Source organism: Peromyscus californicus, unplaced genomic scaffold (assembly GCF_007827085.1).
Source record: "Peromyscus californicus insignis strain IS unplaced genomic scaffold, ASM782708v3 Scaffold_1__1_contigs__length_55948999, whole genome shotgun sequence".
NCBI classification, from domain to species: Eukaryota; Metazoa; Chordata; class Mammalia; order Rodentia; family Cricetidae; genus Peromyscus; species Peromyscus californicus.
In genome coordinates, this window is record NW_026294492.1 from 47,475,047 (window position 1) to 47,535,994 (window position 60,948).

General features: G+C 46.6%; 2 protein-coding genes across 3 annotated transcripts in view; both read right to left on the bottom strand.

Annotated features, from left to right (window-relative positions):
- Positions 1 to 4,328, bottom strand: part of LOC128115719 (cytochrome P450 4F4) — a 13,912-nt gene extending 9,584 nt beyond the window's left edge. Inside the window, exons 1-5 of one of the 2 annotated variants that reach the window (XM_052746715.1) lie at positions 4,209 to 4,328; positions 3,809 to 4,007; positions 1,619 to 1,763; positions 249 to 302; positions 34 to 161 (exon numbers count right to left, since the gene is read on the bottom strand). In XM_052746715.1, the coding sequence (XP_052602675.1) occupies positions 34 to 161; positions 249 to 302; positions 1,619 to 1,763; positions 3,809 to 4,006 (525 nt within the window). In that variant the 5' untranslated portion in view covers position 4,007; positions 4,209 to 4,328. The remainder of the gene's footprint in view (positions 1 to 33; positions 162 to 248; positions 303 to 1,618; positions 1,764 to 3,808; positions 4,008 to 4,208) is intronic. The other variant, XM_052746716.1, reaches the window with a different exon arrangement.
- Positions 4,329 to 22,983: 18,655 nt separating this feature from the next.
- On the bottom strand, positions 22,984 to 45,284 carry LOC128115720 (cytochrome P450 4F4-like). The gene is made up of 14 exons (XM_052746717.1): positions 45,087 to 45,284; positions 41,353 to 41,497; positions 37,666 to 37,719; positions 37,448 to 37,575; positions 35,548 to 35,669; positions 34,084 to 34,354; positions 30,517 to 30,583; positions 30,204 to 30,333; positions 28,654 to 28,787; positions 28,501 to 28,565; positions 28,280 to 28,362; positions 27,705 to 27,909; positions 27,100 to 27,295; positions 22,984 to 24,294 (listed from the first exon to the last, which is right to left on the bottom strand). Exons 1-12 carry the CDS (start codon positions 45,282 to 45,284, stop codon positions 27,732 to 27,734), a joined length of 1,575 nt encoding a protein of 524 aa, XP_052602677.1. The 3' UTR covers positions 22,984 to 24,294; positions 27,100 to 27,295; positions 27,705 to 27,731.
- Between the last annotated feature and the right edge of the window lie 15,664 nt (positions 45,285 to 60,948).

The following is a 60,948-nucleotide window of genomic DNA, read 5'->3' on the forward strand; positions in this document are numbered from 1 at the left end:
TTTTTCCTGAGAAGCTGGGTTCCAGGGACTTACGTGCATGATGTTGGTGCTGTCATTGAAAATCTTCATATACGGCTTCAGAATGTTGAAATGAAAGGCGGGTGTCAGCATGCGACGGTGGCGGCTCCACTTGTCACCAGCACTCAGCAAGAGCCCGTCCCCTGGTAGAGTAACATGGCAGTAAGCAATGGTAGCATATCCCCCCACCCCTGAGGATATTCCTAGGCCCTTCATCTGTAGCTACTCACCCAGCCAGGGTTTCAGGAAAGTGTAGAAGATTACTTCCTTTAGGGCAACCGCAACTGATATGAACAAGGATGATCAGGAGCCATGGAGAGACTAGGAAATGAACTTGCAGAGTGTGGGGGCCTCAGCGAGGTGTGTGCAAGTCTGCCCCAAGCCCAGAATGACAGGGTTGGAGAAATGGACATAGGAAGCAGAGAGGAGATGGAGGAAGCAGGATACAAGATAAGACAGCATCAACTTAACTCATCATCCCTTCACTTGACTTCAACATAGTCTACCAAGTCTGCCCTTCAAGAGCAGCACAACATTCTACAGACCTAGCATAGCTGTCCACCCCAGCATGCTGTAACATCTCCTGACATAGTCGTGGACATATATGGGGTAATATGGGCTAACAAGGCTGAAATACACATGACATCCCCTAAATGAACCCATCTGCTGTGAAATGGATAGAGATGGTCTGATACATCTCAGTGTGCTCCATAGGCAGGTCCCAGTATGAAACACCCAACCAGCTTGTATTTTGAAAGATTTAGTCCTCAGATGCTGCCTCTATTTGGGGTGATTCTAGAAATCTTAGGAAGTGGACCTTAACTGGAGAAAGGTCATTGGAGTAATCCCTTTGAAATATATTGAATTGAGTTCCCTCCTCCCCTGTTTCCTCCCTCCTTCTCTCCATGGTTATGTGTCTATCTCTCTTTTATCATGATGGACTCTGACCCACAAATCAAAATCAATCTTTCCCTCATTTAAGTTGTGCTAAAAATAGCAACAAAAAGAGCTGCTCCATGAGGTGTAATCTGGAGATGGCCACATCAGTCAAGTTTCATACTGAAATACAGGTGAGGCAGAGGCAGGGGAATCACCAGAGCCCCATCTGCCTGCACTCTGGTCATATGCACCCGCTGGAGGCAGCATGGAGATCTTAGCAGTGGACAAACAGTCTAGTCCAATGTCCACCTGGATCGGAAAACAGGAGCCTCTTTGAGGTTTGGTGGAAGATGTAGATAACCACCTGCCAGGTCTCCACCCTCCGGTAGCATACCCCCCCAGTGGTGCACACCACACCATGGGTGTACAGGATTCCTTCCTCTTAGCTCTGAATGGAGATGAGAAGAAAGGGGTCCCACGTCCTCTAGGCTTTCCAAGTAAAAAATTACCAAGTCAGGTGGCCAGAGTGAGCCCTGAGAATTCTATCCAGCACTCTCTCATCCTCTGCGCTGAGCCTTGCCTGGGCTTCATCCTGACAACTTCAGTGGAAAGTAGGGAAAGCATGACAGGGCTACTTCAGGAATCACACAGAAGCATGAATGTGAAGACTAGAAGCCCCCCGTTTCCCTTAGCCACACCACTACCAGCTTCCCCCGAGTACCTGAGGCATTGAGGACAGATCGAATGATGTCAGGGTGACACAGAGTGATGATGGGGAAGATGGGACCCATCCATGTCCTGAAGCCCTGGGGGTAGGTGGCCACCAGCTTAGTCACCTCCTTCAGACCCTGCTCGGTGGGAGTGATCTATAAGCAAGACAGGAGCAGTCACTTCCTGGGATGATTTGTCAGGAGTCAAGTGCATTATGCTTATGAGATGCTCAGGCAGCTGATACAACATGACTTCTGGATATCTCTGTGATGGTGTTTCCAGAAGGCATTGGTGTGTGCATCAGTAGTCTTGGTCAGGATGACCCACCCTCCACAGGGTGGGTGGCACCATCCATCCGACTAAAGAACCATATAGAGCAATGGTTCCCAACCTTCCCAATGCTGTGATCCTTTCATACAGTCCTTCATGTTGTGGTGACCCCTAACCATAAAATTATCTTTGTTGCTACTTCATAACTGTAATTTTGCTAGTGTTGTGATTCGTAATGTACATATCTGATATGCAGGATATCTGATATGTGACTCCCCCAAGGGGATCTCAACCCCCAGGTTGAGAACTGCTGGTGTAGAACCATAGACGGAGGAAGGGAAAATTCACTCTCATTTCCAGACTGGTGCACCCTTCTTCTTTTGCCCACAGACATCACAGTACAGGTCCTTGACCTTTGGACTCTACCCCATCCCACAGGATGGCTCCTTCCTCAAGGATCCCCCATACACAGGATGCCAAGCCTTTGGTCTCTCAGATTGAATTAATTACAGCCTGGCTTCCCAGTCCCCCACTTTGCAGATGACATATTGTAGCGTGCTCAGAGTCCATAATTATATAAACCAGTGACAGTAACACAATGTACCCCCCTCTCTCTACCCTCACTCTGCTGTGGGATGGTCTGTATGTCAAATGTGTTACTGATTGGTCAATAAATAAATCACTGATTGGCCCGTGGCCAGGCAGGAAGTGTAGGCGGGACAAGGAGGAGAATAGAGCTGGGAAGTGGAAGGTTGAGTCAGAGAGACACTGCCAGCCGCCATGATGACAAGCCGCATGTGAAGATGACGGTAAGCCACGAGCCATGTGGCAAGGTATAGATTAATAGAAATGGATTAATTTAAGCTGTAAGAACAGTTTGCAAGAAGCCTGCCATGGCCATACAGTTTGAAACTAATATAAGTCTCTGTGTTTACTTGGTCGGGTCTGAGCGGTTGCGGGAATGGCGGGTAAGAGAGATTTGTCCTGACTGTGGGCCAGGCAGGAAAACTCAAGCTACATCACTCTCATGTGGAGATATATATATATATGTGCATATATATGTATATAGTGATATATGGCGTAATGATATATACATAATGTGTTGGATAGAGCTTGTATATCAATTATGTATATATTTATATATTCACATAAATATATTTGCATAACTGTATGAATAAAATCATGCTGCATAGTGATGTTCATATCACTGACACACTGCATATGTGTGTGACCCTGGTCCTATAAGATCATCATGGACCTGAAGAATTCCTATATGTAGTATTTTGGCATCATCCTGTGAGTGATGTCATTAACATGTATGTATGTATGTTGTGAGCTTTGCTATTTGCAAATGAAGCAACCAGGACCAAGTCACGAAAAAGAGAGTATAGGCTTGGTGAACGTCCAAGGGGTGGAGTCAAAGGACAGCTTGTGGGAGGGGGAGTGGACAGCTTTTATCTTGCTTGGGCAACAGGACTCACTGGTCCATCTGAGGGGAGAACTGCAAGCATAAAAAAAAATTGCTTCAGGAACAGGAGTCAGGAAGACAGTCCATAGTTCTCTTGCTCTGTGTGTGGTGGAAGAGGGATACCAAAGATCACCCTCAGCAAAACACAGAAACCCAGACATGGACTGACAGAAAAAATGGCACTGACCTTGGACAGGGCTTCTCAGGAGGCCCCAAGTCCACCCGCAGACAATGTGGGAACACCAGGGGTCCTCACTCTGTATGATCCACCCTGGAAGCCCCTCAGTGTCCACCAGTGTTTAAGAAAAACAGAGCAGAAATGGATCCAGAGCTAACGAAGGGTGGCAGACAGGAAGAGAAAAGCTAGAGGACACTGGAGGACTCGGGCCACTGTCCCCCTGAACCCCATTCCTGGTGCATTCACTCCTCAATAGGAGATCCACAATCTGCTGCCACACTCACCATGCCCAGGTGACCCAAGAACCAGTTCCGTTTGGGGGGCTGAGGGAAACCACAAAGATGTTGATATGTGCCATAGAAGGTATAGGTCTGAGTCAGGACACGGGCCAAGAGCCAGGAAGCTCCGACAAGCAGTACAAGCATCCACAGAGAGGATGCCTCCAGGCTCAATCCCAACCAGGACAGATCCAACTGTGGCATTCTGTGGGGCAGATGGACAGAGAGTGAGATTCAGAGACTGGGAAGAGGGATGGGGTCCTCGGGGATAGTAGACAGGGGTAGGGAGAGTGAAGGCTGTCGGCAGGAGGATTGGTCCACGGGGAGGAGAGGGGCAGTAAGAAGAAGAGGAGAGACAGGAGTCCCCAAATATCTGAATCAGAGTGAGGCTGCCAGGGGCTGTTACCTGGAAGCGAACAGGGTCACTGTGGCTTTTGGGCTTCCTAAGGAGTGCCTAGAGAGTTCAGAGCGCTCTCTAACCCGGTACAGGACCCGACAACTCTACCTCCCTTAGCCTGGCACCTCCTCTCAGGAACAGTGTGTTTCCCACAGTTCTCCCCCTCTAGAGCTGGCTCCTTTGTTCCAGGCTTCTGCCCTGGAGGAGGTGATGGGAGGCCAGGCTCAGCTGTGTCAGCCAATCCTCCACTGGCTCATCTGCCGCCTCCCCTCCTGGGCTGATGGCCAAGGGGAGGGGGGTTGGTCAGCAGGCTACAGAGTGGAGTTAATTCAGGGACAAACAGCATGGATGCCAGATCCTTAGGACTTGGCCCTTCTCACACGGTGGGGGGAGGGTGAGATTTGGGAGTGAGCAAGATTCTAAGGTGAGCAGAGGTAAGGCTGAGCCCCACATTTATAGCTGCCCCTACTCTTCCAAGAATAAGGTATATCTAGTAAAATCATTATCAGGAGTTCAGGTGCCAGGGGAACGGAGCCAGGCCAGGCCAGGCCCATCACAGACCGTCTCCTGAAGTCTTCTGCATGGGACTGCACTGACAGCTTGTACCATTCCTTTTTTAAACATGCATACATAATATTCTGTATTAATTTGTTGAGAATTTTATACATGCATAAAATGTATTTTGATCAGATTCACCTCTTCTCTGCCACTTAATTCCTTGCAGATCAGCTTCCTACCCCCTCACCCCCACCTCTTTTTTTTTTTTTTAAGTTGTTTCCTGATTCAAATAGATGCAAGGCCTACCAGGGGCAGAAGGCCTACCAGGGGCCAGATCCCCTAAAGAAAACTGACTCTCCCTCCCCGATCAGCTGCCAACAGCTCCTCAGTCAGGGCTTGGGGCTCCGTGATCCCTCCCCCAGTGCTGGAATGCTGACTGTCTTGATCTTGAGCAGGTCTTGGGCAGACAGCTACAGCTGCTGTGTATCCATGCATGCGGAAGTCCGGTCATATCCAGAAGGCACTGTTAGGTCCCATTCTCCCAGACTTCTGGCTCTTATGGTCATTTTGCCCAGCTTCCTCAAGGATCCTTGAATCTTGTGGGGCGTGGTTACGACACAGTTGTCCCATTTATTCTCACTTGACCAGCTGTGAGTCTCGACGTGAAGTGCTGTCCACGGCACAAAGAAACTTCTCTGGTAAGGTCCTTCATAGCACAAAACTAGGAGGCTCCAGGATTGCCTCTGCCTACCAACAACACAGTATGGCAAAATTCAAAATTCAAAATTCAAAATTCTGAGGCAGAGTCTGGATAGAGACGCGATTCTTTGGAGCAGGAGCAAAGAATGCAGCCCGGTGATTGATTCCCCAGGTCGGATTCCAGGAATCAGCAGCCCAGTTAGAAGAACAACACTTAGGTTGATCTGGATATGAGCTTGGGGGCAACGTGCAGGCAGGTGTCGGTGAAGCCGAGAGGAACCATGAACAGATGGATCCACGCAGAGGAGTACCAGGCATGGGTCAGAGGACAACCTTGGGTGTCAGTCCTCACCATCCACCTTTTTTGAGGGTCTCTTGTTGATTTTGCAGCTGTGTGCTCCAGGCTAAATGACTCACAAGCTCCCAGGGATTCTCCCATCTCCACCTCCCTTTCTACAAGAGTACTAACATTATAGATTTGTGCCATTGTGCCTGACCTTGTATGGGTTCTGGGCATTTGAACCCAGGTCCTTGTGTTTGCAAGCAAATGTAATACCCTCTAGGGTTGCAAGAACAGTTTTTTTGTTTGTTTGCTTTTGGCTTTTTTGCTTGTTTGTTTAGTTTTGTTGGTTCATTTGCTAATTAAAAGGCAGGGAAGAAGCATTACTGGAGATCTTAGAGAGTTCCTGAAGAGTCATCAAATGATAACAGAAAAATTGTATCCCCCGCCATGGGGTTTTCAGTCACAGTAAAAAAAAGTGTGGTTATTTGAGTGGGAAATGTCTCCCATAGCCTCAAGCATTTGAGTACTTTGTCCTTGATGGCACTGTTTGGGGAGGGTTAGGAGGTGTGGCCTTGCTGGAGGAAGTATATCACTGGGGATGGGCTTTGAGAATTTGAGGCCTCACCCTCCTTGCAGTTTACTTTCTCTGGTGCTTGTAGTTCAAGACGTGAGCTCTTGGTTTTCTACTCCAGCTGCCGTGTCCACCTGCCACCTCCATCTGCCACTATGGATTCTGTCCCTCTGGAACCATAACCCAAAATAAATTCTTTCTTTTATGAGTTAGTTGCCTTTATCACAGTAACCGAAAAGTGACTAATAAACAGGAACTCAAGGACAAATTACAGACTCAAGCAGAAGATTAAGGATAATTTGTTAGAGTCTCAAAGGAAATCTCCAGGGCCCACTAGCTGTCAGTCTCAAAGCTCTGTCGAGGAGGAGAATGGAAAAGCCAACCTGGCGTGAAAGTCAGCCACATGGAGGCAGGCAGTCACACGATGAAGAAGGAACTTGAGAAAAGGAGTAAAGAAGTCCAGAGCATTAGGGAGTTAAAGAGGCATAGTCGGGCTCTTATCAGTATCCAAACGAAAAAGTTACTGACTCAGAAAGGTGAACAGAGCCAATGAACCCGATGGAGGCTCCTGGGCATTGCACTAGCACCTGGGCATTCTGGGAAGGAAAAGTGCATTATCTTAAGATGGGCCCACTCTCCTGTGGGTGAGCCTCTAGCCACATTCCTGCCCTGCCCAACTGGATTAACCCTTAAAGGAAGAGACAAGGGCATGTCTCCACCTAGAAGTAGATTTCACTCACCCACTGAGCCATTCCTCAGCCCCGTTTCTTATATGAAGGGTAGATAGCACTTTAAACAACATTTACTATTCTGTACAACTATCATTTATATTTAAAAAGGAAACTGTTGCATGCCGTGCTTGACACACAATAGGACTCCATATATGTGACCTATGAGAGTCAGACGTCATTGTCTATGAGAACAGACCGCATGGCACCTGTCAGTACCAGCTGTGACTTAGGTCACTTCTCTATAACTCACTGTGCTGCAGTTTTTTCACATTCATCAGAGGAAATAGAGGGTTGGTGTGAATATTAAATACATAATATTGAGCAAAGAATTAAAGCAACACTCACCCCCAGTGTACAGGCACCACCAAGTCTGATTCGCCATCATTACTTTGTGATGGGATGAGGACATAGCTACCAGCTAGGATTCTGGATCCCTTTCGCATACCCATCAAGGAACTTGGTAGCTATAAACACCCATTGAGCGTCCTCTGACCTTAGCAGCCTTTTGAAAAAGCTGTGAACACCTGGCTTGGGATCAGGTGAACCTATAAAAAGCTGGCTTCTGCCACTCACCAGCTGTGTGACATTGAGCAAGTAAGCTGCCTTCTTAGAGTCTCACATTCCTAAGGGTATGATTACACGCTTCAGGAGCATGCCTGAGCCAGTTACCATGTCCTACTTCAGCATCCACATAGGCAGACCATTGTGAAAAAAAAGTGCAGTTCAAATCCTGGTTTTGGAGGGGACCCTTAGACAAGGCTTTAACTGCCAGCTGTTAAAAGATAATCCCTGGAAACCAGCGATGCCGTGGGGAAGTGGGATGGGAAGGGGAGGCAGGAGTTAAAGTTGTTGAAGTCTGCACAGTGCCCATCCAGGCTCAGATCTAGTGAGGGACTCTGGGAGACAGGCAGCATCAAGTACACATCTTAGTCATTCCTGGAGCTGGGATATTTACTGGCCCGTGGCCACCCTTCAGGACTGAAGCATAGCTCAGGTTGGCCCTGAGGGCTATGTTTGTCTGGAGTGTGCAGCCTGCACTGGAAAGGTCGGGTCTAGGAACAGGGCCAAGGGGCTGTGACAGAAATCCCAGAAACTACAACACACACACACACACACACACACACACACACACACACACACACATACACACTTAAAAACCAGCACAGTATGTAAACACACACACACACAAACAGGCACACATAAAAACGTCCTCCATACTTTACACGTTTGCCTCCACATGTACACACATAGCACACATTAAAAATACACTTGCACAAGCGCACACAGTCACACTCAGACTAACCACCAAACACACCCATGAAGTCTCTCACAGACAGATTGAACTGACCTAGGAGCCTGCTGTCCTCAGACTGGCCAGTAGGGGGAGCGTCCTCCATGCTCAGACTCACCCTCATTTCTCATCCCGATCCTAGGCAAAATTTCAAAGCTTGTTTGTTTGTTCCGAGCAGGAAATGAGACATTTAAGACCCCAAATATCAATATGGAATGAAGCACTTTGCAAAGAATAGATTCACTGGTGAGAAAGCAAAATTAAGGGAAGGGTTTCCTTTCCTTTTTTTTTTTTTTTTAAATTGGGGGATATTCTATCGTCCGAGGATGTGTAAACATCTACCCCCACCTTATAAAGAACCCAGAGCACAATTCCACCAAAGTTCACCCCCAGGAACCGGTGAGTTTATTGGGCTGCCCACAGAAGTGTGGGTGACTCCACAGCTGCTTCTCCATGTGATAGCTAATGCCATTTGTCATCTGGACTTGACATCTGGAATCAACTAAAATCCAAGCAGCTGGGCAGCCTGTGGGGGATTTTTCTTGACTGGATCATTTGAGGTCAGAACCCACCCTAAATCTGAACCACACCTTGTGGTGGCAGCCCACATAAAAGGACATGGAAGAAGGAAGTTTTTGCTTTTTGCCTGCTTACCCTCACTCTCACTGACATGTTCCTCTATCCTGCTGCTGAGGTACTTTTCTGCTGGTTTGAGAACCTTCTTCAGGAGTCCAGTGCAGAGACCAGAAGTTCCCTAGGAATCCTCCAGGACTCCAGCACCAGATTAGGACTGCTGAGCAACTACTGTAGACAGCCATGTTGGACTATCCAGATGACCTGTAAGCTACTCCAATAAATCCCCTTTTAAACATATGTATACAAATATATACTAATATATATATTTTCTATCAATTCTGTTCCTGTAGAGAATCCTGATGAGTACTCCGTAGCTGCACAGGTGAACTCCTTCAGTTAACCTCCCCGAGTCTGTATACTCCAGCACCTCCTCCAATTAGGGCAGAATAGCTTACAAATGCTAGGAGGAGTGGCTGGAGTCTCAGCGAGGGTCCAGTAACCCTCCCACCCCGCCATCCATCATAGGATGGAATGTCTACAGTCACAGCTCCATTGTGATGACCACTTGCTAGAAGGCACAGCGGATCTAATGACTGTAGGAGCTGTTTGCTCAGATGACCATGTCCTACAAGACTACTCGAAAGGGTATACTGACTCAAAGGGATTAGAAGCTGTTGGCTGTGAGGGCAGGTGGAAAAAAAAAAAACAGATTAAAAACACAATAGGCCTACTCAAGTAAGAGCTGAAGGACATGTTGCAAAGCTGATACAGGAGTTCCTCTGCAAAGGAGGAGGCAAGCTGCTGGCACATGGTGCTTCACACTGCTCCCAACAGTGTGGACCAAGTGCAGCCCCCACAAAAGTGCTCTGAGTGTTTCAGATCCAGAGATAAAAGGACCAGGCCAAAGAAACTTTAGGACACAGTGGACGAGGCCCACATGGTGAGTAGGCAAAAGTAGAGAAGATGCTGGAGAGAGTAGCAGAAGTGTGGGTTGGGAATCCAAAGTTGAGACCAACAGAGAAAATGATCGTCCCTCCTCCACTGTGTTGGTTTGAATGAGAACAGCTCCCATAGGCTCATGTGTTTAAATACTTGGTCTCCAATTGGTGGAACTGTTTGGGAAGGATTTGGAGGTGTGGCCTTGTTGGAATAGGTGTGTTGCTAGGGGAGAGCTTTGAGTTTCAAAAGTCCATACCATTCTCACTTAGCTCTCCCTCTATCTGCCTCCTCTTGCTTGTGGATCAGACATAAGCTCTCAGCTATTGCTCTGGTGCCATGAGTGCCTATTGCCATGTTCTCCCCCATGATGGTCATGGACTTAACCTTTGAAACTATAAACCCTAATAAACGCTTTCTTCTATAGGTTGTCTTGGTCATGGTGTCTGTTCACAACTGAAAAGTAACTAAGACAAAAGTTAGTGCCAGGAATGGTGTATTGCTATGACAGGCCTGGTTTTTGTGTTTTTTTGTTTGTTTGTTTGTTTGTTTTTGAGGAATATGAAATACTTTGTGACTTTGGAATAGAAAGGTGGTTGAATGCTTTAAGCAGGGCTTAATGGGTCATTCTAGCAGAAGCATGGAAGACGGTAGCCCTGAGAACAATGTGGACTATAAAGCCTGGCTTAAAGGGTTTAAGAGGGGAGCAATATTTTTTTTTTTTTGAGACAGGGTTTCTCTGTGTAGTTTTGCACCTTTCCTGGAACTCACTCTGTAGACCAGGCTGGCTTCAAACTCACAGAGATCCACCTGCCTCTGCCTCCCAAGTCCTGGGATTAAAGGCGTGCGCCACCACCGCCCGGCCTAAGACGGGAAGCAATATTAGCAACTGGCTTAGAGACCATTCTTATGAGACCTTGGCAAAGAATGTGGCTGCTTTTTGCCCTTGTCTAAGAATCTGCCTGATGCTGAATTGAAAAGTTTTGAACTAATTTCATTGGCAGAAGAAATTTCAAGATAGCCTAATGTTGGCTAAGTCACTTGGTTATTAGTGATCATTCTTATGTAGTCTATAATGAAAAAGAGCAAAGAGGGCAAAATAAATACAGTATGTACAATTGGAGGAGGAAAAGAGCTCCAGGAAATATAATGTCGGAGCCAAGTCTTGTGCTCAAAGAGATGAAACGTTAAAAGAAAGGCCTGGTGCTAAACGGAGTAAAGGAAGTAGTGTCCTGGGGCAAGACTCCACACAGCTAATCCTACAATGTGAAAAAGAAAGGTCCAAGGGATTTCCTCCACCTAAAAAATAACTAGAAATCAAAGTTTATGCAAATGTAATTCAATGAGGGCGGGGAAGGGGCAGTTTCAGGCAGAGTCCAGAAAGATGCAGAACTAAAGGGCTTGTGAAATCTTCCTCCATGGTTATGGAAAACCACTGAGGCCAGGCATGTGGCAAAGGAGTCTCTTCATGGAAGCCCTGAGAGGCCATTGTGTGAAGCTCTGAACATGAAACCTGCATTGTGTTGGAAACCCCAGGATGTTGGAGATGCCACAGCCATGTGTTACCCACCAATGAAGGCTGCAGACAATGAGTGAGCCAGCCCAAGAGAGAGAAGTGTGCTGCAGTCAACAGAGCTGCAAGGAGTGGAAGACCTGAACAACTATCTAAGTCCTTTGACTGGACACAGAGCTACAGGACTTGGGGTTTACTCTGCTGGGCTTTCATCTTCCTCTGACCCAGTGTTCCTCACTCTGCCACTATTCTTCTCTTTTGGAATGGTGGTGTATATTCTGTGCCCTTCTGTATTGGAAGTATATGGTTTGCCTTTTGATTTTCCAAGGGGTTGCTATTAAGAGATTGCCTTGAGTCTTAGAAGGGACTCTGGATTTGCATTTAAGACTGTTAAAGACTGTGGAGACTTTAAAGTTGGACTAAATGCATTTTGCATTACTATATGGCTGTATGCCTATGGATGCCAGAGAGTGGAATGTGGTAGTTTGAACGAAATGCCCTATAGGCTCATATATTTGAATATTTGGTCTCCAAGTAGGTGTAACTTTAAGAAGGATTAGGAGGTATGGCCTTGTTGGTAGTGGTGTGTTACTGAGGATGGCTTTGAGGTTTCAAAAGACTCACAGCATTCCCAGTGTGTATGTCTCTCTGTCTCCAACTTGTGGATCAAGACATAAGCTCTCAGCTGTTTCTGCCATCATGCCTTTGCTCTGATATCATGAAACAGTATCTATACTCCAAAACCACAAGCCTCAAATTAGATGCTTTCTTTTATAAGTTATCTGATCATGATGTCTTATAACAGCAAAAGAAACACACACACACACACACACACACACACACACACTCACACACACACACACACACACACACATGTTTAAAAAAGAAATCTTTAAAATAAATACACCAATAACAAGGATATCCCCAAACAAAAATCAGGTAAGTTAAAAATAACTAATAATATAATAACATGGCCTCAACGCTTCCCCAAAAGATCTTAAAGATGACTCATAAAACCATTTGGTGTTATATTCACAACAGTTTATGTGCATAACTCAAATCAACAAAAACCATGTATAATATAATTTTTTGAAGTAGAGGCCATATAACATGAACATGAAGTGTACAATTCAGTGGCATTTAGTATTTCCCAATGACATGCAACCTTCTCCACCATCTATTTCCAAGACATTTTATCAGCCCATGAGGGAATCCTATTCCAATAAGCAGTCACTCCTCCTTCCTCTTCCCCACAGCCCTATCAACCACCCGCATACTTTCTGTTTCTATGGATTTATCTACTCTAAATATAAAAGGAGTCATAATATGTGTCTTTGAGTCTGGCTTTTGTGACACCATGTAATGTGAAAGCTCAGCCATGTTACAGCACCTGTCAGGATTGTTCCTGTTATGGCTGAGGAATGTCCCATTGTGTGACTACAATGCCTGTGTCCATTCATTCATCTGAGGGTGGTGTTTGTGTTGCTTCCACCATTTGGAAATTGTGAGTAGGGCGTGATACGGTTTGAGTGTGAACCACCCACACAGGCTCATATGTCAAACGTTTGGTACCTGATAGAAAAGTCAGTTCAGGAAAGGAGCTGAAGCAGAATTACCCTTCAAAAATGAACTTTATTAGGGGAAAGGGGCACTGTGTCTATGGGAGGCATGATCAGGCCTTGAGGTGGGAGAGCATTAAAAACAGTACAGCATATTAGAGACAACATGACGCAGACCTTAAAAGCCTTAAAAGGCTTCTCTGTAAGACAGGGAGAGGAACTTCATTATGCGGTGCAGGGTAAAGTGAAAGTAAGAAAGATGGCCGCCATGAACAGGGGAGCACAGGGATGGGCCTTAAGAAAAGTCTGAACAAAGAAAAATTTCTGACCTTTACATATGTTCAGGAAGAGGTGGGAAGTGCTACATCACATGTGTCGGCCTAGGATAGCTTTGGTGACGGAGAGCATGAAGGGAAGGGGCGCCATGAATTAGGGGCTGTCGGGCCACAGTGTGCCATGCTTTCTTAGCTCTGTCCTAAAGAGAGGAAGTTGAAGGCTAGACAGGGTAGGGCCTAGTTTCTTCAGGATGTGAGTCCTGGCCTCTTAGAGTGACCACCTCCAACAAATAAAGGGCAGGCCCCATTATCTAGCATCCTCAGCTTGTGGAACCCACTATCTTAAAGGCTGTAGGTCATTGAGAAGGTGGAGCCTATATGATGGCGATTCTTTGTTGTCAACTTGACTACATCTAGAGTTAACTAAAACTCAAGCTGCTGGATGCACCAGTGAGGGACTTTTCTTAGACCCAGGCTGATGGATACACCAGTGAGGGACTTTTCTTGATTAGATCATTGGAGGTGGGAAAACCTACCCTAAATCTGTATCATTTGAGGTCTGAAGACTCACTGTAAACCTGGGCTATACCTCCTGGTGGTAACCTATATAAAAGACATGGAAGAAGGAAGCCCTTGACTTTGCCTGCTTGTCCCTCTCTTCCCTTACAGCCTACTTCTTCAGGATTCCTGTGTACACTGAAGGCCATCTGAGACATTCAACCTTGTGGACTGAACAACTATTGGATTTCTGGAGACAGCCATTGTTGGAATAGTCAGACCACAGCAATAAATCGTACACACACACACACACACACACACACACACCATTCTCTCAGCTCTCATTCTCTAGAGAACCCTAACTAATACAGCTTAGCTGGTAGAAGTAAGTGAATGGGGCTGGTATTTGAAGATTGTGCCTGCTCACTCTTCTAGTCCAGGAACTGCCCAGGCCATGTGAACAGCCATCACCTCACACTATTGCCAACATGCCTCCCACTCAGTGGTAGACATAAGCCTTGAGCTAAAATAAACTCTTTCTCTGATGAGTTGTTCCTATCAAGTATCAGGTCCCAGTGACAGACACAAAGGCTAAAGAATACAGAGTTTCACTGAACATTCACACACACACACACACACATACACAAACACCTTCACATGTTCGCATGTGTTGGTCTGTTTTCAATACAGTGCATGGGTTCTGAACACAGGGCTTCTTCACCAATGCTCAGCAACGGCTCTATTATTAAACTACGTGCCCAGCCATCCAGTGTCCCTTTCTTATTTGAACACCACTAATAATCCCGGCTCTCCACTGGTCTATAAATGCCAGAAAGACATTCTCAGTCATGGATCCTGTCTTGAGACTCTTGAGATGCCCCCCTACAGCCACGGAGTGGGAAATTCAGATACACCCACTGACCATAGTGCTGAACGGAGTGTTTTCCATCCTTACCATCTTTTCAGTAGAGAAAATTGATGCCATGTGACCAGACACATTACAGAACAGCCCCGTACTGTGTTGCCTAGGCTCTAGTCCCAGCTATGGAAGACTGAGGCTGGAGGAGCTTTTAAAGCTGGGCACATGAGACCATGCAGGGAAATATAGTGAGATCCCAACTCAAATACGACAACAAAAATGCCATGCCTGTTATGTTTACTAAGCATAGTAATCTAGTTTCCACAAAAGCAGTGAAGAATCCAAAGGTAAGAGAAGGTGGACATATGAGGAGATTACAATGGGGGTCAATGTGGTGATGTGTAGCACAGCTAATGATTTGCCTCTGAGAACCTAAGTCTCAGCCTTGACCTTCATCCTGGTCCCTCTCCTAATCAGTCACCTCCTCTTGACTTCCTATTGCTCAGAAAATGATCCAGCTAGGCAAGAGAAGAATCACCCTCACCATAGGCCTTGTGGTCAGCTAAAGAAGTCAGGGATCTTTGGTTCAGACACCCCCAGGCCTCCTTGACCAAGACCACTTGATCCTCAGCTCCCCCTGCTGGTGTTCAGCGATGCTTGGGCACAGGTGACAACTCTGTTTATTCTTGAGTCCCCAGAGGAAGGTAGGTGGGTGTGGAGAGGACACAGATTCTGATGTCATTGCCTGAAAGCTGGATCCAACTATGCCTGAAGATCATCTTCTTTGGACTCTATAGTCAGTAACACACTCCCTTTCTTTTCTTCAACCAAATGGCACGAGTTTCCACCACTCACAAATGACAGAGACACAGAATTGCCTGGCAAATAATCCAGCATCAGCAGTTTTTGTCTTAGAGCCATAGTCTCAGATGAGCAAAGCGCATACAGTGGGCGTCACATGGAGTAGGGTGATGTGGAAACAGCAGGCTCTATCACACGCCTACCACAGCCCTCTCGTTGTTGCCGCTGCGTGGTCCACTCCTGCTGTGAACATTCCTACCGATGGCTTCAGAGCTGCCATCACTCCAGAGGCCTGGCTCTGTCTCTTCTTCACTGTTCTGGCCTCTGGTTATGTCTGGTCTGGTCATGTCTCCTCCTCCAGGAATTCTCCCTGCTGAACCCGCAGAGAGCTCACCCCATTCAAGCATCGCAGCCCAACTCCTCCGCTCCTTTTATACAGATCTCCCTTCTCAACCTTTAGCTGTTTATTTCCCCAGGGACTTGTACTGTGGCCTCCTGTCATGCCAGGGGTTCCAATAACACTGAGATGGGTGGGAGGTGACAGAAGTGGGTGAAGAGGGAAATGACATGACATTGTCCTGGTTAGCTTTAACTCTCAACTTGATAGTCTAGAGCAGTGGTTCTCAGCCTTCCTAATGCTGTGACCCTTTAAAAGAGTTCCTCATGTTGTGGTGACCCCAACCATAAGGTTAAGGTTATTTTCATTGCTACTTCATAACTGTGATTTTGCTACTGCTATGAATCAGAATGCAAATATCTTTGTTTTCAGATGATGACAGGCGACCCCAGCGAAAGGGTCATCTGACCCTCAAGGGGGCCACGACCCACAGGTTGAGAAACACTAGTCTAGAGTCATCTGTGAGGAGAGTTTCAACTGAGGCATTGCATAGCTCAGATCAGCCTGTGGGCTTGTCGGGAGGGGGCTATCTTGATTGTCATTGGATGCAGGAGGGTCCAGCCCATCTGTGAGCAGTACCACACTTAGGTGCTCCTGAACTGTGTAAGAAAACTATACGAACATAAGCCCAGCTGCAAGTCAGACAGCAAGCAGCCTCCTCCTCTACAATTCCTTACCTACTTCCTTGGCTCTGAGTGAGTTCCCTGGCTTGGGGTAATGCTGTGTGAAAAAGCATGCAAGCCTGCCTGGATTCCCTCAATAACAGACTGTGGCCTGGAAGTGTAAGCCAAATAAATCCTTCTCATCCCCAAATTGCTTTTGGTCTGTGTGTTTTATTACAGGAATGGAAAGGTAACTACAACAGGGGCGGTGAGCCTGTGAAAGACAGAGCAGGACTGCTGAAGCAGGCAAGGGGAGGAAGGACTGGGCTACTGTGAGGGGGGGGGCACACAGAGGCATGGGGGCGGGGACTAGATGCCCTCAGATTCCCACAACCACACCACTGCCAGCTCCTGTGTGCACCCGAGGCACTGAGGACCAGTTGGATGATGCTGGCGTGGCACAGAGCGATGATGGGAACTATCAAGCTCATGCAGGTCGTGAAGTCCTGGAATAGATGCCCACCAGCTTAGTCACCTCCTCCATGCCCTGCTCGAGGAGAGGGTCTTGGAAGAAAAAGACAGGACAATCACCTCCTGAGATGGCTCTTTTTGGGGATCGAGTTGGCTGGGCTAAGGGGTGCCCATGTAGCTGATGTCACATGACTCCTGGGTGTGTCTATGACGGTGTTTTCAGAAGATGTTGGTATTTGCGTTAGTAGACTGAGTCAGAAGAGTCTGCTCTTGACCGTGTGGGCAACACTTGTCAGTTCACTGAGGAGCCAGGTAGAACAGTAGGCAGAGGGAGGGAAAATTCGATCTTACTTCCGGAACTGGGACCCTCAGCTTCTCCTGCCCTCAGACAATAAAGTTTGAGCTACGGACATTTGTACTCCAGCATTTCATTTATAACTGACACTTCACCCTACCCTGGGGGTCTCAAGCCTTTGTTCTGAGACTTAACTAAATTGATTCTAGTCCTCTGGCTTGTCCTTGTGGGGTTCTCAGTCATCACCACTGCAAAAGCTAATGCTTAGGACTCCCCTCCCCCTGCATTTGTGTGTGTGTCTTTCTCTCCCCCCTCCTTATTTCTCATTTATATACCCGTATGTGCTGTATAGAATCATATATGTGCATGGATGTATGATGGTTAGCTCTAATTGTAAACTTGACACAACCTAAAGTCACCTGGGAAGTCACAGCGCATGAGGGACTGTCAGCTTTAGGGTAGATGTAACCACAACTAAGGACATGTGAAAACCATCAGGAAACACCATTTTGTAATTTTAAAATATAATTTGGAAAAAAGAATTTGAATGGGGAGATACCTTCCATGGGTATCTGTCTTCGTTAGGGTTTCTATTGCTGTGAAGAAACACCATGACCATGGCAACTCTTATAAGGAAAAACATTTAATTGGGATGGCTTACATTTTCAGAGGTTTTAGTCCATTATCATCTTGGTGTGACATGGTAGAGTACAGGCAGACATGGTGCTGGAGAGGAAGCTGGGATTCCTACATCTTGACTTGTAGGCATCAGGAAGTGGTCTGTCTCATTGGGAATAGTTTGAGCATAGAGGACCTCAAAGCCCACCCCCACAGTGACACACTTCCTCTAACAAGGTCACACATACTCCAAAAAAGCCACACCTCCTAATAGTGCCACTCCTTTTGGGGACCATTTTCTTTCAAAGCACCATAGTATCTTTCTCTCAGACACCAGAGGTTATTTAATGAAAATGGTCAGGTACAGGCTTCCTCCTAACAATTTGTTGGTCATGGAGATGCTAGAGACCCCTAAAATGACCTCCAAAAGAATAGTTCTACTGCTCTTGGTTACCCACAGTAACTTGATAGTAAGACTCTATTACTGAAGACAACACACACCTTGGTCACAGGCACAGCGATATCAAGCGGGAACTGAACTAGAAGCCTCCTCACCACTGGCTAGCTTTCATTGTGCAAGAAGGTGCTGGGAAAAGAAAACATATAAAGTCATATGCAACTGAGAACACTCACTGCAAGCAACAGTAAGGACCTTGCAGGCAGGATGAACCTCTCATGCAACATCAGCATAATCGTGGGTGTAACCAACTGCTTTGTGATTAGAGTGAAGCATTCTTCAGAGTAAAAACCCACATCTGGACTGTAGGCCTAGGCAAGAGTTCATGATAAAGGCAGTCATAGGTCCCAGGAGGAAACTCGCTCCTATTATTTTGCTTAATTGTCATTTGCCAGACTGCATTCTAAATGCTCAGAACTCATCAGAGTAACTTCTCACTACAGGAGATATAACGGTTAATACAGGGACTAGCAAATGGTCCAAGTGCCAAGCAGAAGTAATGGTGAAGTGTTTGACCCTAAATGGGTATATATGTATATACACGGCCCATTCCAAGAATTGGGGGACATTGCAGAAGAGGGGGTGGAAAGAATGTAAATGTCCAAAGATGAGGTAGTGTGCTGCAAAAAGATGCCTTATGGACATGACATGGGTATTAGACTCAAGAACTTACTGCAGCTGTGGTTGTCTCCACAAAACTGACAGAAGTTTGAATTACTCAACATTTCACCATGGATGAAGAGATGCACATGAGGCACCACCCTTCCTTGAGGGACAGAGGGACAGTCAGTTAGTGGTTACTGGGGGAGACAGAGTCACTTTCACCAGAGGGACAGCAGAGGGCACCTCTAAGCTCCAGTGAGGTTGGCAGTTCCTACCCACAAGCAACTGCTGCTCACAACACAGAGGATCCTGTGCATGGTGAAAGGACTTGTGTGCATGCTGTGAGCTCTACTGTTTGCAAATGAAGCTATGAGACCAAGTTGACCAAAGGAGAGAACCGACCTGAATCAAAGTCCACGTGTGGGATAAAGGATGGGGTCAAGAAAGGCTCATGATAGATTGGGTAGATACTCTAATCCAGCTTGTGCAATAGGCCTCACTGATCCATCTTAGAGAAGTGCCATATAAGGAGAATGTAGTAGTTTGAAAGAAAGTGTCCCCCTTAAGTTTCAGTATTTGAACACTTGGTCCTTAGTGGATAGCACTGTTTGGGGTGGTTTAGGTGATGAGCTCTTGTTGGAGGAAATACATCACTTGGGGGGAGACTTGAGATTGAAAAGCCCCACCTACTTCCACTTTGCTCTCTGCTTGGTGATTGTGGTTCACAGCGAGAGCCCTCAGATTCCTGCTCCTGCTGCCGTGCCTCCCTGCCATGATGGACTCTTATCCCGCTGGAACACTGAGCCCAAAGTAAACTTTTTCTTCTGGAAGTTAACCCTGTCATGGTATTTTATCACAGCCACAGAAAAGTAGCTGCTGCAGAGGCTATGGCCCGGGAAAGAAAGGTGGAGAGCAGGCTTGGGGCTCTCCGGTAGCCTTGCTGTCCCCTGGGGGTGCGTATATAGTGGGGAAGGGACACCAACAATCTTTCCTGGAATAAACTGGCAGAAAGGAATGGAGCAGCTAGGCAGCTGGCCTCGGACAGAGCTCCTTAGAAGGCCTAAACAGCAGATATGCAGGATTGCCCTGGGTCCTGACTCTGTGAAGCTCATGCCTGGAGCCCCTTAGTCAAGAAAACAGGCTAGAAATGAATCCAGAGTAGACTGGGGAAGGAGGACAGGGATGTGACAGCTTGAGGTAGAACACCCAAAGACCCCAGTCCATCTTATCCCCAACTCCCTGGCCGTTAGGAAGTAGCTGTACCTCATAACAATACCCCAGACCATCTGCCCTCCAATTCTAGGACCCCAGAGAGGCCCATGCATCCTCATACCAATTTACCAAGGCTAATTTACCAACTCCATGACCCCTGTGAGGTCCCTGAACACTCATATCCAGGACTCAGTCCATTCTATCTCCAACTCTATGACCCCTGGGAGATACCTACACCCTCATACCCAGACACCAGTCCATCTTACTTTCAACTCTCTCAACCCAGTGAGGTCCATGTACCCTCATACCCAGACACAAGCCCATCTCACCCCCAACTCCATGACCCTTGGGAGGTCCCTAGACTCTCATACCCAGACATATCCTGCTGTCACATTCATCATGCTCAGGTGACAACCCCCCCCCAAAAAAAAATCCCCTTGGGTGGCCAAGGGAAACCATGGAGATGATAATGCTTTTCACATAAAGTATAGCTCTGGGTAAGGCTATGGGCCAAAAGCCAGAAAGCCCCAGCCAAGAGTAAGAGCAGTCATGGTGAGGCTGACTGTCCTAGCCAAGACAGTCCTAGCTGAGGAATTCTACAGGGGAGATGAGAAAGTGTGATTTCTGAGGCTCCAATGGAAAGGGGTATCCAGAGATAGGCCACATAGCAACTCTTGGGATGCTGGCCTCAGAGCAGGCGGCTGTGAGGATCCAAGGCAATGCACGGCTGAGGTGAGGGAGCAGCGAAGAGTGTAGACAAGTGTGTTGCAACCCTGGGGGAAAGGTATCCTCACTGTTTGGGAGTCAGGCAACACCTTGAGGTTCTAGGACAGTTCTGGCAGCTGGAGCTGGATGGAACAGCTCAGCCCTAGAAGGAAAGGTATCCCAGATACCTCAAGCTCCCAGGACAGCTCTGACAGCTGGAGCTGCAATGGGACAGCTCAGCTCTGGAGGGAAAGGTACCCTGACTGTTGGGGAGTCACGCTATACCTGATGCAGTGGGGGAGGGTCTCCCCGCAGGATACAGCAGTCCTGCTCCTCTCCTGGAGAGCCGCTACAGCTGAGCTTTGCTCAGCCCCCACTTAAGGGGGCTTCCAGCAGAGCTCTGCTTCTTCTCTGGCCAGAGATGTTGCTTCTTTTGCTTCACTCTGCTAAAGGGGAAACCCCTGCAGAAATGTAGCAATCTCCTCCGGCTTCAAAAAGTTGTTACTTTTTCTGCTCCACCTTGCTCAGCCCCCTAAGGGATGTCTCAGCAAGGTTCTTCTGTTCAGCCCTGCCTTGCTCAGCCCCCAAGGGACATCTCTGCAAGGTTTTTTCTGCTTAGTCCACTAAGGGACGTCTTAGCAAGGTTCTTCTTCTCTGTGCTAGTGAATGAAGATCTTCACACCCAAAACTCTTTTGAGAAAGAGATTTTAATTGGGACGGAGTCCAGGAGAGTGGCGGCCTCTACCAGGGTGGGAAAGAACAGCCCATAACTGAACAGGCAGAGTGGTTTATATAGGATCTCTTGGGGGCAGAGTTTCTTCAGGGAGAAGATTTTCTGTCCAGGAATTGGTTAGTTTTTTCTGCTCAGGGATTGGTTAGTTTTGTGGGTTAGGGGCAGAGATGGCCCTGATCTCAGAGCCAAACTGTTTCTTTCACTGGCCTTTCTTAGCTTTTTGGCTCTAATTCCAAGGCCAGGGCATATTTCTTTCACTGGCTCTGATTCTAGGGATAAAGTGTGTTTCTTTGGCACTGGTTTCAGAGTCAGGGTATGTTTTTTTGGTTCTGGGTTCAGGGATAAAGTGTTTCTTTCTCTGGCTCAGGTCCCAGGTCCAGGGTGTGTTTCTTTCCCTGGTTCTGGGCTCCAGGGTCAGGGTGGGTTTCTTTAGCCAGCCCCTTTTCCCTACAAAGAGGGTGAAAGGAAGTAGAAGAGAAAAGAGAAAGTCTGGCTACTGTCCCAAATTGTCTAAGTGACACTGGGGCTGTTAGGGGCTGTTGCCCAGAAATCACCAGAGTCAGCTGGAGTACTGTGGCTGCTCTGCTTTAACCACCTGGGACCCTAACAGCACCCCAGACATTTGCTGAGCTCTTTCTAAGCCAGGACAGTACCTTCCTTCCAGGATAGTGCCACCTCCCCCTAGCCTGGCACCCTTTTTCAGGAACGGAGTCTCTCCCACAGCTCCTCTCCTTCCTCTGTTGTTGTTCCTGGACCCTGATCTGAAGGAAGTGATGGGACCATCACTTCAGCTGTGCCAACCAATCCCTCCCAGGCCTAGCTGCTTCCCCCACCCTTGGCAGGAGGCCAAGGAGAGGGGGGTTGGGTCAAAGAGGAACTAAGTCAGGGTCACACAGCATAGGAACCAGACCCTGAGCATTTGGCCCCTCCCATGTTTGTGGAAAAACTAGGGAAGGGCAAAGGTGATTCTAAGCCCCACATTTTCAGTTGCCCCTGCCCTTTCAAGGACAGAATATATCAAGTATAATCACTAACTTGGGACTTCAGGTGCCAGGAGACCATGAACTTCTTCGTATGATCACTGGCGTGAAGGAAGCCTTGCAGGGTTTCTTGGTGCAGAACTTGGAGGTCAGAATGCCTGTCCACCAACTGTACACCAGGTCAAATCCCACCTACAAGCCGCCCAGGGTCTTCGTGGGCAGTTTTTTCTCTGAATCTGTTCAACTATTGATTTCCTGAGATCAACAGCCCAGGTAGAAGGACATAGCTGAGGCTGATCTGACGGCAGACTGGAAATGGGGAGGAGAGAAGGCACGTGGGGATGAACCTGAGAGGTGACCTGCACAGATGAGGTCAAGAGGGGAGACTGGAGCTGTTGGAAATAAGGTAACAAGTTAAAGGAATGAGTGGAAATGAAGTATTTTGTTTAATACATAACCCTATAGAAAAGACAAAAAAAGATGACTTGCACACTGACTTGGCGCAAGTCAGTGTTTTTGTTTGTTTCTTTTTATGTGTATGGGTGTCTTTCCTGACTGTATGTCTGTGCACCACATGCCTGCAGTGCCCAGGAAAGCCAGAAGAGGGCTTCCTATCTCCCAGAATTGGAGTTACAGATGGCTGTGAGCCACCATGTGGATGCTTGGAATAGAATCTCTGCAAGAGCAGCAAATGCTCTCAACCTCTGAGCCATCTCTTCAGCCAAGCCTGCAGTTTTTAAAACCTTCTGATCACAAGAAATTCCTGTTCTTTTTTTTTTCTATAGTCTGGAACTTGTACCCCTCTCTCATTTCCTATCTCATTGCCCTAAGACACAAAACCTCCTCCAATGAACCTCTTTCCCCATCCTAGGCTCCATCACACAGAATTTTTCTAACTAGAGTTCTGAGGCAAGGGGGCACCAGATGCCAACTGGGGGAAGGAGACCTAACGCACACCTCTCAGCACACCTCACATTGAAATGGGACATAACAATCCATTTCTTTACAGAACTCTTGGTTTTATTTTATTATCATTATTATCATCTCATTTCACCATATTATTATGTTTTAATCATTCCCATATTTTGGAGAATTCTTATTATACTCAAAGTAAGTGTGTCAAATAGCCATATTCCCCTCAGTTCGTTTTTCCTAGTAAAATCTTTCTTTTATATGAAGGATGGAGGTCACTTATGTAATATCCACTCTTCTGTATCACTTTCATTTAAATTTTGAGAAGAACACTGTTTCAAGCCATGCCTAGCATATGGTAGGACTCACACATGTGACTTCTGAACAGACTAACACACATGTTCTTATTGGCATGACTTATGGCCTTGGACACTTCCATTCATCTTGATGTTTTCTCACATACAGATTGAAGGGCATATCAAGGTTTCGTGACTATTAAGTTAAACCGAGCATGGGCTAAACCAACACTCCCTGTTACATAGCCAGCATGCAGCTCTTGTTTGTCATTGTTTGTGACAGAATAAAGACACAGTCTGGGTCCCTTTGCCACATTTGTCAGGGAACTACTTGTTTGTAAACATCCGTTGTACATTTCCTGGCCCTTGATAATCTTTTACAAAAGGTGTGAGCCTGTGGCTCTGGGTTAGAAACTCCAAAACCCTGGAGTTTTCCATTCTCCAGCTGTGTGATCTTGGATACACAAGCTGGCCTCTCTGAACCTCATAGAGAGGGTCTGCCTGTGAGGGTTGCTGGGTGGCCACCGAATATGTGTTCTGCAGAAGCAGACCCTGACGTGAGAGGTCAAGGACAAGTTTCAACTGTCAGGTGTCTCTTTGGAAGAGAACTCTTGGAGACCAGTAAGGCAGTGGGGAGGTCAGATGGGCCGAGGAGGCAGGAGAGAAAGGCAGCTGAGGAGAGAGGTCGGCACAGAGACAGTCAACACCCAGACGTGGTGGGGAGCTGTGGAAGACAGAGAGCATACACAAGCACCTCAGAACCATCCTGCCCAGAGTGAGGGAGCTGTGGAAGACAGAGAGCATACACAAGCACCTCAGAACCATCCTGCCCAGAGTGAGGGAGCTGTGGAAGACAGAGAGCATACACAAGCACCTCAGAACCATCCTGCCCAGAGTGAGGGAGCTGTGGAAGACAGAGAGCATACACAAGCACCTCAGAACCATCCTGCCCAGAGTGAGGGAGCTGTGGCATTTACCCACACATGCCATCCCTGAGAGCTTCAAAGGTCAGAGTTTCTTTCAAGTATGGTCTTTATTACAAGAGTCAGGCCTAGAGACAGGGGCAGGAGACTCTGACAGCAGCCTCAGTCATGAGCACAGGCTGTGTGGACAGTTTAGTCACTCACTGGTTCCAACACAAACGCACACACATCCCACACATACATCCCTTCCCCATACTCACACACCCACACACACACCCACACATACATCCCTCCCCACACCCACACACATCACACACATACCACACACAAAGCCCACACATACATCCCTTCCTGACACCCACACACACCACATGCACACCACACACACATACACACCACACAAACACACACACACATACACCACATACATATACATGCCACACATAATGCACATACTCAGATACCATTCAAGTATTAGTATTCTCTTTGATTTCATTAATCATTCCTACAATTATCTATTTGAATATTTTGCTGGGATTTTTCTAATTTACTTACACAGAATCTATTGTTTTAGATTTCCATTTTTTAGAATGGTCCTACTGCCTTGATTTTTTATCTTTATGCCAAAACTGAAAGTGTTATTTCATTGGTTGGATTTCCTCTAATTAGCTATATTCTTTCAGTTGCTGAATGAGCAATGATAAAATAAGGCTAGGCTAGAGAAGGTTGAGGTTCACAGTTAATAGCTAAACCCATCAGTTCACATTCTCAAATATGATGGTCTATATCATTCCACGAACAGCATATCAACCATAGAAGCAACCACAATTCCAAGATATTTCCACTATGTAAATATAATGATGAGTTAAAAATAGCCATTCACTCAACTTCAATAACTATTTGGAGCTAAGTAGTGGTGGTGATAACAGTGGTGGTACTTAGTGTATGAAGACACTAATTTCTAAGGCTAGGAGTGGAAAGGATGTCAGCTTCGTATGTGGATCACTATTAAATCTGAAAAAAATGAAGGTGGGGGAAAATGTCTGGAAGGGAGAAGTTGGATCTGTCAGAGTTTAAAGATTACTAAAAGTTACAGTTAAGGCACAAGAAGAGGAGGAGATGGAGAATGTGTTCATTACTCGTCTCCCCTGCTGTGGAAAAATAACTGACAAAGGCAATAAGGGAGGAAGATTTGTTTTTAGATCACAGTTTGAGGACACCGTCCATCGTGACAGGCGGTGGCAGCAGATTGGGGCGGCTGGTCACATATCCACAGCCAGGCAGCAGGCAGAAGAATGTCAGTGCTCAGCTCCACTCACCTTATCCTTTATTCTCTCCTGGCAGATAGGGTGGTCTTCCCACATCAGTTAACATAATCTGCATAATCCCTCACAGCCACGCCCAGAAGATAACTGATCTGCATAATCCCTCAGAGCCGGGAATAGAAATTTGTCTCTGACATGAATTTAGACTCTGTCCGCTTGACTATCAATATAACCACCACAATTCCATTCCTTGTCAATTTGACAATAAAACACACCTCTTTAAAACTGATTCTTGTCCTTACTGGCTCATGGCCATTTCATAATACAAAATGCATTTAATCTAACTTTCAAAAGTTCCTGTGAAACATCAAGAAAACCAACAACCCAGTTGAAAAATAAGGCATGGAACTGAACACAGAGTTCTCAAAAGACAAAAAAACAAATGGCTGAGAGACAAGTGGAATGGCCGCAGAGGTCAGGAAATTAGTAAGAAGCCGTGGAGGCAGAATTCCCAGGGGAGAGGACAGAGCAAAGTGGTATAAAGCACTGACGGGGAATAATGACAGAAGAGTTTAATGGGGTACATGAGGAATATGGGGAGGGATAATTAACATTAAAGACTTTTCAAAAAAATCATTCAGAAACCTACTACTGCAGAAGCTTCCTAAAATACATGCATACACATATATAACAGGTGTTAAAATGGAGTTGTCCTGTGAAGGGGCAACCATGCCTCTATAGACATCCAAGGATAACAAATGGAAAGCCCAGCTCCAGGACTGCGTTGCCTCTTTTGGAGTTGTCGGAGAGTTGACCAGCCACCTTGCAAATAGGATTGTTTCATCACAACTTAGGCAAACAGAGGTTAAACGCTGCTCCAAGGCACTGGCTTTGTTCTCTAGGTGGGGAGAGCTGATCTCATTGTTACCAGTTCCTGTGAGACGGTGCTACTAATAAAGGAAAATTCTTTTCCTATTTTGTTTACTTCCGTGAATGGAATTCTGTGGACTGGGATAAGAAAAAACATTTGGAGTAAGACTAAAGGCCAAGTAAACAAATGTGGCTTCCAAAGGAGGACACTAAACATTTTAAAAATCTTTTTGAGTCCTGTTTTACTGTTTTCCCCCGTTTTTGTTTTTTGTTTTGTTTTGTTTTATGTGGGACAGCAGGGCTTCGCATGTGCTGAGCAAGGGCTGCTCCACTAAGCCACTGAACTAGCGTGTGGTATGCCTGAAAGGCACTCAGGCCTTGCTCCATGCCACAGTGGACTCCCCAACAGACAGAGTAGGAAGGCCCGAGCCGTTGCTGTCCACAGTGCTGAAAGACACCTAACATCATCACCTTCACCTCCTTGGGTTCCTCTCACGAGTGAAAATGGGCACAACAGCACAATGATCAGACACACTACGGAAGAACCAAAACTAGCCCGATATGGTGTTCCAAAGACTGCAGTTTCAGATGGCTGGAAGGCTGAGGCCAAGTTTCCTTTAAGACAGGCCGTTTGAAAACGACCCAGGGCAGCACAGTGCAGCATCACCTCAAAAACAAAGCAAAATGATAGCTTGTTAGATTTAATATGCATAGAAACTTAGAACCCACAGAATCAGAATTCCGAGGTGAGAGAAGATGGGCATATGAGATTAGAATAGGGATCAAGGTGGTGTTAATGAAAGGTTTGCCCTCTGAGAATCTGAGTCTGTTTGGCCCTTCACCCTCACCTGCTCAGTCACCTCCCCTTGGCTCCCTATTGCCCAGAGTAGCGCAGCTTGGCTAGAGAATGAACCTTCACCATAGGAGCCTGTGATTATGCCGAGGAAGTCAGGGATCTTTGGCTCAAATCAACCACCGTGGCCACTGGGTGGATTACTTACAGCCCCTGCTTGCAGGGTGACAGCACAGTTTGTGCTTTGCAATCTACAAAGGCAGACTCATGCCTATCTACCTACTAGGAAGTCCGGGGCAAAGTGGATGGGTCACTGTGCACCGGTGCTCAGCGGCTCCACCCGCAGCCACAGCCCGCCCTCTGCGCGCAGGATCAGTTCCGGCTTCCGGTGCGGCTCCTTGTGGTCCGGCAGGATGCGGAAGCGCAGCAGGGTGAGCGCCAGCGCCACCTTCATCTCGCTCATGGCGAAAGTCTGTCCTATGCAGTTCCTGCGGGAGGGCGGGGTGGGGACTCTGACTGCACCGGGACCCAGACAGGCACTGTCAGAACCAACCTGACCAGGTCTGCTGCAGCAACAGGGCAGCCTGAGGAGCAGCGAGGGATGCTAGTATACCCGGGACTCCACTTACAGTTTAACTTGCCCAGAGCTCAGACTATAAAACAAATCAGCGGGAGGGCGGCACTCTCAGCTTTCGTGGCCACGCTTGGAACTTTCCAAAAGGGCTCTCCAAACCTTGGTTTTTACTCTGATTAGGAGATGGGGGAAGAGGACCTTCTAAACCTCGACCATCTGAACTCCGCCCTTCTTCACCACCAGACCCAGATCCCGCTCCATAATCCTGAGCTCTTTGGCCTCACCTGGGTCCCGCCGAGAAGGGAATAAATGCCAGAGGTGACCTGTCCTGGATGTTCTCTGGATCAAAGCGGAAGGGGTCATAGACCTGAAGAAGAGACCAGCCATGGTGAATGAGCGGCATCTACCAGCACAGCCAGAGACAGAGAGTTGAGTGTGTTGGGATAAGTGAGGTCTGATATCCTGAGGCCACTGGGGGATGAACAAGACTGGGGGCACAGTGCACCTCAGGGTCCCGCCACACGGTTGGGTTGTGATGGGTTCCAAAGATATTGATGATGCAGATGACGCCTGTGAGAAAAGGGACAGGCAGAGTAAGCTTGTGGCCTGATAAATCTTGCTGTGTGCCCAGGATGCTTCTTCCGTGTTCTGTGGCTACCTTTAGGGATGACTCTGCCATCTGGGAGGGAAATGTCCTGGGTGCAGCAGCGGGAAACCATTGTGACCGGGGGATGCAGCCGCAGACTCTCCTTGATGCACATGGTCAGGAAGGGCAGCTGGGCCAGGTCGTCCCTGAGGAACCCATCATATGATTAACCAGGAGTAAAACAGAGGCTGCTAGCCCCTGTGTTGCCCACTTAACCTTTTCTCACAGTGGTAAAATAATCCCAAGAAGATCAAAGGATTAGGGAAGTGCTGGAGGAAATTTAGTCAGGCATCTTTAGAGAAGTTCCCCCCCCCCCCGAGGAAAACAATGTTCACACCTGCTATTTTAAAAACTCAACACATTTATATTAAAATGACTATTTCTTATGGTAAAAAAAAACCCACCAAAATCAAAAAGCAAAGAAGAAAGAAAAAGAATAAACTGATCTACTGTGTTTGCTCTTCTGACTTTCTCCCCATTTACATAAAACCTCTCTTCCCCTCACACATCTTGTTGTTGTTGTTTTTCGAGGCAGGATTTCTCTGCAACAGTCCTGGCTATCTGGAACTCCATTGTAGACCAGGCTGGCCTCAAACGCACTGAGATCAGCCTGCCTCTGCCTCCCAAGCGCTGGGATTAAAGGCGTGCACCACCACCGCCCAGCTTCCCTCACCCATCTTGTCTACCTTCCCCTCCTGTAGATTTCTCTCCTCTCTCCTTGTCTTCCTTCAAGAGTTCTTTCTCCTGTCCTGCCGCCTCCCCATCACCATACCCCTTCTTCCATCTCCCCTTCTCCATTCCTCTTTATAATTTTTCTCTTTCCCATACCCCTCCTGCTCCCAGTCACCCACCCCCATTACTGTCTTCCTCCTCCACCAGCCCATCTCATCCTTGGGCCTACCGCCCTATTGCCCAGTCTCACACAGATATTCAGTGACTTTCCTGATGAAACATATCCTCTCCTCCTACACTTGCTTCTCTTACTCTCTATCCCATGCCTGCTGTGTGTCCGAGGGCTGTCTTGCCCAAAGACTGTTCTCCCACCACACTGAGAGCTCCTGAAAGACTGGTCCCTGGGCTGAGTCCTTAACACAGACTAAGCTGGGCACAAATCAGAAAGCAAAGGCAGTGTGGGAGGGTTTGATGAAGGAAGATTGGATGCATGGATGAGTCACAATGTCAAGACAATATAGACATGATTTTATCCCCAGATGTCCCCTGCTAATCCCTGGGAAGAATAGTAAGGAAGTAATTAGGGAGCAGATGAACAACCTATTGGGAAGGGAAGACATGGGAAAATGTTATTTAGGACAGAGTCGGGGGGGGGGGTGGAAGGGAAGTTCATTTACTCAACACGTGCGAAGTAGCATTATCTGCCCTCACATCATGTTATTTTTGTCAATAATTCTCTTTGAAGTCCACATCTTTCTGTTCCCGTGATGAAGTAGATGCCTCACCCACCAGCCAATAACAGGACAATCATTGAAAGAGTTCCTTGCCCCACCTGGGAAAGAAAACCAGGAGGGGGCACTCAGGAACAGGCCACCAGGACCTGTGCTCACCATTCAATCTCCTCAGACTCTCGGTCCCTCAGCAGCTCCCGCACCTCCTGCCGGCAGCGCTCCTGGTATTCAGGGTGCTTTGCTAGGTTGTACAGGATCCAGGAGAGCCCACTGGCTGTGGTGTCGTGGCCTGAAGAGTGGACAGTTAGACTTGGGTCTCTGGGCTGTTTCAGCACCACTATGCAGACAGCACTCAAGTGGTGAAGTCCTCAGGAGGGATGAGGAAAAGATAGAATATAGGGAATGGAGGGACCCAGATTCCTGAGATGCAGAGACTCCTACCCCTTCTCTGGTCTCACAGTGAGATTCTCACCCCTAAACATGAAGGTGTCAGCCTCAGCTCGGATGTCCTCATCTGACAACTCCTTTCCATCTTCATCCTGGAAACAAGGCAAGGTCTTACATCACACCACTTCTGAAGGCCCCCCTGTTTAACATAAAATAATACCTGGAGATCCTTTTCCAACCAGGTGCACAATACCTCTGTACTCCTGCATTCCTCTTGATCACTGGAGGGACTCTGGCTAGCTTGAGCTTGGCAAGCATGGCTCTGGCAGGCCTTGCCCTTCTTTCCCATTCCCTCTGTCTTGCTAAAAACCATTAGATAACATTCCTAAAGCTAGGCACCAATGTCTATTTCCTTATTTGGCCACTTTGTCCCCCTGAAGCCGACAACCAAGTTCCAGCAATCAAAGTATTAAAGTCCAGCAATCAAAAGCCCCCTTTGGCTCACCTAATTAACAGGCCCAATTAAAATTAAACACCTTATTCTAACACGGAATTTCCCCCTTTTACCTTTATAAACCGCCATTTTCCTATGTGCCATGTCTGTCTACACTCTATCTGGAGGCAGTATTCTTCCCTACTCTGGACTATACCCCTGCCCCCTGCCCTTGTTCCCTTCTCCTGTTCCTTCATCCCCTATCTCCTGTGTTTGTCTCTTATTCCATGACCTCTATCCCTCTGGGGAAAATAAATCTCCTTTGTGCTGAAAACTTGGTCTTAGTGGTCCTGAGCCAATACTTTTCCTTTCAGTCACTGTCACCAGAGTCCCCAACACACAGGCATTGTTCTTGGCTCCCCTGCCTCCTGTTTTTTCCTAGTTGAAGGAATCAAAGAGCCATGGATATTTTCCATTTCTGTATGATGAGTGATTTCTGTGGGAAAGAGTGACTAGCCACCTTGCATGGCAACTTGTCTAGGCAGTTAGAGACTAAGCATTGCTCTAAGTCAGTGGTTCTCAACCCGTGGCAAACCACTGTCTCCAAAAATATTTACATTATGATTCATAACAGTAGCAAAATTACAGTTATGAAGCAGCAACAAAAATAATTTCATGGTTGGGGTCACCACAACATGAGAAGCTGCATCAGACGGTCACAGCATTAGGAAGGTTGAGAACCGCTACTCTAAGTCATTCACTTTGCTCACTAGGTGGGGAGAGTGGATTTCCTTTTTACCAGTTCTCTGCTGCCATCCGCTTTGTCGCCAAAGGTTGCAACTTCGGGACTGAAAGGTTTAGACTGACAGAGAAACAGGGCAAGATGACGATGCCACACTGTGTGTGGTCAATAAGTAAGCTTCCCCTTCTCAATTAGTCTTTTTCAAATGTTGGAAGCCATCAGGTTTACAAACCTATAAAATTTACCATAGTACTTGATTAAAGTTGTTCATATTCAACAACAAAGTCCCCTCTTTATTTGAGAAAGATTGAGAGAAATGTGGGGTGATTTATGTGAATGAAAATGTCATAGCCCGGCGGTGGTGGCACACGCCTTTAATCCCAGCACTTGGGAGGCAGAGGTAGGCGGATTTCTGTGAGTTCCGTGCCAGCCTGGTCTACAAAGAGAGTTCCAAAACAGCCAGAACTACACAGAGAAACCCTGTCTCAAAAGAAAAATGTCACAATGAAATGGGTTATTTTATAGCTAAAAATTAATCTTAATACTCCTTGCTTGCTCTCCTGCCCCTTTCCTATCATCTCTTTACCTTTCATTTACTTTCCCTCTCCTATTCCCCTCTTTCCTCTCTCTCTCATTGTTCATCCTATTGCCCTCTCTTAAACAAAGAAAACATAGATGTGCTAGCTGCCCTATAGCCCTCCATGATTCATAATATGTGGGTCTTTCTCCTGTTGTGGTTTAAATGAGAATGGTACTACAGGCTCATATTTGCATACTTAGTCCCCAGTTAATGAGCTGTTTGGGAAGGATTAGGTGGTGTGGCCTTGTTAGAGGAGGTGTGGTCTGTTGAAAGAAGTGTGTCACAGGTGGGCCTTGGAGTTTCTCTCTGCCTGCTGCCTGTGGATCAGGATGTAAAGCTCTCAGCTACTGCTCCAACCTGTCTTCTTCCCACTGTGATAATCATGGACCAACACTCTGAAACTGTTAGCAAGCCCCCAGTTAAATGCTTTCTTTTACAAGAGTTGCTTTGGTCATGGTGTCTCTTCATAGCAATAGAACAGTAACTAAGATAATGCTTCACATTCAGGTAAAATAATCAGATCACCTAGGAAAGGAAGATCTGGGAATAGGGAGTGATTGCTACCTGCAGAGCATGACTGCTATAATATGTGAGCTGCACTGATCATGAAGTTATGTGCAGCTCTCAACAAAGATATAGACCCAAATGCAGATACTAACTTAACAAGTGTACTGGCTGGTTTCGTGTGTCAACTTGACACAAGCTAGAGCCATCAGAGAGAAAGGAGCCTCAGTTGAGGAAATGCCTCAGTAAGATCTCGCTCTAAGGCATTTTCTCAGTTAATATCAACGAGACAGGGCCCAGTCCATCATAGAAGGTGCCATCCCGAGGCTGGCAGTCCTGGGTTCTATAAAAAAGCAGGCTGAGCAAGCCAGGGGAAGCAAACCAGTAAGCAGCACCCTTCCGTGGTCTCTGCATCAGCTCCTGCCTCCAGGTTCTAACCTGCTTGAGTTCCTGCCCTGACTTCCTACAATGATGGACTATGATCTGGAAGTATAAGCTGAATAAACCCTTTCCTCCCCAACTTGCTTTTTGGCCATGGTATTTGGTCTCAGCAACAGAAACCCTAAGACACCAGGGAAGGCCCTTCAGTTCCAGACCTAGAAAGGCTGTCCCCAGTGTTCTCTCTACAGTGTGTTTCTCCCTGACTTGTCCCTGTCCTTTCCTCAGATGCCGTCTACGGCTTCTAGATGTCCTCTCCATCGAGCCCAAGTCATTACTGAAAATGTAAAACATTGAATCATCTCACATTCAATACCAGCGCCCGTTGTTCTTTTAAAATCATAAACCTTTGGGAACAGGGGAGATGGCCCAATGATTAAAAACATCCTCATCCACACGGTGGTTTTAATCATCCATAACTTCAGTTCTAGGGGATTCAATGCTCAGCCACACGGTGGCTTATAATCATCCACAACGTCAGTTCTAGGGGATTCAATGATTAAAAGCATCCTCACCCACATGGTGGCTTTAATCATCATAACTTCAGTTCTAGGGGATTCAATGCTCTCTTCTGGCCTCTGCAGGTACCAAGCACACATGTGGTACACATACATACATTCAAGCAGACATTCAAACACATAAAACAAAAATAATTTTTTTTAGTCATGAGGGGTAGTGCAAACACGTAGTATCAGAAGCTGGGTCAGCCAGACCTTTCACCCAGCCCTGAAGACAAGCCTGGCAACATAGTAAGATGCATCTCAAAAAAGCTACTAAAGCCAAAAGGGCCGACATGAATCTGTAATCCCAGCGCTAAGGAAGCTGAGGCAAGAGGCACATGAGATTGAGGGCAGTCTTGCCTATATAGTGAGACTCTATCCAAAAAAAACAAAACAAAACAAAAACCTCAACTAATTAATGTTTAAAGGACCCATTGCACCTTTAAGAAGCCCACCTTGCTTAGCAGCAGCACATCAATGAAATCCAAAGTCTTGGACTTGGCCTTGGCCTTGATGACATCATCACCACTATGACTGGGCAGAGTGCGACGTCGCTCCTGGATGATGGCATCAGTGAAGTCATGTACCAGGCGGCAGGCCTTATAGAAGCGCATGCCATCAGGTGTGAGGCGGTAGAGCAGGTCCATGTGCAGAAATAGCTGCTCATTTCTTTTTACAACTAGGGCACTGAGCTCCAAGATGGCAGCGATATACTTGCTGGGCTTCCTGTACAAGAAGAACGTGAAGGGAAGCAAAAATGCAGCAGACCTAAAGCCTGAGGTGCATTTCTCTGCAGAGGGTGGGAACTAATTCCCCACAGGATACTGAGTAGCCCAGCTGATCTGGAAAAGATGGCAACACATGATAAGCATGGGCTCTAAACTCTCAATCTCTTCTCTCCCTTTATTCCATTCCATGAGCCTAGGCATTTCTCTAGGCATCCACCACATAGTGTGGACACCAGACCCCTCTCTTTCCTCTCCGACACAGGGTTCAGTCCTGCTCTGCCTGTTCCCTAACATCGTCCACCCAGATCAGAACAAACTAATCTTGCAGTTGGCCTGGGTACATCAACTCCATTTTCTTTTAAAGGGCAGTCACCATCTGCAGAGCTCTGGTCTAGTCACACTCATCATCGGTCTACTATGTCCATTCCTGGCAGAGCGGTTGTTTTAGACACAGCTTGACAGGTCTTTTGGTTGATACATCTATACCCTAGTCAAGGTCATGGAACCCTCAAATGTGTTGCCTAGGTAGATGTGACCATTGAGGGGAGAGGGTTAGAGGACTGAGAAATATCTAAGCAAACATAAAATGGAGTCAGAACAGGATGGTATTATCTTAGTCATTTCAATTATGGGGGTGCCTTTAAAGGGATGTTAAAACCCTGGCATTTTTCTGTCTCTCTTTACTTCTTAGCTGCCTGTGTTTCCTCTAACACATGCTTCCTCCATGATATAATTTTGGGTACATACCCAAAAGCAATGAAATCAAATCATACTGAAACCACGAGGAAAAAAAAAAAAACCTTCTCAATTTGGTAATCTTAGATATTTTGTTACAGAGACAGAGCAATGAAGAGCTTTCATGGTTTCCTAGAAACTACGGCATGAAGTTCCACACTTTCCTTGGCTTTAATGTCTGTATGTTTCAGTTACTGTCTACTCTTTCAGCCTCATCCCAAAATGCCTCATGCCGGATGCCCACGACCTGTGTCATCTGAATCTCTGTTCCCTTTTCTGAACAATTTCACCTCATGGATGGGGCTACTCCACCCCCACCTCCGCCCCTGGGGCTCACTGTCAGCTCTGACCCACTTCCTCCATGGAGTCTCTTCCACTGCTCTGGACAGCCTTGCCTCTTCCACCTCTTGCCTTGATTCTACAGACTGGGTTCCAAGGCCCAGAGTTGAAACTCACTCCTGACAGTTGCTGTCGAAGCTGAAGACACATTTCTGCAAAGTGTCCAAGGTCATGAGGCTGATGTTCTCAAACATGTCCAGACGAGTGCTACCCGCTGAGGCCAGGTGCAACCACTTGGCCTTAGTTAAAAAAGAGAGAGAGAGAGAGAGAGAGAGAGAGAGAGAGAGAGAGAGAGAGAGAGAGAGAGAGAGAGAGAGAATGATGTTGTTGGATCTTGGCTCCCTGAGACTCTGCCCAACCGCCACTACTGTAACGGACACCCTCAAACCAGCCAACCCCAACTGAGTAATTGTGGAAGTTGTGACTACAGCAGATGAAGACCCAAGACTGGCTCAGAAGTCCTGAATTCAAGTCCAAGCTCTGATTCCTGTGCTCTGTGCTCCCTCAGTCAGTTCATTTCCCTCTCCTGGTTCTTGTCGGACACATCTTTAGTTGATCTGATTTAGTGTCTGCTAAACTGAGAGGAAATCATATGCCACCATGTGCTCAATTCCTGCAGAATACCTTGAACAAGGTCTCTTATATATATGTCCCTCAGGTTTATCATTAAGGAGAAAAAGGTAACCCACGCACCTCACAGGCTTGTGGGATTAAATTGGCCAGCATAGATTATTGGATTGGTTGGATCTTAGCATCAATTCTAGCCTATGATAAGCACTTAATACATGGTACGCCTCTCATTGTCATTGCCATAAATGGATTTCAAAACTATCTCTTTGTTGAGAATGCTAGATTTCCATTGTTCCTTGAGAAATTTTGTCATGATGTTCTTAACTTGGGCTATTTTCAGATGTCATTGCAGAAAACCTATAGATACAGCAATGATTCCCCATGGGTAAAAATAAGACTAAATTCTGCTTGTTATGAAACAGATTCCCAGAGAGTCAGTAACATTTATTATATATAGTAATATTTATTATAGCTTATTATTAAAATTCCATAATACTCAGTCATATTATTATAATATCATTATATTGTATTAGGATGTAAGGCACTCCGATTACAGCCCACTTGATTTGCTCTCATGGAATGTGGCCCCATTGAAGAAAGAATAAAAGCTGGAAATATATACATGTTATTTGCAGTGCGGTGAGTTAAAGTCTGGCTTTTCTATCTAACCCCAGAATCTAGTGTGTTCTAGCAAAAATCCATAACAAGTAAACAAGCTAACAGTTTGCAAGGCAGGAATCATTCTGTGACCATCACCCCAGTTCTTATCTTGGTCAGGTACCACATTCAGTACAGTGTGGTTTTCCAGCAGTGTCCAGTAGACGGTGGAGCCTATTTGACCCCTTTTTGATTTTGTGTTTGACTTATGACTTGACCAACAGAAAGTTGTAAGATGCTAAGGCCACAGTTTCAGGTAAATCTAAACTTCTGGCCCTATCTAGCTTCTCTCACTCCCACGGAACTCTGTGCCACAAGCCTCGGGTGCCTAGTAGGGGAAGAGAATCATGGGAACACCTGTTCCCCCTGCTGAGTCCATCCTAAGTTATCTTGAAGCCTGTATGTTCTGAACATGGCAGAGCTGAGCCAGGTTAGCTGAGCTGCCCACCTGATTCACAGCTGACCATAAAACACCAGGGACCTAGATCCTGTCCAGAAGAAAGTGCCAGACTGCGTCTATGTTCAGTTTTCAGGGCACCAAAAATTAACACCTGAGCACCTACCACATGCAGGGCCACAACTCTATGGTATCATCACAGACAAAAAGCAAACATTTTAATCCTAAATCACATATGAGAAATCAAGCCTTGGGGGGAAACTGCAACAGGCCAGCATGGCCCTTCAGAGCCAGTACTGTGGACTAGATCTGTGTGCAGTCCCATACCACCCCCACCCCCATGCCCACCCCACCCCCACACTCCAGCTGGGAACCTCGGTTCCAGGGACTCACATGCATGATGTTGGTGCTGTCATTGAAAACCTTCACATACGGCTTCAGGATGTTGAAATGGAAGGCGGGTGTCAGCATATGACGGTGGCGGCTCCACTTGTCACCAGCACTCACCAAGAGCCCATCCCCTGAGAGGGTAAACATTGGCAGTGGGCAAGGGTGGCACCTTCCTCTGAGCCCCAAGGCTGTCCCCAATCACCTCACCTGCAGGGACTCACCCAGCCATGGTTTCAGGAAGCTGTAGAAGATGGCATCCTTTGGAGCAACAGCAGCTGACACAAACAAGGATTATCAGGGACCAGGAGAACGCAGGTAATGAACTTGGGGAAATGTGGTTCCCTCATCAGGGATGTGCATGCCCTCCTCAAACCAGCATGACAAGATTCGGGGGAAGGACAGAGGTAGCAGAGAGTAGGGGAGAGGTAAGGGGGAACTAGACCAAGCTTTAGAAGGAGGTAGAACAGAAGTATGCCCTGACATTGCACAATACACCCAAGTATGCATTTATATGGCTCCTACACAGTCTAACATGCCAACACAGCACAACACCCTGGAGGCATTTACACAGACCTAGCACATCCATCCATCCAGCACTTTCTGTCATCTCATGAAATATACATGTGACACAGATGCACATGACCTAACATGTGCTAACATGGCTAAAACACACATAATCTTCTCTGACATGACTATACCTAATGTAACATAAAGTATGACGAATCTCAGTATGTCCCAGAAATTATCTTAAAATGGTCATGTTGGGGTGTAGAGAGACTGCAGACTCGGCAAAGTGTTTACCATTCAAGTATGATGACCTGAGTACTATCCACAGCATCCACATAAAAAGTTGGGTGTGGCAGCATGCACTTTCAATCCCAGTTTTAGGGAGGCAAAATCCAAATGGATCTCTGGCTATTCAACCTAGCCTAATTAGTGAGCCCCAAGGCCTAGTGAGACTCTGTTCCCCAAAACAAGGTGTGTGGTTCATGAAGAATGATGCCCAATGTTGGCCTCTTATCTACACACACACACACACACACACACACACACACACACACACACACACACACACACACGGACACACAAATGCAAGTACACTCTCATAAACACACACATATATCTGTACATAGATTTAAACACTAACAGTCACATTAACCTCTCAGATGTGAACCAGGTGTGATCCAGCTGGGCACCAGACATGGATCTACACTAAGACCTGCCTCACACAAATCTCAAATAACATCTCAGCCATGTCTCAGTGGAACTCTGGATGACAGATATCAGACAACCCTAAACACAGTCAAAATGTTATCAAGAAGGAGAAAAATACAATCCCAAATAACTGCTCGGACAACCACACAGAACCCAACATGTCCACATGTCAGTGGCCCCTTAGGAGTCTCAGATAGGGCCACCTTCACATGATCCCAGGTATGAACCATGTTTAGGGACAACTTATACCAGGTGTTATGGTTTGAATGTGAAATTTCCCCCTGTGTTGTAAGTTTGGCTCCCAGACAGTGGCTCTGTTTTGGAAGATTCTGGAGACTGTAGGATGGGGAACCTAACTGGAGGAACTCGAACAATTACCTGGGGATTGTATCTTTTCATTTTCCCTCCCTCGTCTTCCCTCTCTCTCTCTCCCTTTCTTCTTTCCCCTTCCCAATCTGGACAACATGTTATACATCACCACAAATGACTCTGAAACCACTAGCCAAAAAGCGATTGCTCACTTAAATGGTTTGTGTCACAGTTACCTGGCAGGGCTGCCACAGCCCCACCAGCCTGCCTCAGGTCACCTGACCAACTGGAGACAGCACAGATACCTCAGCAGTGGGCAAGCTGGGGCCAGTGCAGTGCCCACCTGGAGCAGAGCGGAGGGGCTTCACAAAGGCAGGAAGATGCTGGTGTGGCAGCGCACGCCTTTAATCCCAGCACTCGGGAGGCAGAGGCAGGTGGATCTCTATGAGTTTGAGGCCAGCCTGGTCTACAGAGAGAGTTCCAGGACAGCCAGGACTCCACAGAGAAACCCTGTCTCAAACCCCAACCCCCACATGAAGACTACACAAATGGCCACCCGCCAGGGCCCCTCCAGCACGCCTCCCCAACAGTGCACACTAGGGCGGTTGTACAGGTCACCGTCTTCCTGTCTCTGTATTAGAGGAAAGAGGCCACCAGAGAGGTGGATTCTCTGTGCATGAGGCAGATGGAGCCCTGAGAACTCTATCCAACCCTTTCTCATTCTCTGTGCTGAGCTCTGCCTCGCTTCCTCCAGACATCTTTTAAACACAGTAATCCTCAACCCTCAGTTAGAGGGACAGAAAGACACATTCACTCTCAGGATCCCCAACACAGCATTAACCTGGGTTCTCTTCCACCCATTCTCCAGGCCCTCAAGTCCCCTGCCCACAGTCTCGCACACAGTAAGTGGAGTATCTGAGACCTGAGCCTGGGACGGTGCACCAATAGCCTGAATCCTTACCCGTGCATCCCCAGACACTACCACCAGGATCCCCAGACTTTCCAAGACCAAAGAGACGCAGAGTGACTTAAAAAGGAGTTTGTCCTGTGGCCCAGACCTGGAAATTACGATTAATTACAAGCCCAGAGCTCCTGGGAAATCCAGGAGACAGGCAAGCTGCCCCATGGAGATGAATGTCTGAGGCTCATCACTTGGACCTTGATGAAAAGCTTTCATAAAACAGAAAATGGACTACAGGAAGGTAAAACAGACCTAAGGACACAGATTCTTATGTCATTGCTTGAAAGCTGGATCCAGCCATGCTGGAAGACAATCCTCCCAGGTCTTTATAGTCTAGAGATTCCCTTTATTTCCTTCCATCAAACCAGGTGAGTTTTTTTTTTTTTTTTTTTTTTTTTTTTTTTTTTTTTTTTTTTTTTTTTTTTTTTTTTTTGGTTTTTCGAGACAGGGTTTCTCTGTGTAGCTTTGCGCCTGTCCTGGAACTCACTTGGTAGCCCAGGCTGGCCTTGAACTCACAGAGATCCGCCTGGCTCTGCCTCCCGAGTGCTGGGATTAAAGGCGTGCGCCACCACCGCCCGGCGCCAGGTGAGTTTTTACACTCACACTGACAGAGACCTAGGCTTGCGGAGAGAGCCAGGGGCCTGCCTGGCAGATGTTTGAGCCAGGGGCACTACGGGACACTTCCTCCTCTCTCCTCAGCTTTTCCTGTGCCAGTACGGTAATGTCAAAGGGCAGGGTAAGTGGGCCAGGCTGGAGGGAATTTCTTAAGAAAGAGTCTGGGCCTAGTTGGTGAGCAAGGAACATATGATGGGCAAAGCACAGGAAGAGGAAGAAGGGAGAAATAGCAGCTGGATCCCCACGTTAGCATAAGCAGTCTCACTGCTGTGCCGGGGATGGGATGGGCTGCAGTCGTACACAGGCCCTGCACAGCCTGCCTCTACTTAAACATTCCTAGAATCAGGGTAGAGTTGTCTTCATTCCAGATGCCTAGCTCTCTCTCCTGGGCCGTCACTGCTCTGGCCTCTGGTCAAGTCTCCTCCTCCAGGAAGCCTCCCTAGTTGCCCTAGCAGACCTCACTTCTCCATTCTGCCATCACCCATCTTCCTCAGGGTCATTCCTGATCACAGGTGGTTGGTGTGTCCTTGTTATCTCCTCCAAATTGGGTTCCTCTCGGACAGAGCCTTGCTCGTGGTCTCCTGGCATCCCAAGGGTACCAGGGATGCTAGGACAGGGAGGGGAAGTGACGGCAGTGGGGGAAGAAGAGACTGGCATGGGGATGGTGAGCACATGAAAGAGCAGAAAGGCGGAGAGAGACCGCGGGAGCAAAGATGAGGTTACTGCAGGGGCCACACAGAAGCACGGAAGTCAGGACTGGAAGTTCTCAGATTCCCACAGCCACACCACCACCAACTCCTGTGGGTACCTGAGGCGCTGAGGACAGACCGGATGATGTCAGGGTGGCACAAATGGATGAGGGGAACCACTGGACCTAACCAGGTCATGAAGCCCTGGGGGTAGGTGGCCACCAGCTCAGTCATCTCTTTCATGCCTTGTTCCGTGGGAGAGGACTGGAAAAAAAAAAGACACAGGCAATCCCTTCTGAGATGGCTCTTTTCAGGGATCAGAATGGCTGGGCTAAGGGATGCCCACAAAAGAGGATGCAACCTGACTTCTGGCCGTATCCATGATGGTATTTTCAGAACACATTAGCATTCACACTAGTAGACTGACTTCTGGCTGTATCTGTGATGGTGTTTTCAGAACACATTAGTATTCACATTAGTAGACTGGGTCAGAATGACCCACCATCCGCAGTATTAGGAGCATCATCCAACCCACTGAGGATGCAAATGAAACAAGAGACAGAGGAAGGGAAAATTCACTCTTGCTTCCAAAACTGAGACCATCCAGCTTCTCTTGCCCTTAGACATCAAAATTGAGGTCCTTGACCTTTGGACTCCAGCATTTATATCTGACACTCCATTCTACACTTGGCCTTTTTTCTAAGACTACATTGTTACACCACCAGCTTCCTGGTCCTCCAATTTGTGTGTGGCGTTGTGGGATATCTCAATCTCCATTATTACATAAGTCCAAACTCTATGTAACTATCTATCTGTCTGTCTGTCTATCTATCTATCCATCACCTATCTATCTGTCATCTATCTATTTATCTATCTCTCCTTACCTCCTCATTTGCATACCTGTACATGCCATAAGTGTATTGTGTGATTTGTTTATCTACATAACTATGTACAGAATTGTGCTACATAATGATTTTTAATGACTTATTTATTTATTTTATGTGCATTGGTGTTTTGCCTGCATGGAAGTCTGTGTGAGGGTGTCGGATCCCCTAGAACTGGAGTCACAGACAGTTGTGAGCTGTCATGTGGGTGCTTTGGAACTGAACTCAGATCCTGTGGAAGAGTAGCCACTGCTTTTAACCACTGAGCCATCTCTCCAGCCCACATAATGATTTTTTTTTAACCAACAACATACTGTAAATACTGCCTTGGTCACATAAAATTGTAACAGACCTGAAGATTATCTGTGGCTTACAACTTTTGCTACTATTCTTATGTTTAGATACATTTAGCTGAGTAAATACCATGATCTGAAGCTTGTCTGCAGTGTTCTCAACAGTACCGTGATGTACAGGTTTGTATTCCGTAAACAATAAGTGCTCTCTCATAACCTAGATTTGCAGCAGGCTCCTCCATGATGGTTTGACTAAGCACACTCTATAGTGTTAGTAAAACGACAAAATCACCCAGTGATGAATTTTTAAAGTTTGTCCTTGTTGCTAACTGGTGCCGGATGATGTCTGTGTGTGCACACGTATATCTGTGTATGAGTGTGTGTGCACTTGTGTGGGGGTGTGTTTGTGGGTGTTACTGTGTGTGTGTGTGTGTGTGTGTGTGTGTGTGTGTGTGTGTGTGTGTGCACGCCTTGCTTCTGCTTCTCTAGGGGCACTGAGGCACTTCCTCAGCACCTTCAGCAGGTTCCTCCTGAAGCCTTTGGAGGTAACACAGCCTCTGCGATGAACGTGCATCTGGATGTTGCAGGATGGAGGAGGGAATCCCTGCTTCTTCTTGCTCTGTACCTATCAGTCATGTCTCAGTACCAAGCCTGCATCTTACATTCAATAAAGAAGTTATATTGTCACACTGTCTGCCTCAGAGAAGCCCCCTTTGCCTTGAGAAGATTAACTTCTCAGGTGGAATCAATTCCAGCCCCAGCAGAAGCCTCCAGCTCCTGAAAGGGACATGTGTGGGCTACCCTGTGGCCTCAGGGTTTGTCCCCAAGGTTTCTCTCACATGCTCTTCTGCCTGCCTAAGTCTTCAGTTCCAACTATGCAGAAGGGTTCAAACACTGGAGCCTCCAGTGGTGGCACAGCCCCAGCAGACCTCAGGACAGCAGAGGGGACCTCTACATCTCCATGAGAGTGGCAGGTCACCTAATCAGAAACCACTCCCAAAGGGTAGAGGATGCTAATGCATGGTTGCAAGGACTTGTGTGCATGCTGTGAGCTCTGCTAGTTGTAAATGAAGCAACTGAGACCAAGTCAACCAATGGAAAAAATGGACCTATGTCAAAGTCCAAGTGTTGAGTAAAGGTTAGAGTCAGGGAAGGCTCATGGAAGGATGAGTGGACACTCTAATCCAGGTTTTGCAACAGGCCTCAGTGATGCATCTTAGCTGAAAAGAGCAATCTAAGGAAGGTACGATCCTGGAGGTGAGGGATCAAAACAGAACTCTCCTATGACCCAGCTGTGCCCTGAGTATATTGGGGGAGGCATAAAAGTCCCTTCTGGAATAAAGTAGAAACCCAAAGATGGACTAACAGAAGGAAATTGACCAGACAGGAAGCTGACTCTGAATCAGGGCCCTTCAGGAGGCCTGAGCAGCAGACAGTGTATGAATGTGAGGGGTCCTGGCTCTGTTGCAGCCCATGCTGGGAGCCCTTCAGTGTGTACTAGACAGGAAAACAGGCTAGAAATAAATCCAGAGTAGACTAGGGATGGAGAACAGTCGGCACGGACTGTGTGGCAACCATTGCTGCTTGACAAAGTTCCAGCATTTCATCATTGCGGACCGCACTTCTCCAGCACCTTTTTACCTTCCTTTTGAATGATTCTCAATATTAATGCCTTTCCCTTTGGGAAATTTTGTGCAGGCTTTCGTAAATGATAAAAATGTGTACAATGGTAGACTCTCTAAACAAAATATTTCTTTGGAAAAAAAAATCCCCACCACCACAGAACCAGGAATTCCATTGTGCCCTCCTAATTACATCAAGAACAGCAAAGTCAGAGATTTACTAGACACACCTGATCCCAAGGATGAAATACCTACAATCCAGATCCAAGCCTGAGGCCATAAGGGCAAGAGTTCAGTTAATAAATAAAGAGTAATCAGAATGATACAGTATAATGGAGAAAGAGAAGGACATCAGGACCTTCCCTTTGGGGGCATTATGAGGGCAGCAGCCCCATATAGTAAGACTAAGAAATTGTAGTATAGTGACTGGTCCCCAAAAGTCCTTTTCCCAAGGTCAGGCATTTGGATAGGGGTCTCCATTCCCTCAGGGGCTTGAGAAAAGCTCCTGCTTGCTAAAGCACTCATTCTCCTTTTCTCTGGCAAGTGGAGCTTGTGACCCTTTCGTTAACGTGACTGGTATCTATTGTCAAGGTAGATTCCTCAACCACTGATCTCAAGCCACAACCCAGTTCACATGCCCTCTTCTCTCCCATTTAATCCTATGTGCAACTATAGATTATAGAAGGTGCATTCTTCTTTCAATTCAACACTGTTGGCAACCATCCTGGTTCAACCTCGGAGCATGTCTCCCCACACCCCACTGACTCCACACATTCTCTTTGAGACCTGAGTGCCAAGCAGGTCTCTGGCTAACACAGATGTGAGAAAGGCTTGAGACAGAACACACAAAGACCCTAACCCATTCTACCCCCAATTCCCTGATCCATGGGGAATCTCTGCACCCTCAAACCCCAGTTCCTAGCCCACGCCAATCCCTGGCTCTGTCCATGCACCCTCATACCCAGATCCCAGGCCACCCTACTACTAACTCCATGACCACTGGGAGGTCCCTGCACCCTCATACACCCCTGACCCATCCTGTTGCCACACTCACCATGCCCAAGTGACCCCAAAACCAATTCCTCTTGGGTGGCTGAGAGAAACCACGGAGACGATGACACTTTCCATACAAAGTGAAGATCTGGATGAGGCAGTGGGCCAAGAGCCAGGAAGCCCCAACCAAGACAAAGAGAAGCCATGGTGAGGCTGACATGGGCCCCAGTCCCAGCCAGGATAGGTCCAGATGTCGCATCCTACAAGATAGATGACAGAATGTGAGTTCCTGAATCTCAGGGAATCCACAGGGGCATCCTGTAAGGGTGGACGGGATAGAGAGTGCGAACCTGGTGTCAGATCAGGCTGTGGTGGAGACCCACTGCAGGAAAGAGGCAGTGAAACAGGACATGATGATAGGACAAGAGGCAGATGACAAGGGAAGACGGAGAGGGGAGTCTGAACAGTGTCCCAAACTGCAGGAATGACACTAAGATTTGTAGGAGCTGTTACCCAGAAGCCACCGTATTTTCTGGGTCAGCTGGATCACTGAAGCCACCCCGCTCTAGCCATCTGGCTCCCCAACACCACCCTAGACATGGTCAGATCTCTTTCTAACCCAGGACAGCACCCTTCAGGTCCACCTCCCCTAGCCTGGCACCTTCTCTCAGGAGCCGTGTCTCTCCCACAGCTCCTCTCTCTCTTTAGGACCTCTTTGTCTTTGGCTCATTGCCTAAAGGAAATGATGGGAGGCTGGGCTCATCTGTGCCAGCCAATCCTTCCCAGACCTGACTGTTTCCTCCTAGCCTGGGCAGGAGGCCAAGAAAAGTGGGCTGAGTCACCCAACCGCACAGTGGAATTGAGTCAGGGTCACACTGAGCACGGGAACCAGATCTTCAGGACTTGACCCATCCCACATGTGGTGGGAGAAAAGACTTGTGTGAGCAAAGGTGACATGGAGCCCCACCTTTTCACCCCACGCCCCCGCCCTTCCAAGGACAAAGTATATTGTGTTTTTAAAAAATCATTAACTTGGGATTTCAGGTGCCAGGAGACCAGGGCCAGGCGTGTCCCTGAACTTCCCCAGAGCTCCTATGCATGTTGGTCTGGGAGGAAGGCCTGCAGGATTTCTTGGTGCAGAACCGGGAGGCTCCAGAACACCTCTGTCCACCAGCAGCACAGCAGGCAGCAGTCAAGTCCTGCCCCCAAGCAAGGCAGGGTCTTGGTAGCCACAGTTCTTTTAGAAGCTGTCAACCGTTGATTTCCCAGATCAGATTCCAGGGATCAACAGCCCAGCTAGAAGAACCCAGCTAAGGCTGGGCTGGGCTGGAGCTAGGGTGTGGAAGGAGGAGGGGAGGTGTGTGAGAGTGAGGCTAAGAGGGGCCGTCAACAGATGGGGGTCCAGACGGAAAAGCCCAGGGCCCTTCTTGTTCTTATGTAAAGCATAGATAGCATTTAAAATAATATATACTAGGGCTGGAGCGATGGCTCCGTGGGTTCAATTCCCAGTGCTCACATTGTTAGTGACCCGCCCCTTGGAGACCCACCCAGCATCCTGATGCCATCTTACGTTAAAACCCCCTTAAGAGGGAAAAATCCCTCCTCCTCTCTCTCTTCCCTCTTGCCAGAGGTAGCGCTCACCTCCCTCTTTTTCTCTCTCCTTCTCTCTCTTTCTTCCTATCCCTCTCTCCTCCCCCCTTCCTTCCATTCCCTCTACCAGGGCTAATTCTTTTTCAGCCTCAGCTGTTAACTGTCTTGGACTGTTTCAGTCTGAGTCACGTTGCAGAATTTGAAACAAATTATGTTAATTCTTGAGTACACGATCCAACTGTAGGCTGCAACCAGTTAATATCACCCAATAATTTTTTAAAATCATTAAGAGTATGCAGTCGAGCTCTCTTAGTCTGTATCTTCTGCAGCTGAATTCTCAGTTTACTTAATTTACAGCCTAAATAGCTAAGAGAATCTTCTCTTTGTATTTTTTTTTTTCAGGAGAAATTTGTAATCCCCAACAGGGTAAATTTTTCTGTACTACATTAAACATTTTTCTAAGGTATCTGTATCAGAAGCAGCCAAAAAATACCATCCATATAATGATAAATAATAGATTGAGGAAATTGTTTACATACCACTTCCAGTGGTTGATTTACAAATATTGACACAAGACTGGGCTATTTAGCATTCCCTGTGGGAGGACATTCCAATGATATCTCCTTACTGGCTGAGCATTATTATAAGTAGGAATTATAAAGAGCAAAATTTTCTCTATCCTGTTCTTGTAAAGAGATGGTGAAGAAGCAATCCTGTAAATCAATAACTATAAAAGGCCAATTTTTAGGTAATAAAGAAGGTAACAGAATCCCAGACTGTAAGGATCCCATAGGTTGAATTATCTTATTAATAGCTCTTAGGCTAGTTAACAATCACCACTTTACAGACTTCTTTTTTTTTATTACAAATTCAGGATAATTCCAAGGACTAGTAGTTTCCTCTATGTGCTTAGCATCTAACTGTTCTTTTGCAAGTTCTTCAAGTGCCTGCAATTTTTCTTTAGTTAAGGGCCACTGCTCTACCCATACAGGCTTCTTAGTTAGCCATTTTAAAGGCAGAGCAGTTGAGCTATCCGCAGAGGTCCCTACTATAAATCTGGATAGCCAATTCCTGTCCTACCTTGCCTTTGTACAACTTGCTAAGCCTGTGACCTCCCCTTATAATTTTTTCCCCAAGGCCTCTTCCAGCAATATATCCCAATTTAAACATCAATTTACGAACTGTTTCTGAAATTGTAGGAATATTAATTTGAGCTCCCCACTGTTGTAACAAATCTCTTCCTTATAAATTCATGGCTATATCAGGCACATAAGGCTTTAACATTCCTACCTCTCCTTTAGGCCCTATATGTTTAATACACTCTATACTCTGTTTTACTTGAGATAAGGTTCCAATGCCAACAATTTGAGTGGAGACTTCTTGTAGAGGCCAGATGGGATCCTCAGATTCTTGAGAAATTATAGATACATCCAGCACCAGAATCCAATAATCCTTCAATTTCAATCCCATTAAATTTTATTTTTAATTTAGGTTGTTCATCATTGATAACTGTTTGCCAAAACATCTATTTTTCTGTACTTACCAAAAAACTTCCTCTCTGGAGTTCTACATATAGGCATCACTTTGCCTTTAAGATATGGAAGCAATAATAATCGAACAATTCTATCACCAGCTTCTATTTCCATGGTCCCTTTTACATATGCCATCTATAAAAACATTAAATACAGTATCTATAAGATTTTAAGAGATAACTTTAGCTAATACTCTGGAGTATTTTTATAAAATCTTTAAAAAAGGATCCTATTTTAGATCCCAAGTAACACGTTAATGCAAATCACCAATTACTAACAATGTGGACGAAACAATTTACCTGTATTTTATTTACTGGAAAAAAAATTTTGTACCCTCTTTATCAGCAACAGTTATTTTCTATGGGCTTTTATCCTAGCAATCACATTATTTAATAAGCTAACAACCCAATCTGTTTCAGGTGTTACATTTCTATAGATTTAACCAAGAATTTCTAGAAAGCAACTTAAAGAGCAGAGCCAAATTCTCAGTAATGATCAACAGACAAGAGCATACCTAATATATAGTTGAAAATTATGAGTCTTGTTCCTTTAGTTAATCTACCATGGAAATCAAGCATTTATCCAAACGTTTATTAGACAATCAAAAGAAGAGAACATCCTCTATATATTGAATGATTAATATCCCTGGAAATTCAAACAGCATTGACTTAGCATTCCATGTCCTGACTTCAACCGTTCTTTACCGGAAGTTGGGTCGGTTTAAACTTCCTCTTTCTCCCATGAAGGAACTACTAATAATGAGTTATTCCCATCATTAGGGGAAAACAGAAAATATTTCCCATGAAGGGATCTTTAATATTGAGTTATTCCCACTCTGAGGGAAAAATAAAAAAACATTTAAACCAAAGTTAAGCAAACAGACAACAAAATTCTAATCTCTGGGCTTGCTGTTCAGGCTGCAGCAGTGAGGCCCACCTGTTGATTCTGTGTAATTCAGATGCTACAGCTCTGTGCTGGCAGGCAGAAAGAGTTCAGAATATTAGCTGTCCTGAAATTTTTATATCAGAAAGAGCCTGTTCTTCCTCTATTTCTACTGGGAAGAGGCTTTTTTTCTTTCCTTTATTTTTCTTTTACAAGGCCTTATAATCTTTAGGCATAGTTTCAATATTTTCCTACTTTTTAATGGGAAAATGACTTTTTCTTGATTAAAAATTTCTTCCTTTTCTATTGGGAAATTTATTTTTAGTTCCTTTCCTTCCTTCTTCTCTATTGGGAAGATTCCCTTTTTTTATTTTCTTTCTTTTCCTTTTCTCTATTGAGAAAGGTCTTCTTCCTTGATTTATTTCCTGTCTCAGGAGCCATTCTATTTCTATCTTTTAAAATTGTGCAGTTACTACTTTTTTTTTGACAAGCATTTTAGCAACTGTGCATTTTGTTGCTCCTGAGATGGGGAGTTTAAATATCCCGCGACCCTGCCAATCCTGGAGTCCTCTTACCCTGAGAGCACTTCCCTCCAGTTCTTAAGACAGCCAGCTCCTCTGTCCTTCTCCAACAGATCCTTTGTCTTTCTTCAGGCCACGAATGTGGTGTTGGGCACCAGTTGTCGATGTATGTCCCAGCATGGGTGTGTGGGTTCATGCGGATCCATAGAAAGAAGACTCAGAGACATCTTAAGAATGAATTTAGCCATTCATGGCTACAGGGGGGGTCCAGCCTCGAAGGACTGGAGCACTTTCCCTTTGCCTATGGCATTTTTATTTTCTCTCTATTTACAGTTTGGCCAGTTAATTTCCATATGCTCAAAACAACCTGAAAGGAGCTCCCAAAGATACAATGCCAAGTTCAAATTCCTCGATTTCTCAGATACCATGGTTTTCCAGGTTTCCTGAACCAAATTTTGCATAGGCCTTTGTATCCTTAGGAGACTCTCAGACAAGATTCACATAGGGTGGCAAGAGAAACAAAAGGTATCAGTTAAACAAAGGTTGGATTAGGGCTAGGTGCTACTTTCTGGAGCCAGGTCAGGTGTAGCTCAGCGGGAATGCAGGCACAGGGGCAGATTCTGGATTCAGTTGGTGGTTAAACCTCTGATTGGGCAGAAGTGAGGCACAGAAGCCTTGCCAAACAGAGATTGGCACTGGCGTTGCTGCAAGGAAATTGGAAACTTACATACAAGTGATGTAGGCTATCTTTAATGTTCTGAAGCATCCAGTACTTGTTTGTCTCAATTCTGATTGGCCTCCCTGTTAAAATTCTGCCCTTACTTCAGCTACACATGCACAGTTCAGGGTCTTGCATCTTACAGGAGTGCAGCGTGGTGACATAATCTGCCCCTTTAAAAAGCCAAACACAGACCCCCACCCTCTCTCTGCTCTCTCTGCTCTCTCTCTGCTCTGCTCTGCTCCCTCTCCCCCCACCCCACCATCTTTCTCTCTCTTTCCTCCCCAGGCCTGGTCCTTCACCCACCCCCGCTTCCTCCTAATAAAGCTCTCTGTAACTAGTAGTCATGGCCGTGGCTCGTGACCTTTCCACACAGTAACCAGCGCCGCCCCCAGCGCCGCTTATCATTCATTTCACTCCCACAAGGTACAGTTTGTGGCTTTTCCTGGTTATTGGAATGGTGAGGCCTAGTCCCACTGATGTTAGTTTGAAGCCTGTCATGGCTGCACTAATGTCAAGTTAGGCCTCTTCAGCATCTCTCTGAGGTGATCCCAAGAAACAGCACCAGCAGCATGGAAAAGTGGGATGGGAAGAGGAAGCACAGGTTAAAAGCCGCTTGCGGAGTGAGGTGTGCACTGTGGTCTTTGGGGCTCAGCTCGGTGGGAGGTGGGGCTCTGGGAGGTATAGTACTGAGCATGCTTCTTAATCACCCCACTCAGTCCAAAGGAATATGGGCATTTATCCAGCCATACCCACCCCTGAGACCTCAGGGCTGCCTCCAAGGATAGTGTTGGTATGGAGTGTGGAGCTTGCACTACAAAGGCCTGGCCTGGGAGCAAGGCCAGAGGACTCCAGCAGCTGCTCCAGCAGTATGCTCAGCCCTGTGTGGACAGTTTAGTCCCTCAGTGACTCCAGGGCATACACATACACACACATCCTCAGATACTAATGCACTGTGTAAACACACATACACAAACAGGCACCTATGAAATCTCCAGGCTATACACAATTACCTCCCTCCATGCACATGTGAAACATATATACATACTGTTGGAATTCCTGGCCACTCCCCCAGCTACATGACCACACATGCGCAGTTCAGTAGCCAAGTAAGGGGCTTACGTCCTACGTAGTCCATGTGCTATGTGATCGCATAATTTGTGCACAGCATGATCATGCAATCTATGCGCATGCATGGCACAGGTCCGTAAGCCCATATGCGCATGTGCAGGGGAATCCATAAGAAGCGGATCACAGACTCCCCCCCCCCCAGCTTCTCTCCGCACATGTCTTCCACAGGCCTGGTCACGTTCTTTTCTGTCCCTCCCTTTTCCTAGTAAAACTCTTGTAGTGGGTTTTGTTGTACCTCGTGGCTTTTTCACATGGTAACAGCACCGCCTAATGAATAACATTGCACCGCCACATTAAAACCAACACATATACCTGCACAAATGTACACACTTAACACACACTCATACATACAAACACATACATGTAGTCTATCACTTTGAACTACTAATAAGGCTTCTTAAGGAAATATTGTTTCATTTTATTAATACAATTATGGAATTGCATTCTTCCTTATAGTAGTGTTATTGTTATTCCCAATCCTGTCCAGAAAAACGTGAAGCTCCTCCACCCTCAGGAGACCATCATGTCCCTCAGCAGTCAGGGGCAAGCAAACCTGGGCTTGTTTTGAAAATTACACAGGCAGCTGTAGCACAGACCCACAGACCCACATTCCTCCACTCTGTATTCATTCACCAGCCCAATCCTAAGCAGACTCTCAAGAAAGCCTGTTCAGCGTAGGAGTATGGACATTTCATACCCCAAATATCCATCACTCTATGAAGCAGCTTGCAAAGATTGAAAAAAATAAGACCAAGCTGTGGTCAGCCTAAATGAGACATCCACTGTTAATCCCACTGGAGAATAAGACCGGCACCACAAATTTTCAGCCAAATTTAAAGCAAGCATTAATATATACTGGTTTTTTGAGACAGGGTTTCTCTGCGTGGCCCTGCTGTTCTGGCACTCACTCTATAGGCCAGGCGGGCCTTGAACTCACAGAGATCCTCCTGCCTCTGCCTCCTGAGTACTGAGATTACGTTGTACCCATTTCGAAAAACCCCAGAGACCACCAAGGAGCCAGTTTCCGATGCAAGCACATACGGGTCCTCTTATTGTCAGGTTCGAACCTGGGCCACTGCACAGCAGATGGAGGGAAATGTGGCAGCAGTGGGCCTAGGGGTAGAGAGTTTGTGTAGGGAAAAACTGCAAGCCGGGAACTACATGCTTTGGCAACTTGGGATTGGGTAGAAGGGATATGGGCAAGGTGATTTTTTTAAACTATTAGTCTAGACTTTTGGTGCAAAACCGTATTTGAAACCATTGGGTTAGACTTTTTGACTGGGAACCACAACTTGCTGAGCAGGATTACCTGGGCTGCTCAGCAGGATTATCTAGATATCTTCAAGGGCCATAAACCACAGACAGAATATCTGCAGGAGCATACTGCCCGGTATCTGTTCGAGTTGTCATGGCACATTCCTGAGGTCCTTCCTGGAACTGAAGACAGCAGGTGGTCTAAAATGGTGGCCCTCCTCTAAGATGGAGTCTGTATTGCCTTCACAATTAAAGATGTGTGCCACCACCACCCAGCAAAGCAAGCCTTATTAAATACTGCCCAAGACTATGGATACCGGCCAGGTCTATACCCCAGATCCCAGATAATGGCTGCAAATTATGTTAGCTGGGTGTTTATAAAGGCAAAACCCACAAGGCTACATACTTCCTGCCTTCGTCCAACCAGGGCCAAGCATACATCCCGACATACTTCCTGCCTATGTATAATCAAGCACATCCTGTGAAGTTGTTTACAGAAGTGAAAACGTGTGACTTGTTATCTTCCATGAACAACAGTGTCCAGCCTTCTAGGAAGTTATCTGTCCTTAGGCAAGTGGGGCTCACATCAGGTTAGAGGCTTTTTTGTTTTACAGATCTCTTCTGCACAGTAATTTAAACTTAAAACATAACTTCTGGCTTCACACGTTATCACACCATGTCCTTATAAGGCTCAGGAATCATCAAGGAAGAAGGATCGAAAGTGCCAGAAATCATGGATAACTGTAGTGAAACAGCGCTTTCCAGATGTGATAATGCTGTTGCCTGGGGCGGGGGGTGGGGGGGGGGCAAAACAGCTTGACCACACAGCTGTCGTTGACAGGCTTAGAGGCCCAGACACAGCTTCAGGCAGGCAACACCTGGATCCAGGAGAAGTCATGAGTTGACCACACTCAGGGGGGGCCTGCACCTAAGGGGAAAACCTGACATTCCAAACATTCCCTATACCCCTAGACAAATGTCAACCAATCAGAGTCCTGAACCCTGGAAATCCCCTCACCCCAGCCTCTGCTATAATAAAATCCCCACCCTGCTGGGGCTCAGGGCTCTCTGTTCTCATTGCTGCGTCAGAGAGTCCGAGATCTGAGCAGCAAAGGTTCTTTGCTTTTACATATGGAATTCAGCGTCCATGGTAGTCTTTTGGGGGTCCCTGCCATCTGGGCATAACATTGCCCACATGACTTCACCACAGCTGTGACCTCATGCACAAGCTCTGCACAAAATCAAGTCAAAGGAAATCCCGGCATGGATGGGGAGGGGCTCTAAAGTCCCACTTCCAGCTGAGAAGCTATTGACAGGTGAAGATTACTGGAAAAGAGAGTCAATTTTCTTCAGGAATGCGGTCTTAAAAGTCTACCCATCTCCAGTAGTAGATGGCACTACACCTATGTAGGTACTATGTAGGTACTACCAGCATTAAGTAGACTCATTGGGTTTAAAAAAGATAACATAAAAGTGGGAGGGAAGGCTGGGAGGGTATTGGGGAAGAATTGGAGGGAAGGAAATGGGGGTGACTCTTTGAAAACATAAATGTATATATGAAATTCTCAAACAACAAAAAGAAATTGTCTTTATTTTTTTTTAAGTGAGACCAAGGGAAGGTTCTATTCTGTGTGTGACTGGTAGACATTCTGTTCCAAAGGGAACTATTTGCTGATAAGCATACAGAAATCAACTCTAGAAATTGTGGATTAGAAGCTGTGCCAGGGACCTCACCAAGTAACATGCCCGGAGGAACTGGAGGATTACAGATGCAGATCAGAGTCCAGAAAGCACCTGGTCAGATCTCCAGATTCTGATGTCCCAGAACAAAGAGTTAGACCTGGGGCATTTGGACGCATGGTAGAAATACAGATAATTTATTAAGAAAGAGAGCACTACTGAATGTGGAAGTGGGCCAGAGAGCTGAAAGGTTAGAAGTGCTAGTGGCCTTCGGCCAGGAGGTGGTTACAGATCATTTATATAAGCATTCCTTCTCGGAAATCATGTCCTTGTCTCAGTTTGGGGAGCTTCAAGGTCTTGTTTGTTAGTTTTGTTTTGTTTTGTTTTTTATCAATTGGCTTCTTTCATCATAGTTAACTATAATGCCTGGATTTCTCCTTGCTCCTACTCAGAAAGGTGCAGGTATCAGGAAGTTGACTCAGGCTGATAAAAAGCTTAAGGAGAGGCTCACCCTAAGATTGATAGCCGAACAAATCTTGTCAAATGAGAATCGCCCTGGAGTTTCATAGCTTCCAGCCAGAGACCAGAGGGCCTATCTAATTCTGTCGTTAGAGTTCTAGCTAACTCTGCTGTAGAAACACTAAGGTTCCAGAGATGCACATGGTGCCTACGTCAGCATTCATCCAGCCCCATGATTAATACACAGGAAGCCTTGAAAACAGAAAGGCAGAACCTCTGCCAGCACCTTCTCAGCACCTTTTCACACTCCCAACACAACTGGGAGACACCCTGCAGCTACAACAGCCGGCCTGAGGGTGGTCTGGGGAGTGAGGAGGCCAGAGGATCTGCTCAGCCCCAGAATGCAAAGTGAAGTCTAGACACCAGAGGCGTCAGGTACAGAAATGGGGAAAACAGTCACCAAAAATGACATCAGACACTTATCCAACACAAACTGAGCAACAGTGTGAACTCCAGGAAAGAGGAGAGTTCACAGGCTCAGCTATTCCCCCATCACCTCATGCTTACAACTCACAGTATCTAATTTCTTTTAAAACTTATTTTTTATCTCCCCCACCCCATGTATGTGGGGGGGGGTGTTGGTGCACACACACACACACACACACACACACACACACACACACACACACACCCCTTATATGTGGAGGTACCTGCAGAGGCCAGAAGAGGGCGTCATATTCCCTGGAGCTGGAGTTACAGGCACTTGTGAACCGTACTATGTGGATGCTCAGAACCAAACTCAGGTCCCCTGGGAAAGCAGCAAGCTTTCTTAACCACTGAATCATCTCTCTAGCCCCAGCCTCTAATTTTTACATATTTTTTAAATTTATTCTTTAAGAATTTCATGTGTGTATATAATGTATTTTGATTATGTCCACCCTCACCTAACTAATTAACTCCTTCCAGATTTTTCCCATCACAATGTTCTCTCTCCAACTCCTCATCTTCAAAAACAAACAAACAAACTGTGGTGTTTTGAAAGAAAATGGCTCCCAAAGGGAGTGGCACTATTTGGAGGTGTGGCCTTGTTGAAGGAAGTGTGTCACTGTGAGGGTGGGCTTTGAGGTCTCCTGTGCTCAAGCTATGCTCAGTGTCACAGTCCACTTCCTGCTGCCTGAAGAACAAGATTCAGAACTCTCAGCCCCTGCCCACGCGCTGTTGTGTCCTACCATGATGATAAGGGACTAAACCTCTGAACTGTAAGCCACCCAATTAGATGTTTTCCTTTATAAGAGTTGCCATGGTCATGGTGTCTCTTTACAGCAATAGAAAACCTAAGACACAAACCAACCTTTTATATGTAATTTCTTTTTTAAAAGTTTTTCTTAGCCAGGCGGTGGTGGCACATGCCTTTAATCCTAGCACTCGGGAGGCAGAGGCAGGAGGATCTTTGTGAGTTTGAGGCCAGTTTGAGGTCTACAGAGTGAGATCCAGGAAAGGTGCAAAGCTACACAGAGAAACCCTGTCTCGAAAAAAAAAAAAGTTTTTCTTTATTCTTGAGACATTCACACATGTATAATGAGATGCGATCATACCTACCTCCTCCAAACCCCTCCAAATACCTGCCTTTACTCCACCAGCACATCCCCTTCCCAACTTCATCTCTTATTTCTTTTCTTTTCTGTTCATGTACACACACACATACACACACACACACACACACACACACACACAATTATAAATAAATATGTTGTTTTTAAAATTTAACCCTAGTTGGCCTGGAATTTGCTATATAAACTAAGCTGGTGTTGAACTCAAGAGATTCACCTGCCTCTCAAGTTCAGGGCTTTAAAAGTGTGCCTCCACTCCCAGTTTAAAAAAAAATCAATAAATAAATCCCTCACCCTGACGTTATCTCATAGGGTTTTTCTTTCTCCCTCAGTCACAGCAGATATTTTTACTGGGCATATTAGTCTAGGTTGATAGCTGTGGTCCTTTTTTTCCCCTCCACTTTTCAAGACAGGGTTTCTCTGTAGCCCTGGCTGTTCTGGAACTCACTCTGTAGAACAGGCTGGCCTGGAACTCATAGAGATCCTCCTGGCTCTGCTTCCCATTGCCGGGATTAAAGTTGTGCCCCACCACTGCCCTGCTGACGGCTGTGGTCCTTTGAGACTGGGGATAAGGACACAAATCTCTATTCCCAGTCCACCCATGTGTGTACTACTCACTGAAACAGCAGGCCCCTGACAGCCAGATTCCCCTTGGCACGGCTCATGCTCTTCCCAGCGTCTATAAGGCTTAGAGCTGCTCTCCAGGGAGCAGTCTCTTCCCTGTCCTCTTTGCTCCTGAGGGATATTCTGGACCAGTGTCTGGGGCCGACTCTTGCTCCAAGTATGCATCTGGATCTGACTCTCATTCTGTATCTGGCTCCTGCTACAGTTTATGCTGTGGCTCTGGATCATACCCTGGAAGTCGTTACAAAGCAGGGTTTCCAACCCAAGAGGCAGTCCCCCTAGGTTTCTTTGACCAGGGAGCAGTTTATTAGGTCAGCAGGTTTCTCATGGGCTATGACCTAGACAGCTAGAGCCTCAAATGTAGCAAAGTTGAGACCTTTGTGTACTTTTGGCTTTTTGTCTCCCATATATGGCTACATGCATTCTGACTGGCTGCATCAAACTACCAGGCAATCATGACTAGAATGAGAAGGTAGAGGGAAGAAAGGAGATGCAGGAGAGATCTGGTCAGGCACCGTGTCCTCGCTGGGGTGCTAACCAACTAGCACATACACAAACATGGACGCTGACCAGCCTGCAAGACTGTTTCCTGCTTTGTTGTTTTTTCTTTTTCTTAGCCTTGGGGTCTACAGTTATCAAGCCTGCTCACCTTTTGAGCTAAGTTTCTGGCACTTATGCATAGAGGAAGCACTTGGCCCAGCGTTTGCTGTTTCCTTCACATTAGACTGGCCTGATTCAGACGCGACACCGGGTTCAGTTCCAGAGACAACCTGTGCTGATTCATGTGATACACGAGCATGCACATGGCAAAGTCTCGAGGTGTGACAGCAGCGTTTTGTTAGACAGAGAGAGTGGCATCCGTCTTTGATCTACTCAGAGCTGGTCCAAGGTCCCACGTAGTGCAAGAAGAGCCTGCTGCCGCACAGGGGCTAAGAGTGCCTTTGTTAAATGTATGAATCTGAAATGCCCCAGGAGGCTCATGATTTGAACACTTGGTCTTCAACTTGTGGTACTACCTTGAAGACAAGGGATCTTTTAGGACATCGATATGGTGATATTTTGTTTGGGCTCTAACAAATAAAGATTACCTGGAGATCAGAGTGCAGAGCTAGCTACTAGTTAACCACAGAGGCCAGGCAGTGATGGCACACACCTTTAATCCCAGCACTTGGGATCTCATGCCTTTAATCCCAGCACTAGGGAGGAGGAAGTAGAAAGTGATATGGCTGGGCGGAGAGAGGAGTATAAGGCAGGTAGAGACAGGTGTAAGGATTCTGTATATGCGCAGCTCGGCACCTTATTACATCACCAGCAGGCGACTTCTCCCAGCCCAAAAAGGCCAGATGTGAACTCCCACGCTCTCTCTCTCTGCGTCTCTCTCTCTGCGTGTGTGTGTGTGTGTGTGTGTGTGTGTGTGTGTGTGTGTCTGCACACTCTGTCTCTCTGTCTCTGTCTCTCTCTCTCCTTCTCCTAATAAAGCTCTAAAAGGTATCACTGGGTTCTGTTGTGACTGTGACCTTTCCACACGGTAGCTGCGGCCATCCACCAGCGCTGCCATATACCCTTACCACAGGAGCTCCGCCCCCTTTTCAGACTGAGGAGTTGGCGAGGTAAGAGGTGGCTGTGGCTTGCTCCTTTTTCTCCCTGATCTTTCAGCACTTACCCCGACATCTGGCTCTGGGATTTCAATATTAAGACCAGTTATGATTTGTGTTACACATGGAACCTGGCTGGCAACAGTAAATCATGAATTACCAGCCTTCGGAGATTAGGCCTGATTTTGGTTCCAGACCAGGTCTCAGCTTCCATGCAGACTATGCTAACACACCCCCATTCCCATGCCCTGCCGGCGATGATGAACTGAAATCATGTAAATCTTCCCTTGGGTTGCTTCTGCCAGGTGTTTGGTAGCAACAGTGTGAAGCCTAATCAACACAGGGCTCCAGGGAACACTCCTGTGCACATTTATGTGCAAGCACCTATTTTCACTGTGTTGAACGCATGCCTAATGAGCCTGCAAGATCGTGTAAAAATGTGCCTTTGCTTCCCATATGAAGCTCTGAGCTGCTTTCCGTGCGGCTGCACCATTCTGTATTCCCACTGGGAATGTAGGAAGGCCCCAATAACTCCACATCCATCCTCATCAACGCTTGTTACTTTTCAGATTCTAATCTGTCCTAGTGGGTGTCATGGGCATGTTACCATGGTTGTCATTTACAGTTCTCTAGTGAGCATTCTTTTAGGTCCTTCATAGCCAACAAAACAGTATCTTTAAATGTGATATGATACTATTAGAGGGAAATACAAATATTCACATGCAAAACTATCACTAGAAATAAGCCATGAAAGCGTGGGTGACAGCGATAACAGTTATTTTCTAGCATGTTGGAATTATAGATGATATTGACTTTCTTTTAAAAGATGTTATTTGTATTTTTTAAATTATATGGAGAGGGGTGCTTCTGTATATGCTTACAGGCACCAGTGGAGCCAGAAGGAGCTGAATCCTCTGGAGCTGGAGGTATGGGAAATTGTGAGCTGGTGCCGGGACCTGAACCCCAGTCCCCTACAACAACAGCACTACAATGCTCTTAACAGCTAAGCCACCTCTCTGGCTCCTTACTTCTTATTCTGCAGCCCCTTCTTTTATGGATATATGTAGAGGAAAAATTAGTCGAACCATTGTATCCAGGGTAAACTGTAAGCCCCTTGAGCCACACTAGTTGCCAGACCCCTCCCCCAGGACCTCTAACTGCCAGATCCCACCCACATAATACTCTAACTGCCCTAACTGCTGGACCCTGCCCCCACCCTACACAATAGAAAGCCCAGTCTCTGGACATGAAATCTCACCAATCTCCACCCTGGCACATTCCACCTTGAAAAGTTCCACCTCCTTCCTAAGAAACTCTCTATAAGCCCTGTATCCCATTCGATTCTCTGCTGTTTCTCACCTGAGCAGAAGCAGCCACCTTCCTGGGTTTTTCCCCTCCCAATAAATCTCTTGTGTGAGGTTTGTTGTGCGGTGGTATTTCTTGGCTCCCAGTCGCCAGGATACCTTTCCATCCTAGCTGTAACACTTACGTTGGTTCTGTGACTGGACAGGCTCTCCTAATACCTGCATTTCCCCTCATGATCTAGGCTGCACTGGGATCCTATCCCTCATCTCCACCCATAGCAGACTCACCTTCTGACTCATCCATCACTCAGCACCTCATCCACCAGCAGCAATTAGGTAAGTTTCCATTTTGGTCAGTGTAAATGTTTCCCTAAGTCTGAGGAAGTGACTGTTGAGTGTCAGCACCCCTCTGATGCTCTTGGAGGCAGAGGTACCCCCAGCCATAGTCTTTAAGGTTATGGTTGGCCCTCTTTACCTGACCCCATCCCATCCCTCTTGGAGCTGCAACCCTGCAGTTTCCTTCGGCCAAACCAGGCTAGTGTGCCCCTTCCTGCCCTCTTCTCCCACCTTCCCCCAGCCGCCCATAGTCCCACAGCTCCGTTAGACCCTGTGGCTTTTGTGACCCCATTCCCTGACCCGTTCCTGTGGATGAGACCTCTCCTCCTAGAGCTCAGTTTTTGTTCTTGCTTCTTGCCTCTACAAAAGCCCAGGCACCAGGCACCAAGTCTCTCTGCTGGCTTGGCCAGGCTAAGCCCCGGACCCCTGGTGAGTGTGGTGATGACCCACTGAATGGCTTGGTCCTCATTCAGTCCTTTCTGAGCCCTGGGGACCCCCACAACTACATTTTCCCTTTCTCTCATCCATGGGAACATGTCTTCTATACCCTCTCATTCCCCCTTAGAATGCCTCTTAGAAAACCTCCAGCCTCTCCACTGACACCCAACCTAAAGGACCAAAATGTATTCACTTTTGCAATCAAATTTGGCTTCAGTACCCCCTAGACAATCAATCCAAAGGGCCACC

Coding starts and splice junctions, on each gene's coding strand:
- LOC128115720 (XM_052746717.1), bottom strand. CDS start 45,284: ATGCGACATCTGGACCTATCCTGGCTGGGACTGGGGCCCATGTCAGCC. Junction 30,334..30,516: donor TGACACCTTCATGTTTAGGG/GTGAGAATCTCA, acceptor TCCACTCTTCAG/GCCACGACACCACAGCCAGT. Junction 28,363..28,500: donor CCGTGTGGCGGGACCCTGAG/GTGCACTGTGCC, acceptor TCTCTTCTTCAG/GTCTATGACCCCTTCCGCTT.